General features: G+C 33.7%; 1 protein-coding gene and 2 pseudogenes across 1 annotated transcript; all 3 read right to left on the bottom strand.

Annotated features, from left to right (window-relative positions):
• Positions 1-21,151: 21,151 nt before the first annotated feature.
• Positions 21,152-22,137, bottom strand: LOC141511662 (olfactory receptor 9K2-like; annotated as a pseudogene).
• Positions 22,138-36,521: 14,384 nt separating this feature from the next.
• LOC141512210 (olfactory receptor 9K2-like) lies at positions 36,522-37,455 on the bottom strand (annotated as a pseudogene).
• Positions 37,456-62,761: 25,306 nt separating this feature from the next.
• On the bottom strand, positions 62,762-63,741 carry LOC141511660 (olfactory receptor 9K2-like). The gene has a single exon (XM_074220771.1). It carries the CDS (start codon positions 63,701-63,703, stop codon positions 62,762-62,764), a length of 942 nt encoding a protein of 313 aa, XP_074076872.1. The 5' UTR covers positions 63,704-63,741.
• Between the last annotated feature and the right edge of the window lie 8,348 nt (positions 63,742-72,089).

The following is a 72,089-nucleotide window of genomic DNA, read 5'->3' as shown; positions in this document are numbered from 1 at the left end:
CAGACAGAGCGCCTGAGGTGGGTAATGAGTCTTTATTCTTCTGTGATCACATTCCCGCTCCCCCCCACCTCTCAGCAGACACTTTTATCCCCTCTGTCCTCCCTCCCATGAACTCTTACTCAATGAGGGGCCGAGTTCTGTAACATTCCCTTATAAGGTGATTATGTTTCCCCCTCTAAGCGACCGCCAAGCCTCTTCCCCCCGCCCCCAACAGGGGTTTCATTGGCTCGTTGTTTAAGACCAATAAGTTTCTCCCTTTCTGCCCCTTGGGCTTCTAGCTTTCCAAAGGCTCTGACATGGCAGAGTTGGATAGCTGCGAATACCATAGGCTGTAAATGTATTTGGTCTCTAGGTCTTTTCCATCTTCCTGTCCCTGTAATCATCTCATAAGTCTCATCAGGGTTGGTGATACCTCTCTCCTCTATATACTGTTCTGCCTCTCTCTTTACAAGGGCAGTAAAAGTAACTGCTTGCCCTGGAGTGAGCACTGCACCAGCAACCTCTTGCCAATCATAAGGGATCCAGGGCCATGCAGCAGTGGCATTAGTTAATAAATGTTTCACATATGGTGAAGAGGGGCCGTACTTGGCAACAGCTTCCTTGAGTTCTTTCAATACTTTAAAAGGAACTGGCTCATGACGGCGATTGCCACCCTGGCCATCATCAAAAACAGGACAAAGAGTTGGAGTAATACCCCAATCTTCCCAATCTACAATTTCCCCTTCTTCAGCAGCCGCTTTAAGACTGCGTGCTATGAGACTTCCTGGAGCAGGACCCCTAGAAGAGCCAAAGGTAAAACTGGCTCGGTGTTTCAGAGTCATGGCGGACAGAGAGGTGGAGACTTCTTCCTCATCTGTCTCTGCCTGTGGGTGTGGCCTAAACACTTCCTCCTTTCTCACTGTTTGCTGCGCCACAGTCCTGGGTCTTAATTTCTGCTGCGCCACAACCTTGATTCTAACTTCCTCCATATTCTTCCTAGCTCTTGCTCTGTCCTCCAAATAGCTACTTCCTCCTTCTTCTTCCCCAACTCCATATTTATTATGTTTCTTAAAAGTTTCTCTAAGTTCTGCCCAAGGATAAATCGGAGGAGGATTATTACAACCCTCCTCCTCAGAAGATTCTCCTAATGATTCTCCCACTTGTGTGCCAATTGTTTCTCGCCCACAGGGACGAGAACTCCCCTGTAACATTGTATTTATGAGAGAATAAAAGGAGAAGTCCTGTTCAGTTAAGATTCCAGGGCATGACTCATCAAAAGAAGCCAACTGTTGCCCAACTGTCTCCCAGTTCTCTTTGGTAATCCCTGAATGTTCTAACCAAGGGGAGAATCCCCACACCTTATTTACAAATTCACGACACTGCTTAATATGTGGCTTAAATTGATGCCGCTTTCCTAATTTATATAACTGACAAGCTAGAACTGCCTTTTCTTCGGGTCTAATCAGGGGAAAACCCATTCCCTGCCCCATAACTTCGTCCCAGATTAATCTCAAGTTAATCTGAGGCTGTCCAGCTCTTCTCCCTGTTAAGGGAGGCCAGGCGGAAATTCCCTTGGTCCCTGTTCGGGCGCCAACTGCTCGGGGACCTATTCCGAGCCTTCCTGCTCGAGGACCTATCCCGAGCCTTCCTGCTCGGCCACACTACCCCGAGCCTTCGCCTGGATACATACCTTTCCCCGGTCTTCGGTCGTCACGGACCCGTCGGTCTTCGGACGCCGGACCCTCCTTTGGGGAAGGAGGGCAATAACTGGACAGAACACCCGGTTGCAGTCTAACAGCAGGTCTTTATTGCTTACATAGCAGCGAAAAAATGGCTCTCCTCTTCCCCAGTCCCATCCCTTATATAGTCTTCTGCTCCTCCCCCGAGCTCCTCCCCTGTTCCTCCCTCATGGGCGGAGCCATTCCTGTTACTGGGGCGTTCCCAGCACCCATGTGGGCGGGTTCACACCCCCAGGCGTCTCCTAACCCATAGGTGGCCAAGGTCCAGAGCTGGGTCCAGAGCATTGCTGGATCAAAGAATATGCTCAGTTTTATTGCTCTTTGGGCATAGTTCCATAATTGCTCTCCAGAATGCTTGGATTAGCTCACAACTCCACCAACAGGACATTAATATTTCAATCCTCTTCTAATATTGATTGTTCTGTCATCTTAACCAATGTGATAGAAATGAGGTGGTAGTTCATAGCTGTTTTAATTCAATAATGATTTTAGATAAATTTTTCATGTGATTATATATATATATATATATATATATATATATGTTTATATCTTTAATGTCTTCATTTGAAAATTACCTGCTCATATCCTTTGACCATTTATCAAATGGAGAAAGGCTTCTAACATAAATGTGATTCAATTGTTTCCCAGTTTTCAGTTTTCCTTCTATTCTTGGCAGCATTGGGTTTATTAGTGCAAAATCCTTTTAATTTTATGTAGTCAAAATCATCTGTTTTGAAATTTATCATGTCTTGTCTTGTTTGATCATAAATCTCTTCCCTTTCCATAGATCTGACATATAGAGTATTTCTTGATTTGTTAATTGGTCTGTCATATTGCTCTCTGTCTAAATCCTACATGTTTTGACTTTATTTTAGTATAGGGTGTGAAAAGTGGGTCTATGCCTAGTTTTCACCATACTATTTTCCAGTTGTTCCAACAATTTTTGTCAAATGTTGAGTTCTTATCCCAAAAGCTAATATCTTTGGGTTTGTCAATCAATAAATTACTATAGTCATTTACTGCTGTTTCTTTTGTAAATATCCCAGTCTACTGGTCATTAATATATTTCTTAATCAACACCAGATAATTTTGATAACAGCTGCTTCATTGCATAGTTCTGGATCTAGTAGAGCTAGGCCACCTTCCTTTACAATTTTTTTCTCATCAATTCCCTTAATAGTCTTGATCTTTTGTTGTTCCAAATGAATTTTACTATTTTTTTCAACTCAGTAAAATAGTTATTTGATTAGTATGACACTAAAGAAGTAATTAAATTAGGATAGAATTGTCATTTTCATTATATTAGCTCAACCTAACCGTGAACAGCTGTTATTTTTCCAATAGTTGAGTTGTGACCTTATTTGTGTGGAAAGTGCTTTGTAATTGTGTTCATACAGATTCTGGATTTGCAGTTCTTTTAAATGAATTTCTCTATCCTCTGCCCTTTGGCTTAGTTGTTTATATATACAAATGCTGATGATTTGGGGAGGGGGATATTTTATATCCTGCTACTTTGCTGAATTTGTTTATTGTTTCAAATATTTTTTTAAGATGATTTTCTAGGGTTCTAATAAGTATGCCATCATCTTTTCTGCAAAGTGTGAAAGCTTTGCTTCCTCATTGCCAATTCTAATTTCTTCAATTTCTTTTTCTTTTCTTATTGCTAAAGGAAACATTTCTAATACTATATTGAATAGTAATGGTGATAATTGGCATCCTTGTTTCACCCCTGATCTTATGGGAAATATTTATCCCAATTACATTAAATATTAGTTAATGGGTTTAAATAAGATGCTGCTCATTTTTTTTAAGGTAAACTCCATTTATTTGTCTACTTTCTAGAATTTCTAATAGTAATGGGTGTTCTATCAAAGGCAGCATCTGTTGAGATGACACATCATTTTTATTGGTTTTTGTTATTGGCATGCTCAATTATGTTGAATGTTTTCCTAATATTAAACCATCCCTGCCTTCCTAAGTATAAGTCCTACCTTATCATGTGGTATTATCCTAGTAATAACTTGCAAAATTTCCCAGTAATAACTTGTGAAAACTTTATTTAAGATTTTTGCAACAGTGTTCATTAGGGAGAGCAGTCTACAATTTTGTTTGTCTGTTTTTGTTCTTCCTGTTTTAGGTATCAGCACTGTGTTGGTCTCATAAAAGGAGTTTGAGTAAACTCCTTTTTCCCCTAATTTTTAAAAGAGTTTATGTAGAATTGAAATTAATTGTTCTTTAAATGTTTGGTAGAATTTACATGTAAAACCATCTGGACTTGGAGACTTTGTCTTAGGTAGTTGAGAGTTTCTTCAATATCTTTTTTTTTTCTGAAATGGGGTTATTTAAGCATTTTATTTCCTCTTTTGTTATCTGTATTGTGTGTATTTTTGTAAATATTCATCCATTTCACTCAGGTTATCAGATCTCTTGGCATACAGCTGAACAAAATAACTCCAAATTATTTTCATGAGTTCACTCTTTTCATTTTTGATACTGGTAATTTGACTTTCTCCTTTTTTAAAAAAAATCAGATTAAACAAAAGTTTATTTATTTTTATTGATTTTTTCATAAAACTAAGTCTTAGTTTTATTTATTAGATCAATGGTTTTCCTTCTCTCAATTTTTTATCTCTCCATTGATTTTCAAAATTTGCAATTTGGTATTTAATTTGGGAACCTTAATTTGTGCTTTTTCAAGCTTTTTAGTTGAATATTCAATTCATTCATATCCTCATTCTCTATTTTGTTCATATAAGCATTAAGAGATATAAAATTTCCCCTAAAAATTGATTTGACTACTTCCCATAAATTTTGGTATATCTCATTGTCATTTTCATGAATGAAATGATTATTTCTATGATTTGTTGTTTGATCTACTTTTTCGTTAAATTTTGGTTTAGTTTCAAATTAATTTTTGGCTATCTTTTCATTGTCCTTTTATGGCAGTTAATTTTTATTACATCATTATCTGAAAATCATGTGTTTATTATTTTTGCCTTTCTATATTTTATTGTAAGATTTTTATGCTCTAATACATCATCAATTTTGGTATAGTCACCATGTACTACAAAGAAAAAGGTTATTTCTATTTCCATTAAATTTTCTCCAGAAGTCTATCATATCTAAGTTTTCTAAGATTTTATTTACCTTGCTAACTTCCTTCTTGTTTATTTTGTATTTAGATTAATCTGAATCTGAGAGAGGGAGATTGAGGATCCCCATTATAAAAAATTTTGCTCTCTATGTTACTTTGTATTCTATTCAGTTTCTCCTCCAAGAATTGGATGCTATATCACTTGGTACATATATGCTTGATAATGATATACTTCATTGCTCATGGTGTCTTTTAAGAAGATGTAGTTTCCTTCCTTATCCCTTTTAAGGAGAACTCTTTTTGTTTTTGCTTTGTCTGAGATCAGAGTTACTTGTCCTGATTTTTTTCTCCAGTCTTTTACCTATACTCTTTATGTATCTCTCTGTTTCAAATGTGTTTCTTGAAAACAACATATTCTAGGATTCTAGTTTTTAATCCATTCTGCTATCAACTTCTGTTTTATGGGAGAGTTCATTCCATTCATATTTAGAGTTAAGACTATTAATATTGTGTTTCCCTTCAAGCACATTTTCCTCATCTATACTTTTCTCTTTCCTATCCTCTTATTTCTCCTCATTAATATTTCGCACTCTTTCCCCTTTAACTTTCCTGTTAAATTTTAACTTTAAGTTTACTTTTACTTATATCTTCACCTTCCCTTTTATCTTTCCCTTCTTCCTTTTTCTTTCTCTTCCCCCTCCCTACTTCCTTATAGGATAGGAATGATTTTTTAATCTAATTGGGAACCTTTTTATGCCCTTTCTTGGGTCAAATCTATTAAGTAGGATTTAATCAAGTGTTCACACCCTCCCTCATTTTTACTTCCTATAATAGGTCTTATTGCCTCTTCACAGGTGTTATTTATTTACTAATGCCTAGCCTTCTTCTAGTTTAGTTCTTTTTATGTGCTTATTGTTTCAACCCTGTTTTGTACTTGCATATCCCTTTTGTCAAAATATATTCCTCTTATCTAACCTGATAGAAATACTATTCTCAAAGTTTGATTGATTGGCTTGCGATTGCCTGATAAGCTGCATTACCTCAAATTCACCAATAACTTACTCCTCTTCTGTCTCATTAGGAGTATATTTCTTTTTCTTTTCTTTTTCTTTTTAGTTTATTTTTTTTTTTAGGCAATGGGGTTCAGTGGCTTGCCCAAGGCCACACAGCTAGGTAATTATCAAGTGTCTGAGGCAGAATTTGAACTCAGGTACTCCTGACTCCAGGGCTGGTGCTCTATCCACTGCGCCACCTAGCTGCCCCATAGGAGTACATTTCTCAAGAGTCATGAATCACATCTAATTTTAATCACTTCATACCTTACTTCATTTTGAAGTACCTCCATAGAGACATAATTCTCATGAATCAAAGCATCATGCAAAGCCAAATTATTTCATGAAACATTCATACCTGCCCTCTCCAAGCACACATCCTCCAACTGTAGCCAATGCATCAAGCAAAGCAAAATCTCTTTATGATGTTTTCATGTCCATTCCCTCCAAGTCCACTCTCCTCTCCTTCTCTAGAGCATGTCAGCTATTGTCTCACAACTCTTTGTAATTAAAGTATCCCATTTGCTCTCTCCCTCTGTCCTTTTAGCTCTTCACCCATTATACTAAAACCCTTATTAACTAAAGTATGGATTAATACTTCCTCAATTCTTTATGTCCAGTCCTTCTAACTATATTCCTGTTGCCAATTGCTCAATTATTTGCTTGTGAAGAATCACTCTTTAACCTGGAAATGGAGGTATAAACAGAAAATAGAGATTTATTAAAAGAACAGCACTTTAAAATTATAGGAAAGTTAAGAGATTAAAGAAAAAGTGACAAAAATTGTTAATCTTGGCAGGACAGCTGCCAACTTCAGCAGAAGCCTGGAAAAGGAGAGATGGAGCCCCTCCCAAAATCTCCATAATTCCCCCTCAGGGTCCATAGGAAGAGGTGTTAACTTGGGAGTGACCCAAATCGAGCATCAGAGTTTGCCTTTTGGGGAGCAGTAGAAGGGTCTCCAATTCTGGTATGGGCGGTCTCAGATGTTGTTTCCAGAACCTGTGCAACTTGGTTATTCCTTAACAAAAAAACAGAACTAGGTTAGGCTGAAGATCAGGATGGAGTATTTTAACAGAAGGATAAAGGAAGAAGGAAGTTTTTTTTAACACTGTAAACAAAATATTTACAAAATTTTTTCTGATTAATTTCAATATTTCCCATGCCCAAGGTTCTCAGCATCATTCCTACTCTCTGCCCTTATTGTACCCTATTGTACTACAAATCTCTAAGTATCTAGTTAGACTAATTTAATTATGTATTCAACCTCTAAGTAGACTAAGTACTGGAACACCTGAAGGTGTTTACAATTTGATTGTAAAGTATAGGAGATGCTGGCATAGAATTGCCTAGCATTGGATACCCTCATCAGAAAATGTGTTTAGCTCTATGAACAAGGTAGAATTAAAGTAGATCAAAGGAAACATGAGACACATAAGTTTAGAGTAAATACCCCAGCTTTTCACCTACACTATTTGTGTACAACCTGTGTTAGAGCATTCTGAGGTTATATAGATCTGATCAGTCACAGTCCTAGACGCTGTAATTTGTCTCAAATTGTGTTATTTTGGCCTTCTTTGACAGGACAAGAACAAACTGTATTCAGTACAATCTCTTCACCTATATTCAGCCCTTTAACTATGTTAAGAGAAATGTGATTCTTAAGATTTACAAGCTTTAACTTCCCTTATAGGGCAATATACAATTTATTGTTCTTGACTAATATTTATTTTTCTTTGCCTTTACATTTGGCTTTTTATGCATCTCTTGAGTTTTGTATCTCAATATTGAATTCTCTGTTCAGTTCTATTCTTTTCATTAGAAAATTTTGGAAGCACTCTATTTCATTGAACATCTATCTTTTCTACCAGATAGAATATACTGAGCTTTGCAGGGTAGTAAATTCTTGGTTGTAATCCAAGGTCTTTTGCCCACCAAAATTTCATATTTTAGGTCCTCAGATCCTTTAATGCTGAAACTGATAATTCCTTTGTAAATCTGATTTTGCTTCCTTTGTATTTCAATTGCTTCTTTTTGGCTGTTTGAAGTATTTTTCTCCTTTTTTTTGAGAATTCTGCAATTTGGTTATGACAGTTCTTGGATTTTTTTTTTATCCCAGGGTCTCTTTCTGGATATGTTCTGTGGATTCTTTCAAGGACTATTTTGTCTTCCTGATCTAGTATATTAGGTCAGTTTTCCCTGATAGCTTTCTGAAAGAAAGAAAGGCTCTTCTTTTTGATCTAGGCTTTCTGATAGACCAATAATTCATGAATTTTCTCTCCTGTATCTATTTTCCAGGTTGTCTGTTTTTTTCCTAAAAGGAATTTTACATTTTCTTCAGTTTTTTTTTTCAGCCTTTGATTTTGTCTGATGGAATCTTGGTATCTCGTTGATTCATTAGCTTCTATTTGGTCAGTTCTTATTTTTAGGGTTTTATATTCTTCAGTTAGCTTTAATGTTATCTTTTCCAGTTGATTAATTTTACTTTTTGCTGAGTTGTATTTCTTTTCCAGTTGGTTGATTTATTTTTGAATAATTATATTCTTTTACACTTTTGGTATTTTTGCTTTTAAGAGTTAATTTATTTAATATATTTTTCATAATTTTCCTGCTTGACTCTCATTTCATTTTTCCATTTTTCTTCTTTTCTCTTTGAATTTTAAATTATTTTTAAACACTTTTGAGGTTTTTGATTTGAGCCCAGTTCATAGACTCCTTTGATACTACTCCATGTTTGTCACTATTTTCTTCTTCTAAGATGGTATTTTTATATTCTCTATCTGCATAGTAGCTTTCTATGGTTAACACTCTTAGAATTTTTTCTCATTTTTCTTGTTTATACTCCTGGTACATAGGGAGTATAGTCCTGAACTTTTTGTGCAGGGACTGGTGCCAGATCCTGGGCTTATTGTTGGCCAAGGTGTTGTCTACCCAGTTCAGGTATTTGGTTATACAGAGGCTTGTTTCCTCCTTTATGTCCAGTCTCTGCCTATATAGTGGTTTGTAATCAATCAAGTGCTATCTTTTCCCCAGTGTTCTCAGGGTTCAAACATTGCCTGAGATAGGACCCGCTCTGCTGGCTTGCTATCTACCTGCCAGAAGTTATGCTGTTTTCTAACAACCTGGATCTGGGTTGCATTGTGGTTAAAAGTTTCCAACTGGCTTTCTTACTCTCCTGTCTAAATGGGCTTTATTTCCCCTTTTTTGCCTGAAGAAGCAGACCTTCCCTGAAAGTCCTCTATGATATGCACAGTTTAAACCTTGTTTTGATCTTTTATTGTGAGATCTATAGCTACAAAGTCTCTGTAGAGCTTTCATTTAACATTGTGTAGGTAAAAGCTTGAGAAGTATGCTAATTTTACACCATCATCTTGACTTCACCCTGGGGAACACTCTTCCTATGTTTGGAGTCAAAAAGATGCATTGAATTCAATCCTGACTCTGACACTTAATAGCTATATGACACAAGACAGGTCACTTTAACTTTTGTGCTTCAGGCAACTCTCTTAGAAATAATTTGTATTTTATTTTTTATTTTTGTTTTTGCTTTTGCAAGGCAATGGAGTTTAAGTGACTTGCCCAAGATGACACAGTTAAGTAAGTATTACATGTCTGAATCCTGATTTGAACTCATGTCTTCCTGACTCCAGGGTGAGTGCTCTTTCCACTGTGATACCTGGTTTAACATGGCATTAACTTCTGAGAAAGAGATGATTTACCATGTATCTTTGTAATTCTTATTTTGCTGTGTTGACAAAATAGATCTTTTGTCTAGTAATATAATCTTAATTTCATGGATTTGTTAATTAATTACAGGGGACTGTAGGTTGAACTGGGAAATGAGAGCAGAGGACTAGTGCAGGGATAGTAGCTAGGGGAAGCCAGAGGACTGGCCTCAGCCACAGAGACTTTGGTGAGTGGTGGGTACCAGAACCAACTTTAGTCTCAGAATCTTTGGCCGGGGAGGGGGGGGGGAGAGGGGGGGAGAGGAGCAATGGATGAGTGACTTCCAGCATAGAGAGTTTTCAGAGCATGCCTGGAAAACTACCAGCTGGGCAAGGGACCTCAGCTCCATACTTTCAGTGGAGCCCTCATTTCAGAAAGAATGGTAAACAACCCCCCACCCCCTGAGACTCAGGTGTGGACAACAGAGGTCACTCAACTGAAGGGGAGATGAACTCACTTCCCCATTGCTCAGCCCATTGTTCAAGGTCAACTCAGACCCTGCTCTGAGGGCCTCAAACACTCCAAACACCCTCTACTGGCCAGCCCTAGTAATTAGTAAGCCAAGTGAACAAAGTCTCTAGGATCTTCAAAAGCAAACCTCTGAGAGCCCCCCCACCTCCCCCCAAAACAAAATCCTAGTAAGATGAAGAAATGCCAGTGAAGGAGGAACCCATGGAGAGATACTAAGAAGAAATAGATTCTAACCCAGAGAGATCTAGCATTTCTGAGAAGAATATGAAGTGGTTTCCAGCACAGAAAGACTTCCTTTAAGAAATCAGGAGGGAGCTTAAAAATCAATTGGAAAAATTGGGAAAAGAAACTCAAGAGAAAATTAACATCTCACACAAGAAAACAAATCTTTAGAAAATACAATTGGACAAATACAAATTGAGAATAATTTGCTCAGATCCTCAATTGGGAAAATGAAAAAGAAAATCATTCTCTCAAAACTACACTTGAGTAAATGGCAAACTCCTTAAAAAAGAGAATTTACCAACTGGAAAAGGAGTTGCATAAGGTAAAAGATGAATTTTCTTCTATTAAAAAAAGAATGGAATTGCTGGAAACTGACTTTATGTGATAACAAGATTCTGTTAAGCAAAACCATAAGATCGAAAAATAGAAGAAAATGTAAAATACCTCATCAGTAAAACCACTGACCTCAAGAATAGATCAAGAAGGGACAACCTGTGAATTATAGGCCTTCCTGAAAATATTGAAGCGGGGAGGGAGCCTGGATTTAATATTACAGGATTTAGTGATGGAAAACTGCCCTGATATCATGAAAACAGAGGGCAAAATGTTATTGAAAGTCTATATCAATTCCTCCCCCCCCCCCCCGAAAGAGCTAAAGTGAAAACACCAAGGAATCTTATGGCCAAATTCCAGAACTATCAGACAAAAGAGAAAATCCTGCAAGCCAGAAGGAAACAACTTAAATACCAAGGAGGCACAGTAAGGGTTAGGCAGCACCTGGCTGCATTAACATTAGGGAATTGGAGGGCCTAGAATGAGGTATTCTGAAGAACAAGGGATCTTGGAATGCAACCAAGAATCCACTATTTTCTGAAGCTGAGCCTTCTCTTGCAGGTGAAAAGATGGACATTTAATGAAATGTGAGAATTCCAACATTTACTGATGAAAAGTCCAGAGTTGAATAGAAAATTTGGATATCAAACAAGAGAATCAAGAGATACATGAAAAAGTTAAAAGAAAGGGTAAAGAAAAAAAACTGCTATGCAATAAGATGAAACTGGCAATATTCTCATGTGGGAGAAAGATTCTCATAACTCTTGAGAAATGTAAATCTATTAGAGATAATATTCTCAGTCAGAAGTGATGGACACCCATAACTTTTCTGTGATTCAGATAGAATGATTTAAAAACAATACCTCCTTAAAAAAGGGGGACAGTAATGAGATGAGAAGATGGAGGAGATTGAATGGGGTAAATCTCATTGCATTAAGAGGTACAAAAGAACTATTGTAATAGAAGGAAAGAAGGGAGGTAGTGAGAGCCACCTGGTAAATTTTTTCTAAAGTAGTGTTACAAGATACATATATAATTTTTAATTGATATCATTTTATAAATATGAGATGGAAAAACCTTTCACACAATCTCCAGGTCAAAAGACTGTGAGAGATATAATCTATTGGGAAGGATTTCTCTAATTTTCTTATAACAAATCTTTATAAATGTGATGGATAACACTTTATTTCATTCATATTTTGTTATTGTATCACAATTTTAAATTTTCATAAAATTGTTTGAATTTGTTCTTCTACAGTTTACTAATTATTCATAATCATATTTTCAATTTAAAGTATTTTCCCTTAACTCCCTAAAACTTTGAAATAAAAAATTCTCAAGACCAGTTGTTCCTAAAAATTTTTATAATATTTTCTTTATAGTTCTCTTAATAATCTTATGAATTCCAAAACTCATATTCAGAATTACCTGAAATCATTTTCTTTTTCAAAATACAAAATACAAAAATATGCAATCATAAAGCCTGATTAAAAACACATAGCTCAGAAGTCTGTGCTAAACAAAGATTTTGGCAGACTTCCAGCCTCTAACAAGGCCATTCCAACCCTATCTATTTTAACATTCCCAATAGGTCTTTTTCCTCCTATGACTCTTGAGGAGGAAAATATTATAACAAAAAAATGTTATTATTATTTTTACAAATCCCTTAATTCTGTTACATGTATTTTCAGATAACTTTGTTCACTGGATTACACATTATGGATTTAAAGAGTTTGAAGAAACAATTAACATTTACTTAGCATTTGTTTTCAAATCAAAACTTTTCACTTTATGGGGATTATTACTTTTCCACTCAATTCACTGCCAGTTAAAGTGGTAAAGTGTAAAGTGTAAAAGTGGTGGTTTAATGCAATTTTCAGATTATTCCAATCTCATTTAAACAGGCCTCCATTTACTTTCTCCTCTTCAAATTTGCTTTTCAAATCATTTTCTCAAAGCTCTCTATTTTGTTAATATACTATATTGAACATATCCCCATGTTGTTAATATACTGTTCCATTATTCTTTACCATAAATTATTTTATTAAGACCAGTCTCGGGGTGGCTAGGTGGCGTAGTGGATAAAGCACCGGCCCTGGAGTCATGAGTACCTGGGTTCAAATCCAGTCTCAGACACTTAATAATTACCTGGCTGTGTGGCCTTGGGCAAGCCACTTAACCCCATTGCCTAGCAAAAAAAAAAATACCAGTTTGGAAAAATAATTTTAAGGGCAATTCTAGATCCTTTATAAGTATAATTTGCCACATCAGTAAGTAAAATTCTGTTAGACAATCAGAACAGAAAACAAACAATAGAAAATAATAAAAATTAATAGAACCCCTTGTTTCCCCAAAACAGCATGATTTCCAAGGAAATCTCATGTGGGCCTGATCATGGGTTTCTGGAAAAAAGAAAAAGATCCTATTTTGAAAAGAGAGAAATGAAAGAGGATTGGCCACTGAGAACACAAAGATATGACAGCAAGTCTGACCATGCAGAGAGAGCTAAGCGCTTTCTTCTGCCTGGATTTTAAAGAAAACACATAGAAAACACATAAACTGAATCAGAGCACATTGAACCAGAGAGGCACCCGAACTCTTGGGAAAACCCAGTCTAGTGCTCACAGTAGAGAAAATACATAGAACATTTAATATATCACAATACATTTTTTTAAAAAGGGGTATTAATAATTTTCATAGTTCTGGATTATAACTAGTGTAACTTTTGAGAGGACAAAACAGTCATTGAAAAATCTCTTGGACTAATTGGAATATTCCCGTCACCCTTCTTATTTTAGAGTAAACCAAATAACTTCTTTCAAAGGGGGAAAAGTCTTAAGTCTTTTCTGGGGAGGGTGGGGGTGGAATCTTCTGTTCTAAAATCCTCACTTGACCTTATTTTCTGTAATAACTAACATTATCAGAATCTATTTTGATAAATTCCTGAAGCTATAATGTGACAATATCATCTTGGTAAAAGATTAACTATGTAGTTTCTCCTTATATCTTTTATTTCTTTATTTTTGGCATTATTTATACCCAAATTAGAATTAACTCGACTCTCTTGACTTTTTGGAATATTTATTTCCCACAAAATTTATCAAATTAAAATTAGTATTTCTTTTTATTATATATATATTTATTATATATATTATATTTATTACATATTTTATATTTATTATATATATTATATATATTATATATAAAAGAATTAGGAAAGACAGCGTATATTGGCAATATATACACTGTCTTTCCTAATTCTTTTAACTCCAAGCAAATTTTCCTTTTTTAACACTTGTTTATCCAAATCTTCAAAGTAATTCTTTCTCTCTATCTCTCTAGCTAGTGACTCCAAGATCAAAAGATAAGAGACAGATTGCAAAAACAGAGAAGCTATGGAGAGGGAGAGGAGGGGGGCATTCTGGCAGAATTACAGTGAAGAAGCAGGGAAGAGAAAAATTCAACAGTATTTTATCATATTAATATTCATTTATCGGTTTGATTCAAAGTACATTCTAAGCTCAATTCTACTTTCCTTGGGAACCATGGAGAACATCATAAATAGTCTGTAAAGACTTATCTTATTTGTTTTTTCATAAGTTCTAAGTTCTTCTCTTTAGCCAGTTTCTTTAAAAGTTTTACATCCTGTCTTTGCTTAATTTTTAGTTTCTTGGAAAGTTCCTTCCCTTTGACAGCTGTGTATCTGCTTGAAAAAAGAAAGTAAAAAGCTGCTGCTGTCATAATGGCTCCACCCAAAAAGCCTCCCCCTCTTTACCTTGTCCTAGGATTCCTTCACACCTTTACCAGGGGGTTTTCTTCTCCTGAAAGACTGTCTCAGCCTCTGGACCGGCTTCAAGTCCTGTGTCTGCCCCACATAAGAATGTCAAATGTTGCAATCTCCAGTCCACCACGGGATGGATTCAGCTCAGGAGAGAAAAGGAAATGCATGTACACTCAGGTGGGGAATGTCATGAGGACATTTTATAGAGCCAGTTTATTGAAAACATTAAACAGTTCTTATAGCAGAAAACCACAAAATTAGCATACCAGATAAAAAGAATGATGTAACTTTGTTATGGGCAGAAATTAACCCAGCAGAATGTGACCCAGGTCAAGAAGTTCAGAAACCGGGCATATTGAATAGTGAGGACACAAATGATGCAGTTGTTTTTATCAAATCAGAGTTCCATGGAAGCTTTCGGTTCAAGGGTCACCAGAGCTCAGGTTATTTTGGCCATAACTGGCCTCTTGACCCCTAACTCCCTTGAGCAACCACTACACAGGAAGAGTTAAAACAGACAAAGAAAATTATAGATGTATCTCCTTGATGAATATAGATGCAAAAATCTTAAATGAAATCTTAGCAAAACTATTACAAGTTATCACCAGGACAATACAGTATGACCCAAAACTAAACTATTTATTTAGTGTCCTACCAATCAAAATTTCAAAAAATTATTTTAATGAGTTAGAAAAAGTTGTAAGCAAATTCATATGGAGAAATAAAAAAGAATTCCAGGAATTCAATGAAAAAAAGTGCAAAAGAAGATGGCTCAGCCTTACCAGATCTAAGATTATATGATAAAGCATCAGTCATCAAAACTGTCTGGTATTGCTAAGAAATAGAGTGGTGGATCAATGTAATAGACTAGGTACAATAGCAGGAAATGATTACAGTAATCTGCTGTTTGATTAACCCAAAGAATTCAGCTATTGGGATAAAAACTTTTTCTCAATCAAAACTGTTGGGAAAATTGGAAGTTAGTATGGAAGAAACTTAGATTAGCCCAACACCTCACACTCTATATCCAGATAAGATCAAAATGGATGCAGGATTTAGACATAAAAGACAATGTTATAAGCAAACAAGAAGATCAAGGAATAGTTTACCTGTCAGAGCTATGGAAAGGGAGGCAGGTTATGACCAAGGAAGAGATGGAGAACATCATTAAAAACAAACTAGACAATTTTGATTACATTAAATCAAAAAGCTTTGCACAGACAAAATCACTCTAACCAAGATCCAAAGAAATGTAGTAAATTGGGAAAAAATCTTTATAACTAGTATTTCTGACAAAAGACTCCTTTCTAAAATATACAGAGAATCAGTTCACAAGTCATTCTCCAAGTGACAAATGGTCAAAGTGGTTTTCTTTTATAATGGCATAAATAAAAGGCAATTTATAGATGAGGAAATCAAAGCGATCCATTGTCATATGAAAAATTGCTCTAAATCATTACTTATTAGAAAAATTCAAATTAAAGCATCTCTGAGATACCACCTCACACCTCTCAAACTGACCAATATGACCAGAAAGGACATTGATCAATGTTGAAAGGGATGTGGGAAATCTGGAACACTAATAAATTGTTGGTGGATCTGTGAACTCATCCAGTCTTTCTGGAGAGCAATTTGGAATTGCACCCAAGGACAACAAAAATGTGCTTACCATTTGATCCAGCAATACCACTACTGGGTCTATTCCCTGAAGAGATTATGAAAAAAATGTAAAAATATCACTTCTGCAAAAATATTCACAACAGCCCTGTTTGTGGTGGCAAAGAATTGGAAATTAAGTAAACATTCTTCAATTGCAGAATGGCTTAACAAATTATGGCACATGTATGTGATGGCTATTGTTTCATTAGAAACCAGGAGGGATGGGAATTTAGGGAATCATGGAAGAATTTCCTTGAAATGATGCTGAGTGAGATGAGCAGAACCGGAAAAATATTGTACACCCTAATAGCAACATGGGAGTGATGATCAACCTTGATGCAATTACTCATTCCATCAGTGTAACAATCAGGGAAAATTTGGGGCAATCTGAGATGGAGAATACCATCTGTATCCAGAGAAAGAACTGTGGAGTTTGACAAAAAACAAACACTATTACATTTAACCAAGAAAAAAACTGTTATCTTATTATGCAATTTTGCTATCTCTTATAATTTACTTTTCTTCCTCAAGGATATGATTTCTCTCTCATCACATTCAACTTAGATCAATGTATGCCATGGAAACAATGTAAAGACTAACAGACTGCCTTTTGTAGAGGATGTGGGGAGGAAGAAAGAATAGGGAGAAAATGGTAAAACTCAAAATAAATAAAATCTTTCTTTAAATAAAAGATAAATGATTGGGCTTAGATTGGAGTTTTTTTGATCTATTCCCAAAAGATGGACTTTTCATTTATCTAGACAAGTGGAGAGTTTGGAACAATTGGCAGACTTTTTTCATTGCAGTTATTTTGCCAAACGGAATCATAAATTCAAATTAAGTAATGGGAACCTTATTTTTACTCTGATAATAAATTCAAAGGAAAGAGTTCAGTTGATTTCTGGTTGCTTCTGTTCTTTATTTTTGTGATCACAACTTTAATTCCCAGAACAAGTAAATGAGTCAATTTAAAAGAATGTGTGTTAAAACAAACATGATTTTCAATATCTATTGAAATAATATTCTTTAAATATGACTATGGGAATTTAATTCTTCTTAATAAAAGATGAGTGAAAATGATTTCAATTTTTAAAAAAATTTCTTGAATATTTTAATACATAAAGCCCTCTAGATATCCTATAACATTTAACAGATTATAGCCAAAACTAGAAGGTATGCATGTGTGTGAGAAAGAGACAGTCATAGTAAGATATACAAGGGGGAAAAGAGAAGTGAGAATGAGGGATACAGAGAAAGAAAAACCACATTACTATCTCATTACCAGAAAGAAGTCTAAATGATCATTGTTAAAAAAAGATATGGAGCTTGAGAGAAATAAAAGAGATTGCTTCTATTTAGGATGAAGAGAAGTCAAAGATGACAAGAAAGGAGAGAAATGCTTTCTGATGCAACTGTTTTCCTTGTGTCTTTCAGAGGACAGGTGTAGAGAATTTACTCTTTTAATGGAAAATGAGGAGCATAGTACTTTTCACAGAAGAGAAATCAATTGGCAATAAAATGAGAATTTGAAGTGATAATGCATATGATCTCTTACACAATCAAAATATTGTAAACAATTATCTACATATTTTTATTGTAATTTCATTTGTTAATTCCACTTGTTCTTTAATTTTAACCTTTACTTAATAATAAGGTAAAGTATTCTACCTGTACTTAAACTAGTACTTGGAAATTAATAAGTACTTAATAAATATTTAGTGATTGATTGATTCTGAGACACGAGTAATTACTACTTCAATTTATTTAAAACTCATATTTCTTGAATTTGGATGAATGATCAAGCTAAATAATTAATATGAAAGAATTCAATTCAATTGATGAGGAGGAAGATATTAAACCACTTTCTTGGATTAGGAACTAGCAATGATCCTGTGAAAAAAGATACCAAGTGAAGTGGTAGGCTGAGGCATACCTTCCAAGTGATTAATGGCTGACTATAAATGAGAACTTATCCTCGATTTTGGAGATGAGAGTTGGATCAAATATGGTGTTTCTACGAGATGGAGATAGGGGTGGGCTTCAAGGATGGGATATTTCCATTACAAAAGCAATGATATACTGTATATAAGAAATGATACACTGTATGTATGGAAAAAAATTAGATAACCATAAAGTATGTGAAAGGCAGTACTATGCCATAAGGTAGGAAAAATAGGTAGGATGGGTTCCTAAGATGTTAAATGCTAAATATTTTTTTTGTAATTTATTATTTTATTTTTCTCTAATTACATGTAAGAGTAATTTTTCCATTATCTTTATAATTTTGAGCTCCAAATTTCCTCTCTTCCTTCTTTCCCATCATTCTCAATGAAAAGGCAAGCAATTTGATATCAGTTTTAATTGTTAGTCATGTATAACTTATTTCCATAATAGTCACATTGCGAAAAGAACATAGACAAAAAGAGAAAACCCTCAAGAAAAATAAAGTATAAATATTTGTTTCAGTCTGTATTCAGACACTATCAGCTCTTCCCCAGGTAATGGATAGCATTTTTTTCATCATAAGTGTTTCAGAGATTTCTTGGATCATTGTATTACTGAGAATAACTGAGTCATTCGCAGCTGATTAAGTTACAGTATGGCTCTTACTTTGCATTTAGTACATTTCACTTTGCATCCTGCTCATCTAAATGCTAAAAACTAAATTATATTTACTCCAAAGAGCAACAACAGAAGATCAGTGGAATTTCATGGGCAAAAACAGTGACATGGTCAAGTATGAATTTATGGGAAAATTAACTTGACAGTTGTGTGGAGGATAGAGTGTAGTAGGCACGACTTGAGTTAGAAAGGCTAGTTAAAAAATGTTTTTACAACTGTTGTGTAAAATGGCATTCCAATATAGAAAGATCCATTGTTCCTTATGGAGCAACAACAAGGCAAATAGTAACGTATTTCCAATTTCATTTCCATTGATTAAAATAACATCCATTTCTGATGCTGAACCATTTTTCTGAGCTAAAATTTATGGTTGATCTGTGCAGTGTGTATTTCCCAGACTTTGAAGGACAGGAGAAATTTGAAACATAGGATCAAGACCTATTTCAAGTTCGCATGAGTGTCCTTTTTTCCTCTGCTCCTCCTCTATCTTACAGAGATCATTTGCCATAGCACTAGCAGTCACAGCCCCCCCCAAAAATTCTACAAACTTCTAAAGCCCAGATTTCCATGATATTGGGCAAAGGGAGGAGGGTTAAGGTATGGGATTGGATTTAATAATAACCCTATAGGTTGGGGTCTTTTTGTCAGCCAGGGCAGACTCATTTTCAGTATCATGGTGATGGTGATGGATAAAATTTCTGATTTGTATGGGGTGAAAGGTCACAGCAATCAGAGAAATGTATAGTTCTCTGTTTTCTTGATCACATGATTTAAAAATCCCACTCCCATCTCCCACAAACTTCAGTTCAATAACACCTAACTCAAAGAAGGTAATCTATCCACATTTTGAATATCAAACAAATAGATACAAAGTCAGAGAAAGATATTTGGTCTATCTGTCTGTCTATTGATCTATTATTCTAACTCTCTATCCACCTAGATCCTGATGAAATGTTCTACAGAATATTCAAAGAAGAAACCCCTTCTGCTAAGGGAAATTTTCTTCTATATTGCAACTTATAACTTGAGAGTGCTGCCCAATGCATTGATATTAAAGATCTTAGGTCAAATAGCTAGTATGTCTCACAGGCAAAACTTTAAAGTATTCTTTACTCAGAGGTCCACACTGTACCCATTGTTGGAAAATTCTCTCAACTAAGAAGAATGGGGAGAGCAAAGAATTGAAAGCAAAGAAAAGTATTAGAAACCAGTGAAGACTGATCACTGAGAGCAGTTTCAGGTATTAAAGTTTAATTTTTATAAACATTTAGTTCTGCTTAGAGTTCACAGCCAATTAGTAGTATTCTGTGGAATCTTAGGAGACATAAGTAAAATATTTTACTGGAGAGGATGTATTATAAAAAAAGAGGAATAAGCTAAAGACAAAGGAGGTTTCTGGGGGAATATTTACCATTCATTTGGCAAGATTTGCTTTTGGAATTAGAAAATGAAAAAAATTCCTGTTTAATGGTAAAAAACAAATACTGTTACTTTTGTAAAATAAATCCATGAAGACAAAATTGTAGTTATTTTATCCAATGATAAGAAATAGTTATTACAATTGATGAGATCATTTTATTTCTTGATTCTTACCTAGTTTATTACATTTTATTCCCCCCCCCAAATAATGGAAATTTCCACTATTAGATCATGAAATAGTTAATAGATAAGTCCATTTAGAATGTCCAAAATAATTTTGTTTTCACTCAGTCCCACCTCCTTACATAATACTTTAGTTTATGTTCCAAATGAATAAACATAGATATTTATATAAATGAATAAGCACCTAAACAAATAAATAGAAAATGCATCTTCAAATACAGATTGTCAACAAATCTTACCCCAATATGAAGAAAAAATTTAGCTCTGCAAATTTAATAAACCAAATTCCCATTTACCTCTTTAAGCATGCAATGACCACTGGAATTTAAATTCTCATTTGACAGGAGTTATATACGTGAAAAGTATTCTTTCCCCCTTATGGTTCTTGAATGCTTACTTGTTTGTTTAAAGATAGGAAATGGGATAGCACACAAGATATTAAATTCAGATTTGGTCTCAGAAACTCATTTATTACGTGATACCAGACAAGTCACTTAACCATTTTCTACTTCAATGTCCTCATTTGAAAACAAGAATAACAATAATGGAATCAATCTCCCAGATCTGGTGCAAGTATATTAGTGCCTCCAAAATTCGAAACAATATATAATTGATACTTATTGTTATTGCAGTTTTCTTCTTTTTTTCACTCAATCTGAAAAAATCATTTGTGAGGTTGAGTACTTACAGCAATTATTATCCAGAAGGAAAAGTAGATGGAATATCTTCACTAAAATAATCTTCACCAGAAATCATTCAAATAGACCTCCAGAGGGACAAATAGGTGACTTGGGGGAGAATCTTAATGTAAAATATTCACAGATACTGAATCATGTTTTAAATGGGACAAGGCTGTAAATGACAAAGAAATTTAGAGAAAAAACTTTTTTCTACATAAGAAAATTTTCAGAGCTTCTTTGACATCCTTGTTTCTTAGAGAATAGATCAAAGGGTTCAACATAGGAGTAACAACAGTGTAACAGAAAGAGGCCACTTTACCCAACTCTGGGTTACTGGCCGGTGTGAGGTACATAAAAGAAACAGTTCCATAGAGCAAACTCACAACCATCAGATGGGATCCACATGTAGAGAATGCTTTCATTTGTCCTTCACTGGAACGGATCTTTAGGATAGTAGAAATGATATAGATGTAGGACACCATGATGACTATGATGGTAGGCACAATAATGATGATAGACAGGAAATATGACACTACTTTGTTAATAAATACATTAGAACATGAGATTCTCTGTAATGGACGGGTATCACAGTAAAAAAGGTCAATAACATGAGATGCACAGAAAGACATAGTAAAAGTAATGCTGACTTGAAGGATGGAACTGATACAACCACAAAAATAGGATCCTGCCACCATTTGGATACAGAGACTTCTTGACATTTGGGCAGAATACAGGAGTGGTGAGCAGATGGCTATGAAGCGGTCATAGGCCATAGCTGCCAAGAGAAAGCCCTCAGTCACTATAAAAAGAGCAAAGAAGAAGAGCTGGGCCACACAGCCTGCAAAGGAGATCGTCTTACTCTCAGATAAGAAGTTGGCTATGGCTTTGGGTGCAATTGCAGAGGAATAGGAAAGATCAATAAAAGAAAGATTGCCTAAGAAGAAATACATTGGAGTGTTCAGGCGGGAAGCAGTCAGGATAAGAACAATCATTCCAATGTTCCCCAAAAGCACCATGCTATAGGTAATCAGAAATATGAAGAAAAGAAGGATTTGAAGTTCTGGACGAAACTGGAAACCTATCAAAATGAATTCTTTCACTTCTGAGTGGTTGTTTATTCCCCTCTCACCCATGACAGAGATCTGCTGAGAGTCAAGGTCAAGAAATGAATTCTCATTTTTGCTCCCTGATATCACCACCACCGACAACTACTCCTTTCAAACATCTTATTTAATTTGCATAAATCATTAATTTGCATAATAATTATATGGAGCTATATATTGTTCTTCATAAAAGAGGGATATACTCAGTTTTGTCATTGCTAATGCCTTTTAGAGAGCATATACAGTATTTTCTGATACAATCTAATTATATGCTCCTGGATACTTAAAAGCTGGGTACGATATAGGGTGATCACTCTTTTTTCTTATCTTACTTTCTACATATTGCCACCACTGACAACTACTCCTTTCAAACATCTCATTTAATTTGCATAAATTATTAATTTCCATAATGATTATATAGAGTTATATTTTGTTCTTTATACAGGGGAATAGAGTACACTCAGGTTTGTCATTCCCAATGCCATTTAAAGAGCATATAAAGATATTTTCTGATACAATATAATCAATTATATGCTCCTGGATACTTAGAAGGTGGATAGGATATAGGGTGGTCACTCTCTTTCCTATCTTACTTTCTATATATTGACCTATATTCCTCACACTTCAGAGTCAGAGAAGAAAATAGAGGCAGAGAGAAAATAAACTGTTTTGTACATTATCTGTATATCTATTTTAGCATCCAGTTAGACTTCATCATTTCTTTTTGCAAATCCTTGCACCATGAATTGATGGGAACTGATCCCCAAAGCTTCCAAATGATTAATTTGATGGAGAAAGTGACTATGTGCATAAGCTGTGTAACTCACCAAGAAATGCAACTTTATACATGTTCTATGCTTCTTTTTGCTTTACTAAAAACCAGTCTTAGCCAATGATGATGATGATGAAAAGTGCCTTCTTTCTGACAATGTAATGATGGAATGGGTACAAAATAAGATGTATACATATATTTCTATTTTTTTATATATGCACATACATATAAATCTATTTAGATATATATCCATATATATATATATATACACACATATATATATATATATATATATATATATACAAAGAGATAGAAAGAGAGAAATAGTTTTTTTGCAATGAAGAACTTATATTTGCTTCATTATGAATATTACTTCTAGAGGTTTTGTTTTTCAGTGTAGGGATGGGATATGGAAAAAAAGAATAAAGACTTTTGTTTATTGAAAAAAATATCTATTCTCTTGAGAGTTGAAATTTCATGATAATTTTTGTAGTTATTATCCCTTTGTCCAACTGAAAAATTTCCTGAAAAATGTCCAGATGTCCTCTAAGGCACAGTTTGAAAAACTCAGGTTAGCATTTAAATCCTCCCACTCAGTGCTTATATGATATCCCTTTGCTCATTCTTTACAGCTAAACATGCCTATTCAGTTTGCCTATAACTAACATTCCATTATCTATTTCCATGCCTTATAATCTTTTATTTTTCATGAATCCCCTCCCTCAAAATTTATGTCAAATTATATTTCATATATACAAAGCTTTACCTGATCCTTGTGGTTCTTTGTCTTCTCTCTCTTTTGAAATTACTTTGCATTACTTGGTGTTGATGTACTTCTGTAGAGATGGTATTCCAACAAATAGGTTATAAACTCCATGAAGGGAGGGTATATTTTGTTTCTATCTATGTGTTTCCAGAAACTCATTCATTAACTTGAAAATAGTAATTAAGTAAAAAGTAAAAGAATAGTACAAAATTGTTCAATTGATTCAAATCTTAAAATAGAAAAAAATCCAAAGAAATATGGACTAAACTGCAAGAGTAATAGATGTTATTCACCAATAATTTAATTAAAAAGTATATTATGTAGAAAAGATTAAGATGAGAGAGCTAGAATAAGAAAGAGAAACAGAGAGACAGAGGCATATAGGCATGGAGAGACATAAAGAAAGACAGACAAAAATAGAGGGATAGTGGAGCCTGATACAGAAATAATGGTTTAACTTGAAAGAAGTATTAGAAATAATTCAGTACAATTGTCAAGTGAGAAAAATCAGGCTAATGAAAACAAGTAACTTGCCTAATGACCCATAAGTTGCAAATTACAGAGTCAGGATTTGAAAGCAAATTGTATAACTCCAAAACTGTTTTGGAATCCAGACAGTTAATGAAATAACTTTGTAAATTAGTAAGATAAAGTTGTGAGCACCATCTTACAACTAATTAAGTGTCACCTTGACTGAAGACAAGAAGTGTCAAACCTTCTATCTCTGAGAAGTATTTAGATCATTTCACTTGGTCATCCATGTAACTAGGGAAAATAAAGTTGACATTCCATTTACTGAAAAAAAGATATATTACTAGTTTGCGCTTTAAACAATAATATGCCATTTTCCAAGTAAAGAACAAACTTCAAAGATGTTATTAAATAAGATCATCAATCTGCAATTTTTCTAAAGAAGTAAAAATTATACAGTGGACAGTTATCCAACTTCAAATCCAACTCTCTGTATGTTTCACCAAATTTCATTAATGCATCATCATCATTATCATCATTATCATCATCAACATGAACATCTCCATTGTCATCATGCTGTCATAGTGTAAATAGAGTATTGATACTAGAATCAAGAAGAACTGAGTCCAAATCTGGTCTCAGACAATGTTCATTTATGTGACACTGATTAATTCACTTAAACTTTGCCACAATTTCTTCAACTACAATATAGGAATAAGTGCCAACATTCTTCTGAGAATCAAGTGATACAATATTTTTAATGCGTGTGGCAACTTAATAGATGCAAAATAAATGCTAGGTATTATCTTCATTATAATTAAAAGTATAATAATAATTATTATTATTACTGAAAGTCACAGAAAGCCGATCTTCTTTAAGAAATATATATATATATATATATATTTCATAATGAATTTGTAGAGTTAGCTATTTTATAATGTTCCCAGTACATAATGTAGAGTTTTACCCATTGTAGGTGTTTTTTTATATTATCTGTTGATTTGTTGAGCTGAAAATTGACCACACTACATCATATATTTATACGACAAATAGTGACTTGTTTATTTATCCTAATGAAGGTAAATGTTGTTTGATCCTTTGGCTAGTCATTAATTCTGAGTATTATGTTCTTTCCTTGAAAAATGAGGATTTTGAAATATTACTCTCTAAGGTGCAATCCCTTCATCACACTCGATGATTGTTTTCTCTGAAAAAAGATCTTAAGAGCTATTTCACAGTAGTTTCCCTCTTAGGGAATCAGGTTTCCATTCTATGACTATTACATATACTTTAAAAGTTTTATTAAGTTTGATGTGCTATTTTGGTGTGACATAATTTTGTACTGTGATATTTTCATTTGATCATTTCTTAAGTTAAGTAATATAAAATTATTTAGATACATATACATATGACACTTCACATGTATTATCTCATTTGATTTTGCCATTCTATGATATTGATATTATCTCCACTTTAAAGAAGAGACTGAGGCATAGAGAAGTTTAATGGCTTATCTATAAACCTACAGAAAGTATGAGAGTTTAGATTCAGACCTAGATTTCTCCAAACCAAAAAGTTCAATGGTCATTCCACTTTTTCTTGCTGCCTCTATAAAGGGAGGAAATACTGAAAGGGAAATGTTAGCAACAAACATATGGGGGTTGGAGGAGATCCTGAAGGTCCTATAGTCCTGGTTTGTCAATCTGAAAACTGAAGAAATTTGAAGACTTTTCTTTTTTGGAGTCTCTTTTGACTGGGATGATGTAAGATATTTTTTCCCATTGTATAATACATACTTAGAACTAAATTTTGTTTCAAAGGAATTTCTCTCTCTCTCTCTCTCTCTCTCTCTCTCTCTCTCTCTCTCTCTCTCACACACACACACACACACACAGACACACACACAACATGAATGTATGTTTAAGTAATATTTGAATATGTATAAAATATCTTACACATATATTCAATAACTTCTATGAAGCATAAGATAAATTTCAAAATTTAGATAACAGTATACTTCTTTTGACAATGAACTTCACTGTTTTACTTATATTCACTGAGTTATTCTTATGGTCCCTCCTTTTATTTCTGATAAGTCACCATAATTAAGTGGAAGACTACTTGCTCTGGGGTACAGGAGTCTGTACTAAAAAATGGAACTCTCTCACTAAATTACCTGTGTAACTTTTGTCAAGTCACTTAATTCCTCTTATCTTCTGTTTGTTCATCTGCAAAATAAACAGGTTGAGCTAGATCCTTTCTAAGGTCTCATGCTTTTTGAAACATATGATATTGAGCTCTCTAGTCATTTAAAAACATCCAAAGTCAACAGAATTTATCATTTTGCAGATTTGTCATTAGGAAAAATACATGTAAAGAAAACTGAAGGAAGGAGGATTCTGAGGAATCAGAACAAAGGCCCAATTCACAATTGTCTAAACTTAATTAAAGCATTCAAATCATCAAAGCCAATTTTCATCTCCTAAAATTGTTCTTCATATAAACACAAAAAAATTTGGTTAATATAACATTTCAGGAATGTCAAGTCAAGAGGGACACTGAGCTTTGAGATGGGAAATTTGTAATAAGTTGTAGAATTTCCTTTTCTTTGGCTATTTTCCAAATCAGTTTGAGTCTTTTGTCTTGGTCAACTTAAGTGAGGTCCAGCCCAGAGCAATGGTATGGTTCATAGGATTTCTCAAGATCCTTTCCAGATTAGTATGTTCCAGATCAAAGCAAAATTTGAACTCTATATACTGTCTCCAATTGCATTGCATTTACATACACACACATAAACACATATGTGTGTATATATATACACACACATATATATATATATATATATATATGCATATACCTATATATGAAGGGAGACATTTTTTATAGTTGCTAATCATTTGACTGAAACAAAAAATGACTTCTATGGATTTGTCCCTTACCTGAAGATATTTTCTTCTTCCTTCTCTTGGTTATGAGATTTCATGGTTTTGATTCTGAAAAGAGGGAGCAGGTGAAGAAATGAATAGCAGAACCAATTCATGACATTAAGAAATCTTTTAAGTCATACGCAAATTGATGTAATATAAAGTGAACAATCCCAGAAGAAAGAAGTACCCAATAGCATCAGTATTGTACAGTAATAAACTGTGAATGGCCAAGTTATGTTGAAAATAAAAAAAATCCAAAATAATTCCTAAGAACTTTTGATGAAAAATGCTATTCACCTTCAGACAAAAAAAACAGATGGAATCTGAATACAAATCAAAACATTAAAAAAGTCTTCATTATTCCTGGTTGTTATTTTTTTATCTTTTTTTATTAGTAAATGACAAATTTGAAAATGTTTTATATGACTAAAAATATACTTTCTATATTAAACTGCTTCCTTCTCAAGAGGAAGGAAGAAAAAGAATTTGGAACTGGAAATGCTGAAAAATGAATGCTATACATTTTTGTTTACATATAATTAGGAAAATAAAATAAAAATCCATTTTTAAATAAAAGAAATATAATCAGTCACATGTTATACCCTTTAAAGAAGATCCAGATTACATGATTTGTTGTCAGTCTGAGTTCCTGCCCAGACAGCCAAACTTTCTTATTGTTCTAATAAGTTGTCTTTTTTTCCAGGCTTTCTGTTTTCCCTGTTTTCTCTTGTATATTTCTCAGATAATACTTGAACCTTTCAACTCTCTCCCAGCACTGTGTACAGTCCTTTTTTCAAAACAGAAATAGGGAAAATATTAGATCTTATATCTAGTCCTAATTAACCTGAGTAGCCCAAGTGGAAGAAATTTTTACTCTTTCTTTCTGGAGAAATTTATAGGATTTAGAATGTAAAGAATGAGAACACAGTGACAATTTAAAGGGTAAGGAGAGTCAGTTTTTTCCAGTGGCACGTGATGATCTGCTAAAATGGGAATCTGTGGCAGTTTTAGGAATGTTAATGCAACTTTTAAAGTAATTGCAATATAGCAAATGCTCAGAGTTTTCCATAAGAAGTTTCCACTGAAGGAAGGATAGGGTTAGGTCAATTAGGGAGATATAATGAGAGCAGACTTCAGTGTCATGGTCCATGAGGAACAAGGCACAGATTTGCTAGTAGCTGAGGAGAACATAACAAAATAAATAAGCCCGAGTAAACATGGATGATATATCCCCCTGATATTTGATTTTTCTGAGGTCTCTTTGGGCCTCAGTTTGTCCAGTATCAAAAGGGACTAGATAATTACTTTCCATTCCTACCATGACAGGCAATGAAAATGTAATAGAAATTACACTATTACCCATTACTAGAAACCAGTATACATTACATTTCTTTCCTTCTTTATAATTCTCTCTCTCTCTCTCTCTCTCTCTCTCTCTCTCTCTCTTTCTCTCCTATATATATATATATATATATATATAATATATATGCACATATATATATAATTTATATATATATAAAAGACATATATGACATTTCACATATATTATCTCATTTGATCTCTGTCATGCTTTGATATTGATATTATCTCCATCTTAAAGAAGAGACTGAAGCATGGAGAAATTTGAAGATTTATCTATAAACCTACAGAAAGTATCAGTTTAGATTCAGACCTAGGCTTCTCCAATTTCTAAGTTCCATGGTCATTCCACTTTTTCTTGCTGCCTCTATAAAGGGAGGAAATACTGGAAGGGAAATTTTAGCAACAAACAAATGGGGTTGGAGAAGACACTAAAGGTCTAGTGTTCCTGACTGGTCACTCTGAAAACTGGAGAAATTTGAAGATTATTTATTTTGGGGAGTCTTGTTATGGGGATGATGGAAGATATTTTTCCCATTATATAATACACATTTAGAACTAACTTTTATTTCAGAGGAATCTCTCTCTCTCTCTCTCTCTCTCTCTCTCTCTCTCTCTCTCTCTCTCTTCCTTTACCTCTGTCTTCAAACTACTGAGCTTCATAATTTTTATAGTTTGTCATAATCTGGAAAGTATCACAATCCATTATGGAAAATAGAATTATAGCATGTTAGAGTAGAAAAAGAATCAAATAGACATTTGAAGCTTTGAGAGATTTTGTGAGACAAAATCAGAAGCGATATGATTCCATTTCTGACAGTAATCGTGTGTGTGTGTATTATATGTATATATATATTCTTTTCTAATTAGTACTCAGGTACAAATATACTATTCTCAAGTCCTAGTACACTATTCTCAAGATATAGGACATTCACTAGATGAAGCAATATTAATTGTTTTCACCATTTTCAGATTACATTTTGTTTGCTGAATGTGGTATTGCATTCCAGACACAGAAATAAGTTTCTCTGTTATTCTTTATCTCTGTCTTTCTCTGACTCTATGTCTTTCTCTATTCAACCAAAAAATACATGTGGGACAGAGACAAGATGGCAGCATGAGAACATCCTTTTCTAGTTGCAATCTCCAAAATATTTAAAAAAATATTAAAATTATGACTAAATTTTTGAGAGACAGAACCCACAAAAAAGTCCAATTGAGGCAATTCTTCAGCCCAAGGTAACCTGGAAGATCATTGGAAGCACTGTTCCACAGTATTGGTGGGGACAGCCACACAGCCAGGGTCACTGTGCCAGAACTCCAACCTTCCAGCAACAGCCCACAGGGCACCTGAGTCCCTGGAAGCCAGGAGCCCCTCCTGGCAGCAGAAGTAATTTCCTGACCTTCCAACCCAGGGAACACCAAGCACAACTCAGAATATCAATGGGGAAACCTCTGCCAGAGTGAGTGGAAGACAGTCTGGACCTCAGCATAGCCATGGTTCTTAGTGTAGCCCAGATCCCAGGAAACTGAAGCCACCCACAGAGCCACCCAGCAGGGAGCTGCCCAGTGACATTTCCAGAATGTTCAATCCATGGAAGGTAAGGGGGTGGAAGGAGACTGTCAATGTCTCTCATCTGTCCCCAGGACAGGACTCTTTGTCCTCTTTCAGACTCTGGTCATCATCTGGGCCCCCACACTGCCATTGCAGATCAGGGACCTCCTCACAGCACCAAAGCAGATGGGCTGCTTGTGGTCATCCACAGACCAAAGAACAGACCAGGAGAGCAATCAGAGACTCTCATAAGATCTGGAAGGAACTGAGGTCCTTGTGGGATTTGCCAATTAATAATCAAAAGCTTGTGAAGCACCCAAAACCAGGGCACAGGCTGGGGAAATGAGTAAATAGCAAAAAAGAACCTGACCACAGACAATTCCTTTGGTTCCATAAAGGATCAAAACACACACACACACACTCAGAAGTTAACAAAGTCCAAATTCTACAGCTAAAGACTCCAAGAAATATAGGAGTTGGGCTCAGGCTTTGATAGAGCTCAAAAATATTTTGAAAATCAAATAAGGGGGTAGAGGAAAAAGTGGTAAGATAAATGAGAGAGATGCAGAAAAAACATGAAAATCAAGTCAGCAGCTTAGTCAAGGACATCCAAAAATATGCTGAAGTAAAGAACATGTTTAAAACTAATTTAGATCAGATGGACAAAGCAGTCCAAAAACTTAATGAGGAGAAGAATGCCTTAAAAACAGAATTGGCCAAATGGAAAAAGAGATAAGTAAGCTCTCTGAAGAAAATAACTCCTTCAAATGTAGAATGGAGCTAAACGAAGTTGATGACTTTGCAATGAATCAAGAAACAATAATACAATTCCAAAAGAATGAAAAAACTTGAAGAAAATGTGAAATATCTCAGCCAAAAAAAAACTGATCTAGAAAACAGATCCAGAAGAGATAATTTAAAAATTATTGAGCTACCTGAAAGTCATGATCTAGAAAAGAGCTTTGACTTCATTTTTTAAAAAAAATTTCTAATTGCCCTGTTCTCCTAGAAGCAGAGGGTAAAATAGAAATTGAGAGAATTCACAGATCTCCTCCGGAAATAGATCCAAAAAAATAACCTGCCAGGAATATTAAAGCCAAGATCCAGAATTCCCAAGTCAAAGAGAACATATTACAAACAGCCAGAATGATGCAATTCAAATATTGTAGAGCTATAGTCAGGACTACACAGGAATTAGCAGCATCCACATTAAGGACTCATAGGGCTTGGAATTTCTGGAAGACAAAATAGCTTGGAATACGACTGAGAATTAACTACCCAGCAAAACTGAACATCCTCATCCAGAGGAAAAGATGAACTTTCAACGAAACAACGGTATTTCAAATATTTCTGTGGAGACAGCCAGAACTGAACAGAAAGTTGCATCTTCAAGTGTAGGAATCAGGTGAAGAATGGAGAAGGACAAGAAGGGCAAGGTATGAGGGATTTAATGAAGACAAACTGCATGTATTCCTGCATGGAAAGATGATATTCATAACACTCATATGAACTTCTCATTTATTAAAGCAGTTAGAAGGAGCTTTTATGAATGAGGCATAGGAAAGAGCCAAATCTGATGATATAATATATTTTTAAAATCGAGTCAATGGGTGAAAGGGAAATGTACTGGGAGAACGGGAAAGGAGACATAGAATAGACTAAGAGATTTCATGTAAAAGAGTCACTAAATAGCTTTTGCCATGGTATGAAAGGGGGGATGGTGATGGGGAATGAAGGAGCCTTCATTCTCAGAGATCAAACAATGTCCATACTCAATAGGGCATGGAAATCTAGAAGAAAAAGGAGAGAATGGCAATGGGAGAAAAGGGATCTGGGAGGGGAGGGGGATGTAGGTGATAGAAGAGAGGGTAGATCATTAGAGAGGATAGTTAGATAAAACACATTTTATCTTTGTTTGCAAGGTGGTGGAATTGGGCGGCATGTCCTGGACCAAGGGACTGGGTGGTTGCTGGTTCTCTGAGGTGGAATGTAGGCTTGGGGCCTCTTGACCCCAGGGCCAGTGTTCTCACCACTGCGCCACTCAGCTTCCCCATAACGCACATTTGAAGAGGGACAGAGTGAAAGGAAAGGGAAAATATAATTAATGGTAGAGGGGAGGAATGGATGGAGGGAACTACAATCAGCAACAGCAACTGTGGGAAAATATGGAAGTAACTTCTCTGATGGACTTATGATGAAGAATGTGATCCACCCTAGAGACAGAGCTGATGATATTAGAACACAGACTGAAACACAGTTTCTTTTCTCTTTCATTTTATTTTTGGTGAGGTTTTTTTTTATTTTTGTGGAGGGAGGGGAGATTATATTTACTCTTTCAAGAAGACTAGGAGAAGTAAGCAGCTTACTGTGGGTACACAGGCTGTTCTAACAGCCATGACACAAATCATCTCCAAGTAAACCGCCACCTGGACAGTCTCAGGAGCTGGCTTGCCACCCTGAGAAATAAGGTGAGCTGGAGTCCTTGACAGCCAGAGTCCTTGGGAGCTGGACATTCCGCCCCACTGTCTAAGGGCACTAGACACAGCTGTACCTTATCATCTCCTCCCTAACGTACCCTCCTATCCTGTAATGCAAGAAGCTGCACCTACACATTGCTTGTACCCCTAACAATTACCTCATTATTCTTTGTTCTACCCCAGAAGACCTAACAGTATATATGTAATAGCTAAGCAATAATAAAATTGATCTGGAGGCATAAGGCAGTAGTGGCTTGACTCCTTATTCTCAGCTCCCCTCCTGGAGGGAGGTTGCTGCTATGGGCCCCAAGGAAGCAAGCCACAACAGCTTACCAGCTCAGCAAGACAAGTCTATCTCCCTAGACTAGGAAAGTATCAGAGTTCAAAAGGGGGAAGGCTGCACAACTAGGGGCCTGTAGCAAGACCTTAAGCCCTGGGCCAACTTACCAGTGAAACCCACTATTATGCAAGCCAGAAGCTTATACTAATAGATTTTTTTTTCCTTTTACATATAGAGAGAAGTCAAAGAACATGCAGAGAAAGTACGTTTTTTTTTTTCTGGTGCAACTGTTTTTCCCTTTTACCCTGTAGAAGATTTGTGAAGAGAATTCACAATTTTTTTTCAGGAAACTTAATGGCATAATACTTTTCTCAAGTGAAGAGAAATCAACTGATACTAAAGTGAAACTTAGAAGTAAACCTGGATATGATCTCTTGCACAATCAAAATATTATAAATAATTACGTATGTATTTCTTTACTCTAAATTCATTGTTAATTTACATAATCATCAATTTTGATAATTGCTTAATCATAAGAAAACGTTCTATCAAGTAACAAAGTGTCTGTTATAGAGTGGACACTTAATAAACATTTACTGACTAATCAATATTGAGATATAAGAGAAGTTACTACTTAAAATTATTTGGTAACTCATATTTCATGTACTTTGATGATCAAGTTAATTGAGAAAGATTCCAATTGTATTGTTGAGTAAGAAAACATTAAAACATATGCCTGAATTTCGTTAGAAATTAGAATAATCTTGTTTAAAAAGAAAAGAATTCAAGTGTAGGCTGAGGTATAGTTTACAAATAGTTTGATATCCATAATGCCTGGCAACAAATGAGAAGTTATCATTTGCATAGAAGAATAAGTTGAAATGAGTTTGAAGAAAACATGGGGATTTTATGAGATAAGATGGAGATGGAGTTCAAGTATAGGCTATTTCCACTTGTAAAACCACAGAGATAGGAAAGTCCAGGCTGTATATATGAAGCAAGTCAGGTTGCCATAGAGTATGTGAAATGGTATGTAAAAAGGTAAGAAAGGTAGATTGGGGAAAAGGCAATAAATGTTAAATATTTTGAATTTTTTCACATTCTTTATTTTATTTTACCTAATTACATGTAAAATCATTTTAACAATCATTTTAAAAAATTTGAGTTCCAAATTCTTTCCCTTCCTACTATTCCTTCATCCTCATTGAGATGACAAGCATGCACAGTCATAAAAACATAAATTTCATAATAGTCATATTGTGAAAGAAAACATAAACCAAAAAATACCGTCAAGAGAAATATGCTTCAATCTGTATTCAAATACTATCAGTTCCTTCTCTGGAGATGGATAGTATTTTTCATCATAAGTCTTTCAGAGTTGTTTTGGATCTTTGTATGACTGAAAATAACTAGGCCATTTATAGCTGATCATCTTACAATAGTGCTGCTACTTTGTTTACTATATATTTTACTTTCCATCAGCTCATGTGAATCTTTCCAGTTTTTTCTGATAAAAATTATATTTATTCCAATGGGCAACTGAAAATCTGTATAGTTAATTTAAGGAAAATTACATTGACAGTTAAGGAAAGATAGAATAGAGTGGGGAAGATGAGTCAGGAAGTCTAGGTAGAAGGAATTTACAAATTTTCCTTAAAATGGCAATATATAAAAGTAAGACCCAGCATCCCTTATTGAATAGCAATAATGCAAATAGTAACATATCATTTTTAATATATTTCCATTGACTAAATTACATTTATTTCTGATGTTGAACATTTTTTCAGAGCTAAAGACTACAGTTAATTTGTAAAGTTTGTATTTACAAAGCTCTGGGAGGTTAGGAGAAGGTTGAGATATTATGACAAGATCTATTTCAAGTTCAGTGTGTGTCTTTCCTCTTTCCTTCTGTTCCTCCTCTATGTTAAGGAGATATTTTATAGCATGTAATTGCCATGGCACTAGCTGTCACAGTTCCAGAAAAATTCAATAAACTTCAAGAACCCAGATCTACCATACTAGTATGTGAATTTAGATTATGTAATGAGTATTTAGGTTGAAGTAGCCCTACTGTCAGTAATATGCAAGTGTTGGTGGGAGAGGTACTGAGTTAAACTCAAGGTAAGTAATAGTTCAAACTCTTGTTTTCTGGGTATCCTAGAACATGAAGTCATCTGAAATTGTCTTTCAGCATAATTTCTGTTTTGGAGAGGGATAAGAGGTTTACTTAGCTATCCATCTTGTTGATCCTATGACTTAAAAAATCTCTCCACACATTCAATAATAATCTTATTCAATGAAGGAATTCTATCCACATTTAGAATTTCATCCAAATTAAATACAAATTTGTAAAACAATTTACTCTATCTCTCTGGATGGATCTATCTATCCAGATCTGTGATATAGTAGTCCACAGAATTCCCAATGATAAAAATTTTCTAGTGTACTGTAACTTATAACCTGAGTGTATTGCTTGCTATACTCTACCCACTGTTGGGGAATTTTCTCAAAGAAGAGAAATGGGACCTCTTGGGAGAGATATTTGTCATAGGTAGATCAAATAACTGTGGGTCAAAATTGGAATCCATACTAAAAACAAAGAAATGTATTATCAGCTAAAGAATACTGTTTTAGCTGCAAAAGTTTACTTTTTTATTACTTTTTAGTCCTTTTTTGTAGTACACAGTCAATGAACTGCATTCTGTGAAAACAAGTTAGATAAATAAATCATTTTACAGGAGAGGGGAGGGCTAGGAAAAAAGAGGAATAAGTCAAAGGATATAGAGATTTCTGGGGAATTATTTACCATTCAGTTATCAGAGTTTGTTTTTGGAATGAATGAATGAGAAAACATTCCTTGTTCAAGGACAGGACAAGGGGAGAAAGAGAAATACGTCTCTTGTTTAAGAAATCCATTAAGGGAAAATATAGCAGTTATATTATCTAGAGATAACAGCTATAATTGCTGAGATCATTTGATTTGATATCTTTTGTATGACATTATATTTTATTTCTTTTTCAATAGAAATTGAATACCTTCCACTACTTAGACCACCAATTAGAGAAGAGTTCATTTAGAATGTCCCAAAATGATTTGGTCCCATTCAACTCCCCTATCTTACTACACAATTTATCTTATATTTCAAATAAATAAATATAGGTGCCTATATAAATGAGTATATCATAAATCTAAATAAACAAATACACAGAAAACATACCTATGAATATAGATTGTAATAGCAAATTTTAGGTCACAAATTAGAATACTAAATTTTCAATCACCTCTATTGTAATGGAATTTGAATTCTTGTCTGACTTCATGTATCAGTGAAAAGTGTTTTTCTCCCTATGGTTCTTGAATACTTGCTTATTTGATTAAGGAAAGGTAGTGGATAAAGCATAAGACATTCTAACAAATTCAGTTCTGATTTCAGATACTCATAAGCTATGTGACACTGGACAAGTCACCTAACTATTTTCAGCCCTGTTTTACTCATTTAGAAAAAAAGGGAATGATAACAATAGCATCTATTTCTATGTTGTAAGAATCAAATAAGATAACATTTAAAAAGTGATTTCTAAACCATACAGCATAATAGATAATAGCTACTGTTATTGCTGCTATTTATTCTTTTTTCCCCCTCTTCTATTAAAATTGATTGAAGATGAGGACTTAATACATTTCCTGTTCTGAAAGAAAAAAGTAATAGGAATATTGTGTCTTCACTAGAAATCATTCAAGTACACTTCCAGAGGTACAGTTAGGTGTCTTGGGGGAGAATTTTAGTTTAAAGATAGCTCACAGATTCCGAATCAACATGTATTATTGAGCCAAGATAAAAAAAAGGGATTTAGGGAAAACCCTTTTCCCCCAATAAGATATTTTTCAGAGCTGCTCTGACATCCCTGTTTCTTAGAGAATAGATCAAAGGATTCAACATGGGAGTAACAACAGTATAACAGAAAGTGGCCACTTTAACCAGCTCTGGGTAAATCTCTGGCAGGTGTGAGGGATATGAAAAAAAAAAAAGTTCCATAGACCAAATTCACAACCATCAGATGGGATCCACAAGTAGAGAATGCTTTCATTCATCCTTCATTGGAATGAATCTTCAGGATAGGATAAATGAGTTAGATGTACGACACCATGATGATTATGATGGTGGGCAAAATAATGATGCCAGACAAGGAGTATGATACCACCTTGTTAATAAAGATGTTAGAACATGGGCTTCTCTGTTATTGGAGGAAAGTTGCAGTAAAAAAGGTCAATTGCATGAGATGCACAGAAGGACATAGTAAAGGTATTGCTGACTTGAAGGATGGAACTAATACAGCCACAAAAATAGGATCCTGCCACCATTTGGACACAGACTTCTTGACATTCAGGCAGAATACAAGAGTGGTGAGCAGATGGCTATGAAATAGTCATATGCCATAGTAGCCAAGAGAAAATCTTCAGTCACAATAAAGATAGCAAAGAAGAACACAGCCTGCAAAGGAGATGGTCTTACTCTCAGATAAGAAGCTGTTATGGATGTAATAGCAGTGGCTTTCCTTGAGTAGGAAAGCTCAATTAAAGAAAGATTGCCTAAGAAAAAATATATTGGTGTGTTCAGGTGGGAAGCAGCCAGGATGAGAACAGTCTTACCAACGTTCCCCAAAAGGACCATGCTGTAGATAAGCAGAAATATGAAGAAAAAGATTCAAAGCTCTGGGAGACACTGGAAACCAAAAAGAATTAATTCATTCACTTGAGTAGTTGTTTATTCCTCTCTCTTCCATGGCAGAAACCTGCTGAGAATCAAGGTCAAGAAATGAACTCTAATTTTTGATCCTGATATCATCCCCACTAACAAGTATTTAATTAATTCTATAATGCCCTGGAACAAATCTCATTTAAATATACATGATAAATTTATAGAGACATATAATGTGCTGAATTATGTTCAACATTGCCATTACTGGTATCTTTGAAAAAACATATGCAGATATACTCTGCTGGAGTCTAGTTAATCATATGTTCCTAGACACTTAGAAGTTGGATAGGCAATAAGGTAATAACTCTCTTCCCTATATTACTTTCCAGATTTTGCCTGATAGTCTGTATACTTCTAAGCCAGAAAGGAAAGTAGAGACATAGAGAAAAGTAAATACATTTTTTATTTTCTGAATCATCAGTTCTTTTATTTTAGCAGCCTGTTAAGTTCCTTTTCATTATATTTATTTGCATACTCTTGAGTAATGAATGGATAGAAAAAAATCCCCAAAGTTTCTAAAGGATTCATTTGAAAGAGAAATAGAAAATAGGCAAATACTCTTTATAACTCACTAAGAAGGGAAACTTAACCAGGTACCCCTGACTCCAAGGCCGGTGCATTATCCACTGTACCACCTAGCCACCCTGACACATATAGTCTTATGGGATACTCATCATATATTCTCCTCACTGTTATTTGTTCAACTTAATGAAGGACCAGAGTAACTTGCAATCAGTCTTTCTGAATATCAATTACTTTCTTTGAAAAGGAAGGGGTTTGAAATAGGTAGTCTCTAAGGTGTCTTCTATCCATAATACTCTATGATTCTGTCCTCAGAAAAAAAGGTCTGAAAGGCACAATGTATAAGAAGGTATAATTTTCTGATAAGAGGTGACTGCATAGTACTGTCCCTTTAGGGCATTAAGTTATCATTGAAATACTATCACAAATCCTTTCCCTTAAGATGAAGTTGCCATTTTGGTATGAGCTAATTTTCTACAGGATTGCTTTTGTTTTTACAGAGATTTAAGTCTTAAGCTAAATAAAGCAAATGAGTTATATACATATATATATATATATATATATATATATATATATATATATATATATATGTGTGTGTGTATATATGTATGTATGTATTATATATACATATATGTGTATATATATATATGTGTGTATATATGTATGTATGTATTATATATACATATATGTGTATATATATATATGATGTTTCACATGAATTACCTCATTTAATCTTTACCATACTGTAATATTATTATATTATATATTATATATTATATTATATATTATTATATATTTTACAGAGGAGCCAAATGAAACATAGAGACATTAAATATATTCTCTTATATCGTAGATTAGATTCAAAACTACATGTCTCCATGGTGGCTAGAGCACCAGCCTTGGAGTCAGGAGTACCTGAGTTCAAATCTGATCTCAGACACTTAATAATTACCTAGCTGTGTGGCCTTAGGCAAGCCACTTAACTCCATTTGCCTTGCAAAAAAAAAGTCTCCTAAAATTCCTTTTTCAGCATTCATTTCACTTCTCTCTTCTGCCTCTATAAAGGGAGAAAATTCTAGCAGAGAAATTTTAGGCAGCAAACAGAAAATGAAGGAGACTCTGAAAGTTTCAGTGATCCTAGTTGGCAACTCTGATATTTAAGAAATTGCCTTCTTTGTCATATCTTTTTTGTGGAAAGAATAAAGCTATTACATATATATGTATATATAAAATTTATATTTATGTATATGTATAATATATTTATATACACATATGTGTAAAGGTATGTGCACACACATACATACATGCATGCATATACATGTGTGTATTATGGATTATGTTATTTCCAATAACCCATAGAAATATTTTGTCTTAGAGGAATGATTCTACCTCTCTTTTTTACATACACACCCCTTGAATATATACATGAATATATATATACATATGCTTTAAAATATTTAATTACTTCCTTGAAGCATAAATCTAGTGTTAAAATTTAGAAAGCAATATATTTCTTTTGGCAAAGAATGTCACTGCTTTATTTAAATTCACTGAATTGTCCCTATACTTCTTCCTTTGATATCTGATAATTCATCATGATAAGGTGGAAGACTATTGACTTGAAGTTCAAGGGTTGGGTATAAAATCTTGAACTCTGCCACTGAATTATCCAGGTGCTCTTTGTCAAGTCACTTAACCCATTTTCTCTTCAGTTTGTTCAAGTGTAAAATGAGCAGGTTGAGTTACAGACTTTCAAAGATCCCATTGAAAAGTGTCATCCTAAGCTATCAAGTAATTTTAAAAATCCAAAGTCAGCAGAAGTTATTTTGTAGATTTCTTATGTTTATGGGGAAAAGTATGGAAAATATTTATATACATACACATATATGTGTGTATATGTGTGTGTATATGTACAGATGTGTATATCTATATCTGTATATGTAGAAAACATAAGAAATGAAGATTTGAAAGGATCAAAAAGGATATCTAATTATTATGAAGACGTCAAATAAAATAGAAAATTTATTTGGACAGAGAATAGTTAAAAGTCAATTTTGATCAGCTAAAGCTGTTCTTTATATATATAGAATTTAGATTAATAATCGTATAGAATTTAGATTAATAACGCTGGCAAAAATTGTCTGGTGAAGAGATTAGCTGAACTTTGAGATGGCAAATTTGAAGGAATTTGTAGAATCTCGTTCTCTTTTGCTATTTTCAAAATTAGATGGAATCTCCTGTCTCAGTCAATTTAAGAGAAGACCAACCTCGAATTCCAGAATAGCAGATTGAAGATCAAAAACGAATTTGAACTCTCTCCCAATGCCATTCATGGCACAAAAGGGAGACAACGTTTTTTTAAAATTTTTAATTATTTAACTGAAATTAAAAAATAAACATACTTGTGGATTTTTCCCTTACCTAAAGATATTTTCTTCTTCTTTTTCTTGGTTATGTCTCTACCTATACAATTATGAAATTTCTTAGTTTTGATTCTGAAAAATGAAAAAGGATAAATAGCAGAATCCAATTTAATTACATCAATAAATCCTTTAAATCTTATACAAAGTGGTACAATATGAAGTAAACAGGATGAGAACAATGTTCATAATAAGAGCAAAATGGTAAAATAAGCAGCTATTAATGACTAAATCCAAAGGACTTTGGATGAGAAATGCTGTTCTTTTTCAGATAAAGAACTGCTAGAATCTGAATGCACATTGAGGCATTTTTAAACTTTATTATTTTTTGATTTTTGTCCGTATTATGTTTTGCAATATGACTAATATGAAAATACTTTATCTGATTGCACATGTATAATCTATGTCAAATGTCATGCCTTATCAAGGAGGGGGAAGTAAGCAAAAGAATTTGGAGGTCAAAATGTTTTTTAATATGTCAAATTTTTTGTTTCTGTATAAATGGGTTAAATAAAATAAAAATTCAATTATTTTTAAAATGAAAGAAATCTTTTCAATCACATGCAATACCCTTTTATGAGGATTCAAATTACAGGATTTGTGGTTATTTTGACTTTGTGCCAAGATAGCCACACTTTCCCATTGTTCTTATAAGAAGTTTTTCCTTTTCCTAGAAAGTTTTCTCTTTTTCTTGAAAGTATACTCTATTCTGCCACCCTTCCCAGAACAAGGTCTAGACCCTCCAAATCCCTGCCAGCACTGGGGATAATTCTTTATCAAAGCAGAAATAAGAAAGTTATGGAACTTCATAGCTAATATTAATAAAACTGAATAATCTAAATGGAGGAAACATTCTCTTGATTTCTAGGATGATTTCTATGTCTTGGAATGTAGAGAATACAAACAGGGTTATAATTTAAAGGGCAAGAAGATTCAATTTCTTCTGGTGGTACATGATGATCTTCTAAAATGGGAATGATTGGCAGTTTTGGAAATGGTAATGCAACCTTTCAAGTAACTGCAACATGGTGAATGCTCAGAGTTTTCCATAAGCAGGTTCCATTGAGTTCAGAAGGATGGCATTAGGTCAATTATGGAAATATAATGAGAGCAGTCTCCAGTGCCATGGTCCATGAGGAATCAAGTCGCAGATATTTTAGTAGCTGAGGAGTACATTATAAAATAAAGAAGTTCAAGTAAACAGGGATGATTTATCCCCACGACATTTGTTTTTTAGGTCTGTTTGGGCATCAGTTTCTCCATTGTCAAAAGGGAAAACAGATAATTACTTCCCATTTCTATCATGATAGGCACTGAAAATATAACAATGGTACACTGATCTCCATTATCTAAAGGCAAGGTTCATTATATTTCCCTCCCCCCCCTAATGTAAAGGGATATTAGAAATGTTCATTCTCTGCCACTGGGTCCAACCTGCACCAATTGTGCTCCTTTAATTTCAGGGGTTTTTTTACATGCCATTTTTAAGTAATTTTTTAACAGTCGTATTGGAGGAATCTTTTACTGAAAAATATAGTAACAACACTCACAACGTAACTCTTCGAATATCTGGGGGCCTAAAATTCCTTTTCACAATATTAAATCTCTGGGGAAAGGTAAAGGATTAGATTTGCACTCACTTCCAAGTCCAGAGATTTGAAGCCTTGAGCTTGAAACCCAGACACTCTTGTTTTTTTTTTTTTCAGGACTTCAAAATACAATTGGATAAATACAAAATGAGAATAATTCTCTCAGATCCTCAATTGGGCAAATGCAAAAAGAAAATAATTCTCTCAAATCCTCAAAAGGACAAATGAAAACAATGGTTTTCTCAAAGTAAACTTCGGTTAATGGTAAAATCCTTCAAAAACCAGAATTTACGACTGGAAAAGGAGTTGCAAAGGGTAAATGAAGAAAATTCTTCTCTAAAAAAATGGAATTGGAGAAACTAATGACTTGATGAGACAACAAGATTCTGTTAAACTACACAAAATATTTAAAAATGGAAGAAAATGTAAAATACTTCATCAGTAAAACTACTTACCTTGAGAATAGATCAAGAATGGACTTCATGAAAACTGATGAGACAAAAAAAAGCCTGGACTTAATATTACAAGATTAATTACTAGAAAACTGCCCTGATATCATGGAACCATAGTACAAAATAGTTATTGAAAGACTACATCAATCCCCTATGGAAAGAGATCCTACAATGAAAACACCAAGGAATGTTGTGGCCAAATTCCAGAACTATCTGATAAAAGAAAAAAATCTTGCAAGCCACCAGAAAAAAATTTTTAAATACCAAGGAGTCACAGTAAGGATTATGCAGGACCTGCCTGCAGTAACATTAAGGGATTGAAGGGCCAAGAATGTGATATTCTGAAGAGCAAGGAAGCTTGGAAGGCAGCGAAGAATCCACTATCTGGCAAAGCTGAGCCTTGTCTTCCAGGTGAAAAGATGGACATTCAGCAAAATAGTAGACGTCCAACATTCCCTGATGAGAAGATCAGAGCTAAATAGAAAATTTGGACATCAAATAGGAGGCACAAGATACACATGACAAAGTTAAAAAAAAGGGTAAAGGTAAAAACTGCAATCCAATAAGATGAAACTGGCTATATCCCCACTTGGAAGAAAGATTCTCATAACTCTTTAGAAATGTAACTCTACTTAAGAGAACACACTTAGGGGAGGCTAGGTGGCGTAGTGGATAAAGCACCGGCCTTGGCTTCAGGAGTACCTGAGGTCAAATACAGTCTCATACACTTAATAATTACCTAGCTGTGTGGCCTTGGGCAAGCCAATTAACCCTGTTTGCCTTTCAAAAAACTAAAAAAATAAAATAAAAAAGAGAATATACTTAGCCAAGAGTGATGGTTACTCATGATTTATGCATGAGATTGTTATCCAGTAAGATGAAACTGGCTAAATTCCTGCTTGAGATTTAGAAAGACAGACTCTAATAACTGTTGAAAATTGTAAATCTGTTAGAGAGAATATATTCAGCTAGAAGTGATGGAAACTCATAACTTTTCTGTTACTCAGAATGATTTAAAAGCAATAACTCCTTAAAAGGGGGATAGTAAGGAGGCAAGAGGAAGGAAGAGCTTGAATGGAGCTAATCTCATTACATTGAGAGGTACAAAAGACCTATTGTAATAGAGGGGAAGAAGGGAGGAGGTGAGAACCACATGAATTTTCATATCATCAGACTAGGCTTAAAGTTAATTTATAGGTACTCAGTTAAGAAACTCATCTTACATTTCAAGTATTGAAAGGTGAAAAGGGGATGGGAGGTTGGAGAAGGGGAGACAAAGGGGAACTAACAGAAGGAAGCAAGGAATAATGGGGATAATGGAAAAAGGAAAGAAGGGGAGGGGGGTTGATATAGGAAGGCAAACACAGTGAATGGAGTGGTATTCAGAACAAAATACTGGAGAATATGGATGAAGCAAAAAAAGGGGGGAAAGTACAGATAGAGAGAAGATAAAATGGAGAGCAATAAATAATTAGTAATTATAACTTTGAGAAGATATCATGGAGGGCAATAAAGAGTTCATAATTATAACTTTGATATGAATAGGATGAACTCTGCCTCAAAACATAAGTGAATATCAGAGTGTATTAAAAACCAGAATCCTACAATATGCGGCTTGCAACAAACCTGTTTGTAGCAGAGAGAGACATATAGAGTAAAGGTAAAAGGTTGGAGCAAAATATATTTTGCTTCAGCTGAAATAAAAAAAGAAGTGTAACAATCTTTATCTGAGACAAAACAGTTGCAAAAATAGATAGTGTTAAAAGAGCTAAGATAGGAAACTATATCCTTCTAAAACATACCATAGACGTTAAAGTATTTTAGATACTATTTACGTATGCATCCAATGGTATAGCATCCAAATTCTTAGAGGAGAAGTTGAAAGAGTTACAGGAAGACATATCCACGCTACTGTTGGACAATCTCAACCTCTCGATCTCAGATTTACATAAATCTATTCATAAAATAAACAAGAATCAATTTAATAATGTAAATAGATGGTTAGAAAACCTAGATATGATGGACTTAAGGAGGAAACTGAAAGGAGATAGCAAGGAATATACTACTTTTTCTGCAGTACATTGAACTTATAAAAAAATTGACCATGTACTAGGGCATTAAATGAAATGGAATAATTCCAAAAATTCCTGATGAACAGACCAGAACTAAATAGAAATTTGAACAGCAAACAGGAGGTTCAAGAGACACATGAAAAGGTAAAAAACAAAAAGTAAAGGAAAAAAATGCTATCCAATAAGTTGAAATTGGCTATATCCCAGCATGGGAAAAAGATTCTCATAACTCTTGAGAATTGTAACTCTAACAGAAAGAATATACCTAGCCAGAAGTGATGGACACTTATGACTTATCCATGAGACTGCTCTCCAATGGGATGAAACTAGCTATAACCCTACTTGGGAGAAAGATTATTAAACTCTCAAGAATTGTATCTATATTAGATGGAATTTACTTAGCTAAAAGTGATAGAAACTCAGAATTTTCTACAACTAAGATTTAAAAACACCACCTTGTTCAAAAGAGGGACAGGAAGGTGATGGGAAGAGGGTAGGGGACTGAATGGGGTAAATCTCATTACACTAAGAGGTACAGAAGACCTATGGTAATAGAGGGGAAGAAGGGACAAGATGAGAAACACCTGAATCTTCTTCTCACCAGACTTGGCTCAAAGTTAACTTACACACATATTCAGATAACTTAAAAAACATCTAACCTCTCAATATTAAAAGGGGAAAAGGGGAGTGGTAATGGAGAAAGAGAGGGGTAGAAAAAGGGGAACTAACAAAGGAAGCCAAGGGAAAAGGGAAAGGGGAAAGAAAGGAGAGTGTTGGGTATAGGAGGGTAAACACACTGAAGTGGGTGGTATTCAGAAAAAAAATTCTGGGAATACAGATAAAGGTGGGGGGGAAGGGGAAAAATACAAACAGAGGGAAGATAACATGGAGGGCAAAAAAGTATTAGTAATTGTAACTTTGAATGTGAATGCAAATAGCAAAGTGGATAAAAACCAGAATCCTACACTATGCTTCTTACAAGAAACTCCTTGAAGCAGAGAGATACATATAGAGCAAAGGTAAAAGTTTAGAGCAAAATATATTTTGCTTCAGCTGAAGTGAAAAAAGTAAGGGTAACAATCCTTATCTCAGACAAAGCAGCAGCAAAAATAGATAGTGTTAAAAGAGATAAGGAAGGAAACTATATCTTCCTAAAAGGTACCAGAGAAAATAAAGTGATTTCAGTTCTTAATATATGTGTACCCAATGGGAAAGCATCCAGATTCTTAGAGGAGAAGCTGAAAGAACTACAGGAAAATATAGACAGCAAAACTCTATTAGTGGGAACCCTCAACATCCCACTCTCAGATCTAGATAAATCGAATCATAAAAATAAACAAGAAAGTAGTTAAGGAGGTAAATAGATTGTTAGAAAAACTTGATATGTTAGACTTATGGAGGAAATTTAATGGGGATAGAAAGGAATATACCTTTTTCTCTGCAATACATGTCACTTATACAAAAATTGACCATATACTAGGGCATAAGAACCTAATGATCAACTGCAGAAAGGCAGAAATAGTGAATACATTGTTCTCACATCACAATGCAAATAAAAGTCATATGCAAAATTGGGCCAGGGAGATATAGACCCAGAACCAATTGGAAACTGAATAACTTCATTTTAAAACATGAGTGGATCAAAAAGCAAATTATAGAAAGAATTAATCATTTTATCTTAGATAATGACAATAATGAAACAACATACCAAAACCTAAGGGATTCACTCAAAGTGGCCATCAGGGGATATTGTTAAATGCTCACATGAATAAATTAGAGAAAGAGGAAATCAATGAACTAAATATGCAACTAAAAATTAGAGAAAGAACAAATTAAAATTAGAAATTCTAAAAATTAAGGGAGAAATTAATAAAATTGAAAGCAAAAAAAGCCTATTGAATTAATAAAAAGCCCAAAAGTTTGTTTTATGAAAAAACCAATAAAATTAATAAATCTCTGGTCAGTTTGATTAAAAAAAGAAGGAAGAAAACCAAACTGCTACTATCATAAATGAAAAAGTTGAAGTCACCACCACTGAGGAGGAAATTAAAGTAATAATTTGAAATTATTTTGCCCAACTCTATGCCAATAAATTTGATAATCTAAGTGAAATAGGTGAATATTTACAAAGATATAAATTGCCCAGGTCAAATGAAGAGGAGATTAAATACCTAAACAACCCTATCTCAGAAAAAGAAGTTCAACAAGCCATCATTGAACTCGTGGATTCACAAGTGAATTCTACCAAATATTTAAGGAAAAATTGGTTACAATTCAATATAAAATCTTTGGGAAAATAGGGAAAGATGGAACTCTGCCTAACTCTTACTATGAAATAATATGGTGCTGATACCTAAACTAGGAAGAGTTAAAACAGAGAAAGAAAATTATAGACTTATTTCTCTGATGCATATAGATGCAAAAATCTTAAATAAAATCTTAGCAAACCAAATACAAGTTATCACTGGGATAATAAATTTTGACCAAGTAGGATTGATTCCAGGAATGCAGGGCTGGTTCAATATTAGGAAAACTGTTAGTATAATCAATTATATCAACAAAAATCTATCAGAAATTGTATCATCATATAAATAGATGCTGAAAAAGCTTTTGACAAAATACAGCACCCATTCTTACTAAAAACACTAGACAGTGTAGGAATAAATGGACTGTTCCTTAGAAAAATTAGCAGTATCTATCTGAAATCATCAGCAAGCATTATATTCAATGGGGAGAGGCTAGAGGTATTCCCAATAAGATCAGGGGTGAAACAAGGATGCTTATTATTAGCAATACTATTCAATATCATATTAGAAATGTTAGCTTCAGCAATTATGAAAAGAAATTGAAGGAATTAGAATTGGGAAGGAAGAGACAAAACTCTCACTCTTTGAAGATGACATGATGGTATACCTAGAGAATCCCAAGAAGTCATCCAAACATCTACTGAAAACAATTAGCAATTTTAACAAAGATGCAAAATATAACATAAACCCTCATAAATCACAACTTTTCTATATATGACTAGCAAAATACAGCAGGAAGAGCTAGAAAGAGAAATCCCATTCAAAGTAACGTCAGACAATGAAAACAATTATAAACACTTCTTACACAAACTAAATCAGATTTAAATAACTGGGCAAATATTAACTGCTCATGGATAGGTAGAGCTAATACAATAAAAATGACAGTTCTACCAAAGCTAACCTACCTGTTTAATGCCCTACCAATCAAAATTCCAAAAAAAATTATTTTAATGAGTTAGAAGAAGCTGTAAGTAAATTCATATGCAGAAATAAAAAGTCATAAACTTCCAGGGATTTAATGAAAAAAGGACAAAATAAAGGGCTTTAGCTCTACCTGATCTAAAATTATGTTATAAAGCATCAGTCATCAAAACTATCTCATAATGGCTAAGAAATAGAGTGGTGGACCAGCAGAAGAGACTAGGTGCAATAGCAGGAAACAAATATACGAATCTGCTGTTTGATAAACCCAAAGAGTCCAGCTATTGGGATACAAACTCTCTCTTTGATAAAAAAAACTACTGGGAAAAGTGGCAGTTAATATGGAAGAATCTGAGATTAGATCAACACCTCACACCCTATACCAAGATAAGACCCAAATGAATAGAGAATTAAGGCATAAAAACCATACAATAAGCAAATTAGAAGATCAAGAACTAGTTTACCTGTCAGATCTATTGAAAGGGAAGCAGTTTATGACTAAGTAAGAGATTGAGAACATCACTAAAAACAAGCTAGATGATTTCGATTACATTAAATTAAAAAGCTTTTGCAATGACATAACCACTGCAACCAAGATCAAAAGAAAGGTAGTAAACTGGGAAACACTCTTTACAACTAATGTTTCTGATAAAGGACTCATTTCTAAAATATACAGAGAACTGAGTCATACTTTTTTTAAAAAAAGCCATTCCCCAATTGACAAATGGTTAAGGGATATGCAAAGGCAATTTACAGATGAGGAGATCAAAGCAATCCATAGTCATATGAAAAATTGCTCTGAATCATTACTTATTAGAGAATTTCAAATTAAAGTTTCTCTGAAGGACCACCTCACACCTCTCAGACTGGCCAATATTACCAGAATGATAATGATCTTTGTTGGAAGGGTTGTGGGAAATCTGGGACACTATTACATTTTTGGTGGAGCTGTGAACTCATCCAACCATTCTGGAGAGCAGTTTGGAACTACACCCAAAAGGCAACAAAAATGTTCATACATTTTGATCCAGCATTACCCCTACTGGGTCGATACCCTGAAGAGATGATGAAAAAGGGTAAAAACATTATTTGTACAAAAGTATTCATAGCAGCTTTGTTTGTGGTGGCAAAGATTTGGAAATCAAGTAAATGTCCTTCAATTGAGAAATGGTTTAGCAAACTGGTATATGTATGTCATGGAACACTATTGTTCTATTAGAAAGCAGGAGGGATGGGAATTCTGGGAAGCCTGAAGGGATTTACATGAACTGATGTGGAATGTGATGAGCAGAACCAGAAAAACACTATATATCTTAACAGAAACATGGGGACTATGATCAACCTTGGTGGACTTGTCTATTCCATCAGTGCAACAATCAGGGACGATTTGGGGCTGTCTGCAATGTAGAATACCATCTGTATCCAGAGAAAGTACTGTGGAGTTTGAACAAAATCCAAGGACTATTTTCATTAATTTAGGGGGAAAAACTGATATCTTATTGTCTGATCTTGTTATCTCTTATACTTTATGTTTCTTCCTTAAGGATATGATTTCTCTCTCATCACACTCAATTTGGATCAATGTACAACATGGAAACAATGTAAAGACTGACAAATCGTTTTCTGTTGAGGACTGGGAAGGGAAGTAAGATTGGGGAAAAAATGTAAAACTTAAAACAAATAATATCTTTTAAAAAAAGTAATTCTAAATGTTAAGGGAGAAATTAATGAAAACAAAAGCAAGCAAACTATTGAACTCATAAATAAAACCAAGACCTTGTTTTATGTAAAAATCATTAAAATTGATAAACTTCTGGCCAATTTGATTAAAAAAGGAAGAAGAATAACATATTGCTAATATCATTAATCAAAAAAGATGAACTCACCAGCAGTAAGGTAGAAATTAAAATAAGACTTTGGAATTACTTTGCCCAACTTTATGCCAATAATGTGAAATGGATGAATATTTACAAAAAAATATAAGTTGCCCAGATTAAATGAAGAGTAATGTAAAAACCTAAATAACACTATCTCAGAAAAAAGAAATTCAACAAGCCATTATTAAACTCCCTAAGAAAAAAAATCTCTAGGGCGAGATGGATTCACAAGTGAATTCTGTCAAACATTTAAGGAACAATTGGTTCCAATTCTATATAAACTGTTAGGAATAATAGGTGAAGATGGAACTCTGTCCAACTCTTTCTATGACACCCATATGGTGCTGATACCTAAACCAGGAAGAGTTAAAACAGAGAAAGAAAATTATAAACCTATCTCCCTGATGAATATAGATGCAAAAATCTTAAATAAAATCTTAGCAAAATGATTACAAGTTATCACTAGAGCAATACATTATGATCAAGTAGGATTTACCCCAGGAATGTAGGGCTAGTTCAATGTTAGAAAATCTGTTAGTATAATTAATTAATAATTCAATAACAAACCTATCAGAAATCATATGATTATATCAATAAATGCTGAAAAGTTTTTGACAAAATACAGCATCCATTCCTACTAAAAACACTAGAGATTTTAAGAATAAATGGAATGTTCCTTAGAACAGTAAGCAGTACCTAACTGAAGCCATCAACAAGCATTATATGCAATGGGTTTAGATGAAAAGCATTCCTAATAAAATAAGGAGTGAGTCAAAGATGCCCATTATCACCACTACTATCCAATATTACATTAGAAATGTTAGGTTCAGCCATAAGAGAAGAAAAAGGATTTGAAGGAATTAGAATTGAGAAGGAAGAGACAAAACTCTCTCTCTTTTCTGATGATATGAGGGTATACCTAAAGAATATAAAAAATCATCTAAAAAACTTCTAGAAATAATTAGCAACTTTAGCAACATGACAGGATATAAAACAAACCCTCAAAAACCCTCACCATTTATATATATATGACCAGCAAGATACAGCAGAAAGAGCTAGAAAGAGAAATCCTAAAGTAACATCAGACAATATAAAATACCTGGAAGTCTATCTGCCATGGCAGACTCAAAACCTTTTTTGAAAACAATTACAAAACACTTCTCGCACAAATAAAATCAGATTTAAATAGCTGGACAAACATCAACTGCTCATGGATAGATCAAGCTAAAATAATAAAAATGACAATTCTACCAAAACTAAACTACTTGTTCAGTGCCTTATAAATAAAAATTCTAAAAAATTACTTCAATGAGTAAGAAAACGTTGTAAATAAATGCATATGGAGAAATAAAAAGTAAAGAATTTACAGGAATTAAATTAAAAAAATGCAAAAGAAGGTGGCTTAGCCTTACCAGATCTAAAATTATATTATAAAGCATCAACCATCAAAACTGTCTGGTATTGGCTAAGAAATAGACTGGTGGATCAGTGGAATAGACTAGGTGTATTAGCAGGAAACATTAATCTGCTCTTTGATTAACCCAAAGAGTTCAGCTATTGGGATAAAAACTCTCTCTTCAATAAAAACTGTTAGGAAAATTGGAATATAGTATGGAAGTAACTTAGATCAGACCAACACTTCACACCCTATACCAAGATAAGATCAAAATGGATACAGGATCTAGATATAAAAACACTCTAGATAATATTGATTACATTAAATTAAGAAGCTTTTGCATGAACAAAACCAATGTAAACAAGATCAAAAGAAATGTAGTAAATTGGGAAAAGATCTTTATAACTAGTATTTTTGTACAACGGACTCATTTCTAAAATATACAGAGAACTGAGTCAAATTTTCAGAAAAAAAAAAACAATCCATTCCCCAATCGAGAAATGATCAAAGGATATACAGATATACAAAGGAAATTTACAGATGAGGAAATCAATCCATATTGACTTGAAAAATTACTCTATACCATGCAAATTAAAGCATCTCTGAGGTACCACCTCACATCTCTCAGACTTTCCAATATGACCAGAAAGGACACTCATCAATGCTGGAAGGGATATGGGAAATCAGAGACACTAATACATTGATGGTGTAGCTATGAACTCATGCAACTTTTTAGGAAAGATTTAGAATTACACCCAAAGGACAACAAAAATGCGCCTACCCTTTGATCCAGCAATACCACTACTGGTATTGAAGTGATTATGAAAAAGGGTAAAAACATCACTTGTACAAAAGTATTCATAGCAGCCCTGTTTGAGGTGCCAAAGAATTGGTAATTAAGTAAATGTTCTTCAATTGCGTAATGGTTTAACAAATGGTGGTATGTGTATGTCATGGAACACTGTTGTTCTATTAGAAACCAGGAGGGATGGGAATTCAGGGAAGCATGGAAAGATTTGTATGAACTGATGATGAATGAGATGAGCAGATCCAGAAAAACATTATGCACCCTAACAGCATCATGGTGTTGATGATCAACTTTGATGGACTTGCTCATTCCATCAGTGTAACAATCAGGGATAATTTTGGGCTATCTAAGATGGGGAATGCCATCTGTATATAGATAAAAAATTGTGGAGTTTGAACAAAGACCAAAGACTATTACCTTTAACTTAGAAATAAATACTGTTAGGTTATTATGTAATTTTGCTATCCCTTAAATTTTATTTTTCTTCCTTAAGGATATGATTTCTCTCTCCTAACATTCAAAACTGTTATCTTATTATATAATTTTGCCTTCTCTCATACTTTACTTTTCTTCCTTAAGGATATGATTTCTCTCTCATCACAATTAACTTAGGTCTATGTATACCATGGAAACAATGTAAAGACTAACAGACTACCTTCTGTGGGGGATGTGGGGAGGAAGCAAGAATAGGGAGAAAAATGTAAAACTCAAAATAAATAAAATTTTTCTTTAAAGAAAATATAAATGGATGGGCTTAGATTTGAGGTTTTTTGATCTATTCTCAAAAGTTGTACTTTCATTTATCTAGACAAGTGTAAAGTTTGGAACAATTAGCCCACTTTGTTCTGTGGAGATATTTTGTCAAAAGAAATCATAAATTCATATTAAGTGATGGGAACCTTATTTTTACTCTGATAATAAATTCAAAGAAAAGAGTTCAGTTGATTTCTGGTTGTTTCTGTTCTCTATTTTTGTGGTCACAACTTTAGTTCCCAGAACAAGTAAATGAGTCAATTTAAAAGAACATGTGCTTAAACAAACATGATTTTCAATATCTATTGTGATAATATTCCTTAAATATGACTATGGGGATTTCATTCCTCTTACTGAGTGAAAAAGGAGTTCAATCTTTAAAAAATTTTCTTGAATATTTTAATAAATAAAGCCCTCTAGATATCCTATAATTATCATTTAACAGATAATAACCAAAACTAGTGGTCTAATATATAAGAAGGTATGCATATCTGTGTGAGAAAGAGACAGAGTCATGGAAAGACAGAGAGACAAGGGGGGGAAAGAGGAGAAGTGAGAATGAAGGACACAGGGAAAGAAAAACCACATTACTGTCTCATTACCAGAAAAAAATCTAAATGAACATTGTTAAAGTAAGGTATGGAGCTTGAGAGAAATAAAAAAGATTGCTTCCATTAAGGATGAAGAGAAGTCAAAGAAGATGATGAGAAAGGAGAGAAATGCTTTCTGATGCAACTGTTTTTCCTTGTGCCTTTCAGAGTATACGTATAGAGAATTTACTCTTTTAAGAGAAAATGAGGAGTATAGTACTTTTCACAGGAGAAGAGAAATCAATTGGCAATAAAATGAGAATTTGAAGTGATCCTGGATATGATCTCTTACACAATCAAAATATTGTTAACAATTATCTACATATTCTTTATTGTAATTTCATTTGTTAATTCTACTTGTTCTTTAATTTTAACCTTTACTTAATAATAAGATAAAGTATTCTACCAGTACTTAAATGGTACTTGGAAATTAATAGGTGCTTAATAAATATTTAGTGATTGATTAATTTTGAGATATAAGAGTAATTACTACTTCACTTTATTTAAAACTCATATTACATGAATTTGGATGAATAATCAAGCTAAATAATTAATATGAAAGATTTCAATTTGATTGATTAGGAAGAAGATATTAAATCATTTGCTTGGATTAGGAACTTGCATTGATCCTATAAAAAAGATAGCAAGTAAAGTGGTAGGCTGAGGCATAACTTCCAAATGATTAATGGATGATTATAAATGAGAAGTTATCCTCGATTTTGGAGATGAAAGTTGGATTTGATATGGTGTTTCTATGAGACAAAGATGGGGATGGGATTTGAAGATGGGATATTTCCATTGCAAAAGCAATGATACACTGTATATAACAAATGATACACTTTATGAATGGAAAAAAGTTAGATAGCCATAAAGCATGTGAAAAGGAGTACTATACCATAAGGTAGGAAAGATAATTATGATGGTTTCCTAAGATGTAAAATGAAAATTTTTTTAGAATTTATTATTTTATTTCCCCTAATTAACATGTAAGAGTAATTGTTCCAATTAGCTCTGGGTCTATATCTCCCTGGCCCAATGTTGCATATAACTTTTATTGCATTTTGATCTGAGAAAGATGTATTCACTATTTCTGACCTTCTGCAGTTGAACATTAGGTTTATAAGCCTTAGTAGATGGTAAATTTTTGTATAAGTGCCATGTACTGCAGAGAAAAAGGTATATTCCTTTCTATCCCCATTCGATTTCCTCCATAATTCTATCATAAATAGTTTTTATAACAATCTATTTACCTCCTATTCTTTCATGTTTAGGATTATATTTATCTAGACATGAGAGTGGGAAGTTGAGGTCTCCCACTACTTGTGCTTTGCTGTGTCTTCCTGTAGTTCTTTGAGCTTCTCCTCTAAGAATTTGGATGCTATTCCATTTGGTGCATATATATTCAGTATTGAAATCACTTTGTTGCAAATGTTACCTTTTAGGAGGATATAGTTTCCTTCATTATACCTTTTAATGCTATCTATTTTTGCCGCTGCTTTGACTGAAATAAGGATTAGTACCCCTGCTTTTTTTCACTTCAGCTAAAGCAAAATATATTTTGCTCTAACTTTTCCCCTTTACTCTACATGTATCACCCTGCTTCAAAGGAGTTTCTTGTAAGCAGCATATTGTAGGATTCTGGTTTTTAATCCACTCTGCTATGTGCTTATGTTTTGAGGGAGAGTTCATCCTATTCACATTCAAAGTTATAATTACTAGCTTTTTATTGCCCTCCATGCTATCTTCCTTCTGGTAGTATTTTTCCCATCCCCCATTCATATTTCCCAGTATTTTGTTCCTGAATACCACCCCCTTCAGTGTGTTTGCCCTCCTATATCAACCCCTCCCCACTCTTTCCCCTTTCCCTTTTTCCTCTTCCCTTTCCTTCTTTTGGTTAATACCCTTTTTTTCTCCCCCTCCCTTTTTCTGTTACCCCCTCCCCTTTTCCCCTTTTAATACTTGAGAGGTTAGATGTTTTTTAAGTTACTGAGTATGTTTGTAAGTTGACTTTAAGCCAAGTCTGATGAGACAAAGATTCAGGTGTTTCTCATCTCCTCCCTTCTTCCCCTCTATTACGATAGATCTTTTTTACCTCTTAATGTAATGAGATTTACCCCATTAAATCTCCTCCCTCCTCCAGTCTCCTTCCTGTCCCCCTTTTTAAGGAGGAGGTATTTTTAAATCATTCTGAGACATAAAAAATTCTGAGTATCCATCACTTTTAGCTAAGTACATTCTATCTAATAGAGTTTCAATTCTTGAGAGTTATTAGAGTCTTTCTCCCAAGTAGGGTTATAGCCAGTTTCATCCCATTGGATAACACTCTCATGGATAAGTCATGAGTTCCATCACTTCTGGCTAGGTATATTCTCTCTGTTAGAGTTATAATTCTCAAGTTATGAGAATCTTTCTTCCCATGCTGGGGTATAGCAAATTTAAACTTATTGGTTAGCAGTTTTATGTTTGTTACCCCCCTTTTTTTACCTTTTCACATATGTCTTGAACCTCCTGTTTGATGTCCAGATTTTCTATTTAGCACTTTCATTCTATTTAGCACATTTCATCAAAAATGTTTGGAATTCTTCCATTTTGTTAAATGTCCATTTTTTGCCCTTCAAAAGAAGACTTAGCCTTGTGGTATAGTGGATTCTTGGCTGCATTCCAAGCTCCCTTGCTCTTTGGAATATATCATTCCAGGCCCTTTGATCCCTTAATGTTCATGCAGCCAGGTCCTGCATAAACCTTTTTTTAAGGCAAGGCAAATGGGATTAAGTGGCTTGTCCAAGGCCACACAGCTAGGTAATTCTTGAGTGTCTGAGGCCAGTTTTGAACTCAGGTCCTCCTGACTCCAGGGCCATTGCTCTATCCCTGCACCACCTAGCTGCCCTCCTGCCTAATCCTTACTGTGGCTCCTTGGTATTTAAATTGTTTCTTTCTGGCTGCTTGCAGGATTTTCTCTTTCATCTGACAGTTCTGGAATTTGGCCACAATATTCCTTGGTGGTTTCATTTTAGAATCCCTTTCTGGAGGGGATCAATGTATTTTTTCAAAATACTTTGCCCTCTGATTCCATGATATCCAGGCAATTTTCCATCACTAGATCCTGCAATAGGAAGTTCAGGATTTTTTTCTCTTCAATGTTTTCAGGAAGAACAAAAATTCTCAGGTTGCCCCTCTTCAATGTATTTTCGAGGTAAGTGGTTTTAGTGATGTGGTATTTTATGATTTTTTATATTTTTTTATATTTTTTTGGTTTTGAATAACCTCATTTTAAAGACTGAATGGAACAAATAACAAATAATAAAAATAATTAATTATTTTTCCTAGATAATGCCAATAATGAAACAACATACCAAAACCTATGGGATTCACTCAAAGAGGCCATCAGGGGATACATTATAACTTTAAATGCTTATGTGAATAAATTAGAGGAGGAGGAAATCAATGAACTAAATACGGAACTAAAAAAGTTAGAGAAAGAACAAATCAAAAATCCCCAATTTAATACCAAATTAGAAATTCTCAAAATTGAAGGAGAAATTAGTAAAATCAAAAGTAAAATAAATATTGAATTAATAAAAAACCCAAAAGTTGGTTTTATGGAAAAAACAATAAAATTGATAAATCTCTGGTCAATTTATTAAAAAAAGAAAGAAGAAAACCAAATTCCTACTATCATAGGTGAAAAAGGTGAACTCACCACCAAGGAGGAAGAAATTAAAGTAATAATTTGAAATTATTTTGCCTAACTCTATGCCAATAAATTTGGCAATCTAAGTGAAATGGATGAATATTTTCAAAAATATAAGTTGCCCATGGTAAATGAAGACGAGATTAAATACCTAAACAACCCTATCTCAGAAAAAGAAATTCAACAAGCCATCATTGAACTCCTTAAGAAAAATTCTCCATGGCCTGATGGATTCACAAGTGAATTCTACCAAACATTTATGGAAAAATTGGTTACAATTCTATATAAACTCTTTGGAAAAATAGGGGAAGATGGAACTCTACCTAACTCGTTCTATAAAACCAATATGCTGCTGATACCTAAACCAGGAAGAGTTAAAACAGAAAAAGACAATTATTAGACCTATCTCCCTAATAAATATAGATGCAAAAATCTTAAATAAAATTTTAGCAAAATGATTACAAGTTATCACTGGGATAATAAAATTTGACCAAGTAGCATTCATTGCAGGAATGCAGGGTTGGTTCAATATTAGGAAAACTGTTAGTATAATCAAATATATCAACAACAAACCTATCAGAAATTATATCATCATATCAATAGATTCTGAAAAAGCTTTTGGCAAAATACAGCACCCATTCCTACTAAAATCACTAAAGATTGTAGGAATAAATGGATTGTTCCTTAGAATAATAAGTAGTATCTATTATTATATTCAATGAGGATAGGCTAGAGGCATTCCCAATAAGATCAGGGGTGAAACAAATATGCCCATTATCACCACTACTATTCAATATAGTATTAGAAATGTTAGCTTCAGCAATTAGAGAAAGAAAAAAATTGAAGCAATTAAAATTAGGAAGGAAGAGACAAAACTCTCACTCTTTGAAGATGACATGATGGTCTACCTAGAGAATCCCAAGAAATCATCTTCAAAATTACTGGAAACAATTAGCAATTTTAGCAAAGTTGCAGAATATAAAATAAACCCTCATAAATCTCTGTTTTTCTATATATGACTAGCACAATACAGCAGGAAGAGCTAGAAAGAGAAATCCCATTCAAAGTAACCTCAGACGTTGTAAAATTACTGGGAGTATATTTGGCAAGGCAGACTCAGAAACTTTTTGAAAACAATTATAAAACATTTTTCACACAGATTAATTCAGATTTAAATAAATGGGCAAACATCAAATGCTCATGCATAGGTAGAGTTAATATAATAAAAATGACAATTCTACCAAAACTACCTGTTTAGTGTCCTACCAATCAAAATTCCAAAAAATTACTTTAATAAGCTAGAAAAGTTTTACGTAAATTCATATGGATAAATAAAAAGGCAAGAATTTTAGTAATTATTGGAAAAAGTGCAAAAGAAGGAGGCTTAGCCTTACCTGATCTAAAATTATATTATATTATATTATATTATATTATATTATATTATATTATATTATATTATATTATATTATATTATATTATATTATTTATATTATATTAATTATATTATATTAATTATAAAAGTCATCAAAACTGTCTGGTATTGGCTATGAAATAGAATGGTGGACCTGTGGAATAGCCTAGGTGCAATAGCATGAAACAATTATAGCAATCTGCTGTTTGATGAACCAAAAGAGTCCAGCTATTGGGATAAAAACTCTCTCTTTGATAAAAACTGCTGGGAAAACTGGAAGTTAGTATGGAACAATCTGAGATTAGATAAACACTTCACACCCTATACCAAGATAAGATCCAAATGGATACAGGATTTAGATATCAAAACCATATATTAAGCAAATTAAAAGATCAAGGACAACTTTACCTGTCAGATCTATGGAAAGGGAAGCAGTTTATGACTAAGTAAAAATGGAGAACATCATTAAAAGCAAAGTAGATGATTTTGATTACATTAAATTAAAAAGCATTTGCACAGACAAAACCACTGTAACCAAAATCCAAAGAAATGTAGAAAACTGGAAAAGAATCTTTAAAACTAATGTTTCAGATAAAGGACTCATTTCTAAAATATGCAGAGAACGGAGTCATATTTTAAAAAAAAATAGCCATTCCCCTATTGACAAATGGTCAAAGGATCTGCAAAGGCAATGTACAGATGAGGAGATCAAAGCAATCCATAATCATATGAAAATTGCTTTAAATTATTATATTTTAGAGAACTGCAAATTACAGCTTATCTTATCTGAGGTACCACCTCACAGCTCTCAGACTGGCCAATATGACCAGAAAGGATAATTATCATCGCTGGAAGGGTTGTGGGAAATCTGGGATACTATTATGTTTTTGGTGGAGCTGTGAACTCATCCAACATTTCTGGTGAGCAATTTGGAACTATGCCCAAAGGGCAACAAAAATGTTCATCCCCTTTGATCCAGCAATAGCACTACTGGGTACCCTGAAGAGATGATGAAAAGGGATAAAAACATCACTTGTACAAAAATATTCATAGCAGCCCTGTTTGTGGTGGCAAAGATTTGGAAATTAATTAAATATCCTTTAATTGGGGAATGCCTTAGCAAACTGTGGTATATGTATGAAATGGAACACTATTGTACTATTAGAAACCAGGAGGGTTGGGAATTCTTGGAAGCCTGGGACGATTTACATGAACTAGTACAGAGAGAGATGAGCAGAACCAAAAAAATCCTGTACCTTCTAACATTAACATGGGTGCGATGATCAACCCTGGTGGACTTGCTCATCCCATCAGTGCAACAATCCGGGATAATTTGGGGCTGTCTGCAATGTAGAATACCATCTGTGTCCAGAAAACAACTGTAGAGTTGGAACAAAGACCAAGGATTATTACCTTTAATTTAGGATAAAACAGATATCTTATTGTCTGATCTTGCTGTCTCTTATACTTTATGTTTCTTCCTTAAGGATATGATTTCTCTCTCATCACACTCAATTTGGATCAATGTTTACAGTGGAAACCATGTAAAGACTGACAAATTGCCTTCTGTTGGGGTAGGGGGAGATAAGGATGATTAGGGGGAAAAATTGTAAAACTCAAAATAAATAAAATATTTAAATAAAAAATTAAAAGAATAATTTTCCATTCATTTTTATAATTTTGAGCTCCAAATTTTCTCTCTTCCTTCTTTCCCATCATTCTCAATGAGAAGGCAAGAAATTTGATGTCAGTTTTATTTGTTAGTCATGTAAAATTTATTTCCATAATAGTCACATTATGAAAAGATCATAGACAAAAAGAGAAAACCCTCAAGAAAAATAAAGTATAAATATTTTTTTAATCTGTATTCAGACACTCTCAGCTCTTCCCTGGTTAATGGATAGCATTTTTTTTCATCATAAGTCTTTCAGAGATTTATTGGAGCATTTCATTGCTGAAAATAACTGAGCCATTCACAGCTGATCAAGTTACAATATTACGGTTACCTTGCATATAGTACATTTCACTTTGCATCCTGCTCATCTAAATGCTAAAAAACTAAATTACATTTACTCCAAAGAGGAACAATGAAGATCAGTGGAATTTCTTGGGAAAAAAGAGTGACATGGTCAAGTTTGAATTTAAGGAAAATTAACTTGACAATTGTGTGGAGGATAGAGTGCAGTAAGGACAACTTGAGTTAGAAAGGCTAGTTAGAATGTTTTTACAACTGTTGTTTAAAATGACAATCCAATATAGAAAATCCATTGCTCCTTATGGAGTAGCAACAAAGCAAATAGAAACTTAATTTAAATATCATTTCCATAGATTAAAATAATATCCATTTCTGATGCTGAACCATTTTTCTGAGCTAAAATTTATGATCTGTGCAATGTGAATTTCCCAGGCTTTGGAGGACAGGAAAAATTTGAGACATAGGATCAAGACCTATTTCAAGTTCAGATGAGTGTCCCTTTTTTTCCTTTTCTTCCTCCTCTATCTTACAGAGATCATTTGCAGCCCATAATTTCCATAGCATGAGCTGTCACAGTCCCAGAAAAATTCTACAAAGTTCCAGAGCTCAGATTTACATGATACTGGACAAAGGGAGGAGGCTTAAGTTGTGGGATTGGATTTAATAATAAACCTATAGTTGAGGTCTTTTTGTCAGTCAGTACAGACTCATTTTCAGTATCATGGTGGTGGTGATGAATAACATTTCTGTTTTGTATAGGGGTGAAAAGTCATAGTGATCAGAGAAATATATAGTTCTCTGTTTTCTTGATCAATGATTTAAAAATCATCCCCCTCTCCCGACATAAACAATCTTCATTTCAATAACATCTGACTCAGGGAAGGAAATCTATCCACATTTTGCATATCAATCTAAAAGATAAAAAATCAGAGAAATATATTTGGTCTATATGTCTGTCTATTGATCTATTGATCTAACTCTCTATCCATCTAGATCCTGATTCAATCAACGTTCTACAGAATTCTCAAAGAAGAAACCCCTTCTGCCAAGGGAAATTTGCTTCTATATTGAAACTTATAAGTTGAGAGTGTTGCCTAATGCATTGATATTAAAGATCTTGGGCCAAATAGCTAGTATGTGTCACAGGCAAAACTTTAAAGTATTCTTTACTTAGAGGTCCACACTGTACCCACTGTTGGAAAATTCTCTCAACTAAGGAATGGGAAGGGCAAAGAAATGAAAGCAAAGAAATGTATTCGCAGCTAAAGAAGACTGATCACTGAGAGCAGTTTCAATTATCAAAGTTTAATTTTTATAAACATTTAGTTCTGCTTAGAGTTCACAGGTAATTAGCAGTATTCTGTGGAAAATTAGGATACATAAGAAAACTATATTACTGGAGAGAGAGAATTATAAAAAAGAGGAATAAGCTAAAGAGAAAGGAGGTTTCTGGGGGCGATATTTACCATTCATCTGGCATGATTTCTTTTTGGAATGAGAACATGAGGAAAAACCATTTCCAGTTTAAGGGCAGGACACAAGAGGAGGACAACAAATAATTTTACTCTTGTTAAAGTAATCCATTTAGACAAAATTGCAGTTATTTTATCCAATGATGAGAAGCAGTTGTTGAGATCATTTTATTTCTTGCTTCTTACATAGTTTATAGCATTTTATTTCCCCTCAAATAGTGGAACTTTCTAAATGGGCTTACCACTATTAGATCCTCAAATAATTAAGAGATTAGCCCATTTAGAATGTCCAAAATAATTTTGGTTCCACTTAGTACCACTTGCTTACCTAATACTTTAGTTTATGTTCCAAATGAATAAACATAGATATCCATATAAATGTATAAATAAACATCTAAAGAAATAAATAGAAAACACACCTTCAAATATAGATTGTCAACAAATGACATGGAGAAAAAATTTAGCTCTGCAAATTTAATAAACCAAATTCCCAATTACTTCTTTAAATATGCAATGACCATTGGGGTTTAAATTCTCCTTTGACAGGAGTTATCTATGTGAAAAGTATTTTTCCCCTTATGGTTCTTGAATGCTTATTTGTTTGCTTAAAGGTAGGTAATGAGATAGCAGACAAGATCTTGAATTCAGATCTGGTCTCAGAAATTCACTAGTTATGTGACACCGTACAAGTCACTTAACCATTTTCTACTTCAGTGTCCTCAATTAAAAACAGGAATAACAATAATGGAATCAATCACCCAGATCTGGTGCACGAATATGACATAAAATTCTAAAATTGGAAACATAATATAATTGATACTTATTGTTATTGCTGTTTTGTTCCTTTTTTTACTCTATCTGAAAAACTCATCTATGAGGTTCAGTACTTAAAGCAATTATTATCCTGAAGGAAAAGTAGATGGAATATCTTCACTAAAATAATCTTCACCAGAAAGCATTCAAATAGACCTCCAGAGGGACAAATAGGTGACTTAGGGTAGAATCTTAATGTAAGATATTCACAGATACAGAATCAACATGTTTTAAATGGGACAAGGCAGTAATGACAAAGGAATTTAGAGAAAAAAGTTTTTCCTATGTAAGAAAATTTTCAGAGCTTCTTTGACATCCTTGTTTCTTAGAGAATAGATCAAAGGGTTCAACATAGGAGTAACAACAGTGTAACAGAAAGAGGCCACTTTACCCAACTCTGGGTTACTGGCCGGTGTGAGGTACATAAAAGAAACAGTTCCATAGAGCAAACTCACAACCATCAGATGGGATCCACATGTAGAGAATGCTTTCATTTGTCCTTCACTGGAACGGATCTTTAGGATAGTAGAAATGATATAGATGTAGGACACCATGATGATTATGATGGTAGGCACAATAATGATGATAGATAAGATATATGATACTACCTTGTTAATAAATACATTAGAACATGAGATTTTCTGTATTGGACGGATGTCACAGTAAAAAAAGTCAATAACATGAGATGCACAGAAGGACATAGTAAAAGTAATGCTGACTTGAAGGATGGAACTGATACAACCACAAAAATAGGATCCTGCCACCATTTGGATACAGAGACTTCTTGACATTCGGGCAGAATACAGGAGTGGTGAGCAGATGGCTATGAAGCGGTCATAGGCCATAGCTGCCAAGAGAAAGCCCTCAGTCACTATAAAAAGAGCAAAGAAGAAGAGCTGGGCCACACAGCCTGCAAAGGAGATCGTCTTACTCTCAGATAAGAAGTTGGCTATGGCTTTGGGTGCAATAGCAGAGGAGTAGGAAAGATCAATAAAAGAAAGATTGCCTAAGAAGAAATACATTGGAGTGTTCAGGCGGGAAGCAGTCAGGATAAGAACAATCATTCCAATGTTCCCCAAAAGCACCATGCTATATGTAATCAGAAATATGAAGAAAGAAAGGATTTGAAGCTCTGGACGAAACTGGAAACCTATTAGAATGAATTCCTTCACTTCTGAGTGGTTGTTTATTCCCCTCTCACCCATGACAGAGATCTGCTGAGAGGCAAGGTCAAGAAATGAATTCTCAGTTTTGATCCTGATATCACCACCACTGACAGCTACTTACTCCTTTCAAATATCTTATTTAATTTGCACAAATTATTATTTTGCTTAATAATTATATAGTTATATACTGTTCTTTATAAAAGGGGATATACTCAGTTTTGTCATTGCTAATGCCTTTTAGAGAGCATATATAGTATTTTCTGATACAATCTAATTATATGCTCCTGGATACTTAGAAGCTGGGTATGATATATGGTGATCACTCTTGTTCTTATCTTACTTTCTATATATTGACCTATATTCCTCACACTTCAGAGTCAGAGAAAACAATAGAGGCAGAGAGAAAAATAGCTGTTTTGTACATTATCTGTACATCTATTTTAGCATCCAGTTAGGAGACTTCATCATTTCTTTTTTGCAAGTCCTTGAGTCATGCATTGATAGAAACTGATCCCCAAAGCTTCTAAATGATTAATTTGATGGAGAAAGAGACTATATGCATATACTCTATGTAACTCACCAAGAGAGGCAAGTTTATATATGTCCTATGCTCCCTTTTCCTTTACTAAAAATTGTCTTAGCCCATGATGAAGAAAAGTGCCTATTTCCTGACAATGTAATGATGGAATGGGTACAAAATGAGATGCATACATATACTTCTAATTTTTTTATATATGCTTATACATATAAACCTATTTAGATATATATCCATATAGAGACAAGAATCAATTTTTTTGCAATGAAGAACTTATATTTGTTTCATTATGAATTTTATTTTCAGATGTTTAGTTTTCATTTTTTTTCAATGTAAGAGTGGGATCTGGAAAAGAGAACAAAGATTTTTGTTTCTTGAAAAACTATAAATCCCTTTTCTCTTGAATGTTGGAATTTCATGATGATTTTTGTCTTTATTAGTCCCTTTGCCCAACTGACCCATTTCTTGAAAATCTTCAGATGTCTGCTAAGGTACAATTTGAAATACTCAGTTTAACATTTAAATCCTTCCACTCAATGCTATTTATTTTCTTTTTATCATATTATATCCTTTGTTCATCCCTTGCAGTTAAACAAGCCTATTCAGGTTGCCTATAATGAACATTCCATTATCTATTTCCATACATTTGCAATCTTGTTTGGAAAGCCTCCCTCACAATATATATATATATATATATATATATATATTAAATTATATTTCATATACAAAGCTTTACCCGATCTTCGTGGCTGTTTGTCTTTGCTCTCTTTTGAAGTTACTTTGCATTACTTGGTGTTGATGTACTTCTGTAGAGATGGTAGTCCAATATATAGGCTATAAACTCCTTGAAGTGAGGGAATATATTTTTTTTTCTATTTTTGTGTTTCCAGTAACTCAGTCATCAACTTGAAAATAGTAATTAAGTAAACAGTAAAGGAATAGTACAAAATTGTTCAATTGATTTGAATCTTAAAATAGAAAAAAGCCCAAACAAATACGGACCAAAACTGCATGAATAATAGATCTTAAAGAATATTATGGACAAAAGATTAAGATGAGAGAGCTAGAATAAGAAAGAGAAACAGAGGGACAGAGGCAGATAGAGAGGCATAGAAAAAAACAGACCAAAAATAGAAAAATAGAGAAATATTGGAGCCTGATACAGAAATAATGGTTTAACGTACAAGAAGTATTAGAAATAATTCAGTACAATTGTCAGGTGAGATAAATCAGGCCAATGAAAACAAGTAACTTGCTTAATGATCTACAAGTTGCAAATTACAGAGTCAGGATTTGAAGCAGATTGTATAACTCCAAAACTGTTTTGGAATCCAGACAGTTAATGAAATAACTCTGTCTTTAAAAGTAGAAAGATAAAATCATGAGCACCATCTTAGAGCTAATTAAGTGTCACCTTGACTGAAGACAATAAGTATCAAACCTTCTATCTCTGAGGAGTATTTAGATCATTTCACTTGGTTATCCATGCAACTAGGGAAAATAAAGTGACATTCCATTTATTGAAAAAATATGTATCACCAGTTGGCGCTTTAAACAATAACATGCCATTTTCCAAGTAAAGAACAAACTTAAAAGATGTTATTAAATAAGATCATCAATCTGCAATTTTTTCTAAAGAAGTAAAAATTATACAGTGGACAGTTATCCAACTTCAAATCCAACTCTCTGTATGTTGCACCAAATTTCTTTAATGCATCATCATCATTATCATCATTCTTATCATCAACATGAACATCTCCATTGTCATCATGCTGTCATAGTGTGAATAGAGTATTGAGATTAGAATCAAGAAGACCTGAGTCCAAATCTCGTCTCAGACAATGTTCATTTGTGTGACACAGAGTAATTCACTTAAACTTTACCACAATTTCTTCAACTATAATCAGTGCCAACATTGCTGTGAGAATCAAGTGAGATAATATTTTAAATGTATGTGGCAACTTAATAAATGCAAAATAAACATTAGGTATTATTATCTTTATTATAACAATTATTATTCTTATTACTCATAGTCATATAGTTGGATCACTGGAAAGTATATTTTCTTTAAGAAGTATATATATATATATATATATAATATATATTTCATAATGAATTTATAGAGTTAGTTATAGTGTAATGTTTCCAGTACCTAATATAGAAATTTACGTATTGTAGGTGTTTTTATAGCATCTGTTGATTTGTTGAGCTCAAAACTGACCACACTACATCATATATTTATATGTCACACAGTCACTCTCATTTATTTATTCTAATGAAGGGTCAATGTTGTTTGATCCTTTGACTAGTGATATATTCTGAGTATCACTTTCTTGCTTTGAAAAGTGAGGATTTTGGAATACAAGTCTCTAAGGTGTCATCCCTTCATAACATTTGATGATTGTTTTCTCTGAAAAAAAAGATCCTAAGAGCCCCTAGAAGAAGGAGCTGTAATTAGCTAATACCAGACTTTTTCACAGCATTTTCCCTTTTAGGGAAAATAAAATCAGGTTTCCATTCTATGACTGTTACATATACTTTCAATGTTGCAGTAAGATTAATTATGTGCTATTTTGTGTGACCTAATTTAGTATAGGGAAGTTTTCATTTTGACATTTATTAAGCTTAGAAATGTAAAATTATATCTATATATACATATATATGACACCTCACATTCATTATCTCATTTGATTTTGCCATGCTTTAATACTGATATCATCTCCATTTTAAAGAAGAGGAAACTGAGGCATAGAGAAGTTTGATGGCTTATCTATATACCTACAAAAAGTATCAGAGTTTAGATTCAGACCTAGGTTTCTCAAAATTCCAAGTTCAGTGGTCATTCCACCTTTTCTTGCTGCCCCTATAAAAGGAAGAAATACTGGAAGGGAAATTTTAGTAACAAACATATGGGATTAGAGGAGACACTGATGGTCCAATGGTCCTGGTTGGCCATTTTGAAAACTGAAGAAATTTGAAGATTTTTCTTTTTTGGAATCTATTTTTACTGGCTTGATGGAAGATATTTTTTCCATTATATAATAAGGACTTAGAACTAACTTTTGTACTTTTGTTTTTAGAGGAACTTCTTTCTCTCCCTCTCTCATACACCATGAATGTATGTTTAATTAAAATTTGAATTTATAAAAAAATATCCTACACACGTATTCAATAACTTCTGTGAAGCATAAGATTACTTTCAAAATTTAGAAAACAATATACTTCTTTTGACAATGAACTTCACTGCTTTACTTAAATTCACTGAGCTATCCTTATGGTCCCTCCTTTTACTTCTGATAAGTCACCATAATAAAGTGGAAGACTACTTGATCTGTGGTACAAGGATCTGGACTAAAAGCTTCAACTCTTTCACTGAGTTACCTGTGTGACTTTTGTCAAGTCACTTAATTCCTCTAATCTTCAGTTTGTTCATCTGCAAAATAAGCAGGTTGAGCTAGATGCTTTCTAAGGTCTCATTCTTTTTAAAATCTATGATCTTGAGCTCTCAAATCATTTCAGAAAATCCAAAGCCAACAGAATTTATCATTTTGTAGATTTTTTATTAGAAAAATATATGTAAAGAAAACCGAAGGAATGAGGATTGTGAAGAATAAGAACAAATGCCCAATTCACAATTGTTTAAAACTTAATTAAAGCATTCAGATCATCAAATTATTTAACAGAGATGGTTAAAAGTAAATTTTAATATCCTAAAAATGATGTTTATACAAACACAAATAGTTTTGATTAATATAACATTTCAGGGACACTGAATCTTGAGATGGGAGATTTGAAAGAATTTGTAGAATTTCCTTTTCTTTAGCTATTTTCCAAATTAGTTTGAATCTTTTGTCTTGGTCAATTTAAGCAAGGTCCAGCCCGAAGCAATAGTATGGTTCATAGGATTTATCAACATCCTTCCCAGATTAGTAGGTTCCAGATCAAAGCAAAATTTGAACTCTATATATACTGTCTCCAATTGCATTGCATTTACACACACACACACACACACACAAACACAAACATACACACACATACACACATATGTATATATACATACATACACAAATACATACACACCTATATATGAAGGGAGACAACATTTTTTATAGCTGCTAATCATTTGACTGAAACAAAAAATGACTTGTATGCATTTGTCCCTTACCTGAAGATATTTTCTTCTTCCTTCTCTTGGTTATGAAATTTCTTGGTTTTGATTCTGAAAAGAGGGAGCAGGTGAAGAAATGAATAGCAGAATTCAAATTCACAACATCAAGAAATCTTTTAAGTTATACACGAATTGATGTAACATGAAGTGAACAATCCCAATCAAAAGAAGTACACAATAGCATCAATATTGTACAATAATCAACTGCGAATGACCAAGCTATGTTGAGAATAAAAAAAATCCAAAATAATTCCAAAGAGTTTATGATGAAAAATGCTATTTACCTCCAGAAAAAGAACAGATGGAGTCTGAATAAAAATCTAAACATTAAAAAAGTCTTTATTATTCCTGGTTGTTATTTTTTAATCCTTTTTTTCATTAGCAATGGCAAATTTGAAAATATTTTACATGTCTGCAAATATACTTTCTGTATTAAATTGCTTCCTTCTCAAGAAGGAGAAGGAAGAAAAACATTGGACTGGAAATTTTGAAAAATGAATGTTATAAATTTTTGTTTACATATAATTAGGAAAATACAATAAAAATGTATTGATTTTTTTAAAATGAAAGAAATATTTCCCGTCTCATGCAATACCCTTTAAAGAAGACCCAAATTACACGATCTGTTGTCAGTCTGAGGTCCTGCCCAGATAGCCATACTTTCTCATTGTTCTAATGTTTTCTTTGTTTCCTAGATTTTCTGTTTTCTCTGAAAGAATCCTGTATGTTTCTTAAAACAATATCTGAATGATTCAAGTATCTACCAGCACTGTGTTTAATTCTATTTTCAAAACAGGAAATAGGGAAAATATTAGATCTTGTATCTAGTGCCAATTAACCTGAGTAGCCCAAGTGGAAGAAGCTTTTATTCTTCCTTTCTGTAGCAATGTATAGAGCTTAGAATGTAAAGAATGAGAACATAGTGACAATTTATAGGGTAAGGAGATTCAGTTTTTTTTCTAGTGGCACATGATGAACTTCTAAAGTGGGAATCTGTGGCAATTTTAGAAATGTTAATGCAACTTTTTAAAGTAATTGCAACATAGTGAATGCTCAGAGTTTTCCATTAAGAAATTTCCACTGAAGGAGGATAGGGTTAGGTCAATTAGGGATATATAATGAGAGCAGACTCCAGTGTCATGGTCCATGAGGAACAAGGCACAGATTTGTTAGTAGCTGAGGAGCATAAATGAAATAAATAAGCCCAAATAAATATGGATGATTTATCCCCCCTGATATTTGGTTTTGCTTAGGTCTCTCTGGACCATACATGTTCAATAACTTCTCTGAGGCATAAGATCACTCTCAAAATTTAGAAAACAGTATTCTTTTGACAGTGAACTTCACTGCTTTACTTAAATTCAAATGAGTTATCCTTATTGTTCCTCCTTTTACTTATGATATGTCATCATAATAAAGTGGAAGACTACTTGATCTGCAGTACAAGGATAAAGTACAAGGATTTTTCTTTTTTGGAGTCTTTTTTCCTGGCATGATGGAAGATTTTTTTCCATTCTAAAATACTCACTTAGAACTAGCTTTTGTTTCATAGGAATGTCTCTCTCTCTCTCTCTCTCTCTCTCTCTCTCTCACACACACACACACACACACACACACACACACACACACCATGAATGTATGTTTAAGTAATATTTGAATATATAAAAATATCCTACACATATATTCAATAACTTCTATGAAGTATAAGATCACTCTCAAAATTTAGAAAACAGCATACTTCTTTTGACAATGAACTTCACTGCTTTACTTAAATTCACTGAATTATTGTTATGGTCCCTCCTTTTACTTCTGATCAGTCACCATACTAACTTCCAAGATTACTTGATCCGGGATACAAGGATCTTAACTAAAAGCTTGAACTCTCTCATTGAATTACCTGCATGACTTTTGTCAAGTCACTTAATTCCTCTTATATTCAGTTTGTTCATCTATAGAATAAACAGGTAGAGCTAGATGCTGTCTAAGGTCTCATTCTTTTTGAAACATATGATCTTGAGCTCTTAAGTCATTTAAAAAACTCCAAAGCCAACATAATTTAACATTGCGTAGGTTTTTTCTTAGGAAAAAAATATATGTAAAGAAATCCCTGGTGCTTTAGGGCTTCCCTGATGGGAATTCAGTTTGGAATCATGAGCCCAAATTCAATATACCTAGAGTCTGGGTGCAGAGACTTCATTGAGTTGAGTCTAGAACTTAAAAAAAAGGAAGAACAAAATAAACCTTGAATCTGCTTCTTGGGGCTATAGGCCTAAAAGGGGAATGGGGAGAAGTAGTTTTTCACTCACCCCATTTATTAATGGTGCCTTTGATGTGGATAAACAGGGCCTTCACCCCCTGGACCCAGATGGGAAAAATAAATTTCAAACTAGGTAGCTTTTATAGTTAACCATCAATGGAAAGTGGTTGCTTCTACTTTTGTGGTAGTAAAATTCAGAATTTCTTCAACCAGAAGCAAGGTTCATCCATCTCAGGTTATCTGGGAATGATCAAATTCTAGTTAATAAAATAAAGATGCAATTAAATTGAGTGTTAGAGTGTAAGAGTGTGGGATGGCTAGGTGGTGAAATGAATAGAGCACTGGCCTTGGAGTCAGGAGTACCTGAGTTCAAATCCAGCCTCAGACACTTAATAATTACCTAGCTGTGTGGCCTTGGGCAAGCCAATTTACCCCATTGCCTTGAAAAATCTAAAAAAAACAATAAATAAAGAGTATAAGAATATAAGAGAAAAGTCATGATCATAGTAAAGCATTAAATTTCTATTTGTAAAGATTACAAAAAACATTATTTTTTTCAAAATTGAAAAATCAATGGCAAATACTACTTTTAAATGATTAATATTTGTAAAAGTAAAAGGATGGTGATTCTCACTTAATAAGAGATTAGAATTAGGGATTATTCATTTATGAAGGGAGGGTATGTAGAATCTAGACAACTCTTCATGATCATATATTTCAGAATAGCTACTTATTTGCATAGGTAGAGATAAGTTTTCATACCAGGAGTTCCTTATGTTAATAAAATTGCAGTCTGGACCAAACTTCAAAATTTCAATATTAAAAAGCCAGATAGTCCAAATGAGTCATTTTATCAATTTGAATCTGAGTTCAATGAAGCTTAAGTAAATTCCTTAAGCTAAAGTGACAGAACGGGGATCCAGAGTATATTAATATTCACCCTTCTTATGAAATTTCTGATATAAATAAGAGCTAATTAAATAAAATTCTAGTTTTCATTCTCCACACTTTTCCCATCATAGAATCTCTCTCTCTCTCTCTGTCTCTGTCTCTCTCTCTCTGTCTCTCTCTCTCTCTCTCTCTCTCTGTCTCTCTCTCTCTGTCTCTCTCCTACTGCTACTACTGAGCCTCACAATTTTTATAGCATGTTGTATACTGGAAAGTATCACAATCCATCATGGAGAATAGAATTATAGCATGTCAGAGTAGGAAAGGAACCAAATAGACACTTGGAGCTTGGTAGGGATTTCGTGAGACAAACTTGAAAGTGATATGATTCCATTTGTGACAGTAGTCATATATATATATATATATATATATATATATATATATATATAAAAGAAAATATATATATATATTAGAAAAGAATATATATATATATATATATTCTTTTCTAATTAGTACTGATATACTAATATACTATTCTCAAGTCCTAGTACAACTCTCTCAAGAAATAGGAAATTCA

Source organism: Macrotis lagotis, chromosome 2, assembly GCF_037893015.1.
Source record: "Macrotis lagotis isolate mMagLag1 chromosome 2, bilby.v1.9.chrom.fasta, whole genome shotgun sequence".
In the NCBI taxonomy this organism is placed as follows: domain Eukaryota; kingdom Metazoa; phylum Chordata; class Mammalia; order Peramelemorphia; family Peramelidae; genus Macrotis; species Macrotis lagotis.
The sequence above is the reverse complement of the archived record's forward strand: the minus strand, read 5'-3'. Positions and strand labels throughout refer to the sequence as shown.

Bases quoted from the DNA above. Each gene is read 5' to 3' on its own strand.
- LOC141511660 (XM_074220771.1), bottom strand. From the start codon at position 63,703: ATGGGTGAGAGGGGAATAAACAACCACTCAGAAGTGAAGGAATTCATT.